The 72,089-nt window shown below is 44.0% G+C and overlaps 1 protein-coding gene across 2 annotated transcripts; it reads right to left on the bottom strand.

Annotated features, from left to right (window-relative positions):
* Nucleotides 1–35,864: 35,864 nt before the first annotated feature.
* CAPN14 (calpain 14) lies at nt 35,865–68,769 on the bottom strand. 2 transcript variants are annotated; one of them, XM_081903986.1, is made up of 21 exons: nt 68,399–68,769; nt 67,760–67,829; nt 66,841–66,962; nt 66,166–66,302; nt 65,203–65,410; nt 63,196–63,261; nt 61,286–61,371; nt 59,946–60,020; nt 57,103–57,266; nt 56,827–56,990; nt 55,816–55,827; nt 52,186–52,388; nt 50,778–50,814; nt 50,025–50,081; nt 49,414–49,471; nt 45,225–45,289; nt 43,077–43,145; nt 41,209–41,287; nt 38,335–38,451; nt 37,827–37,882; nt 35,865–36,865 (listed from the first exon to the last, which is right to left on the bottom strand). In XM_081903986.1, exons 1-21 carry the CDS (start codon nt 68,642–68,644, stop codon nt 36,839–36,841), a joined length of 2,118 nt encoding a protein of 705 aa, XP_081760112.1. In that variant the 5' UTR covers nt 68,645–68,769; the 3' UTR covers nt 35,865–36,838. The 2 variants fall into 2 exon arrangements, with proteins under 2 accessions (XP_081760112.1, XP_081760113.1); XM_081903987.1 differs by lacking the exon at nt 55,816–55,827 and having other exon boundaries at nt 68,399–68,768.
* Nucleotides 68,770–72,089: the final 3,320 nt, after the last annotated feature.

The following is a 72,089-nucleotide window of genomic DNA, read 5'->3' as shown; positions in this document are numbered from 1 at the left end:
ACTATAGGCTTCCCATCTTTGATCTAAGTAAAGCTTTCCCTTGCAGGAGAAAACAGGAATGGGAGCAGATGTGAGTCATTCACGTTGGCACAAAAACGACAGAAGAAAAGTCCATAAAAATGGAATCCGGTGCATAAAAAGAAACGTAGAAAAAATGCAGATAAGGTGTCAGGGAGTTCTAAAGTCCTATGCAATTTTTTTTAAAAAAAATATTTCCTCCAGTTGTTTCTTGCCACTTTTTCATTAGCTATTTGCATTCCCTCCCTCTCCACCCCCAATCTTTTGTCCTTTTTTATTTATTTCCCCCAACTCTCATCTTTCTGTTTTCCTTTCATGCTCTGTATCTCCTGCTCCTAGGAAGGAGCACCGAATCCTTCTTAAAAGTTCATGTAGCAGCCACACAAGAGAAAGAGACATTCTGTGTTTCCTTTGTTGCTTCATTGTGGTTTGTCATGAGAGAGAGAGAGGAGAGAGAGACGGAGTCTGGATCATTACCAACAACTTTCAGAAAAAATGACAGGAGGGATTGGAACTTCACCGCAGAAGGCTCTGTTGGCACAGCGGTGCAAGCTCAGCATGTGGATGAGACCCAATTAAATCCCAGGCGTTGTATCAAGTAAAACTATTGATTCCTTTGCTCTTCTTCTAAGCCATTAAAGAACGATTGCAACAGCGCAGCGTGTGAAAGGGCTGTGCACAGCCTCATAGAGCTACTGTGTGAGACATAGCAGATTTTGCTGAAGTGGGAAAGAGCCATAGCCAGTAGAGAGGTGGCAAATTCAGAACTTCAGGGTACCTTCATGTCACTCACAGACCCTCACAGCTATGCTCCCTTCCACAATTGTACAATAATCTGACATGTTAACAATAATTAGGGACACATTGCAATGATGAATGGAGATCTCCATTTGTTTCTTTTAAGCTAGCTCTACCATCTTCATGGGACTCGGGTGGCGCTGTGGGTTAAACCACAGAGCCTAGGACTTGCCGACCAGAAGGTCGGCGGTTTGAATCCCCTCAACAGGGTGAGCTCCCATTGTTCGGTCCCTGCTCCTGCCAACCTAGCAGTTCCAAAGCACGTCAAAGTGCAAGTAGATAAATAGGTACCGCTCCGGCGGGAAGGTAAACGGCGTTTCCGTGTGCTGCTCTGGTTCGCCAGAAGTGGCTTAGTCATGCTGGCCACATGACCCGGAAGCTGTACGCCGGCTCCCTCAGCCAATAAAGCGAGATGAGTGCCACAACCCCAGAGTCAGCCACGACTGGACCTAATGATCAGGGGTACCTTTACCATCTCCCTGCGCAAATGCCTTGGAGTAGTACTCCAATGTCTTCTTTATGGAGTGACTTAAGTTGGGTTTTCCTTGAAATTCTATTGTACATAACAGACTGTGCGCACAGTCTCTTGAAACTGTGTTTTCAATGTGTTTCTAAATGCTTAGCTTTGGAGCATCTCCCCAGTTTTCTTCCTGCCTGAGCTTCTGCAGAGTGACCCGAGCAGCCAACCCACAGGAGCCAACTCACTTCCTTTCATGCTGATTGGGTGGTTCTAAGACGTTGGAGACAGAGACCTTGCCGGGACTCTGCTTGAAGGAGAGCAGAATCATAAAATCATAGAGTTGGAAGGGAACCCTGAGGATCATCTAGTCAAACCCTCCTGCAATGCAGGAATCACAGCGAAAGCATCTGTGGCAGTTGGCCATGCAACGGGTCTTGAACCCCAGACCAGTAAACCTCCAGATAAAGCTCAGTAGCAGAGCACCTGCTTGGCATGCAGAAAGTCCCTGGGAGTCAGTGTGGCAAGCTAGATGGACCAATGGCCTGGCCCAGTAGAGAGCAGGTAAACCAGAGATGGAGCAAGATACTCACAAAGCCACAGAAAATGACTTCTGTACAAGACTTTCCTCTGCTGAACCCGTACAATCCAGGGCCTACCATCACATCATTCTGGGCCTGATGCACTGGCAGTGCCATGACTGAGAAGCAGAGCTGATGGAGACATTTGGCTCCATTCGCAGTTAAAGGTGATCCTCTCTAATTTGCACTTTGCAAAACCAAAGCAGAGCAAGCCTTCAAAACCTGCACTTCTCTGAATTTTGCAATGAACTTCTCCAGCCAACGAACACGTAGTTGGGGAAAGCACACAGTAGGGCAAAGCATGCGTAAAAAATACTTATGGTCGTGGAAATAACATGCAAGAACACATTACATTAAGGGAAATTGTTTTGCAAAAGTGGATATAAGGGGAAAGTGCGTCCACAAATGGTAGCAGAAAATTGCATTAGGATGCTGCTGAATTTTCACAAGGATCTGGAAACAAAAGTGAACTGGCATGGAAATGTTGAGAAATGATCTTAAGGTTGGGGAAACTCACCCTGGGCTCCTTTGGAAGGAAGGGCAGGATATAAATTTAATGAATAAATAAATAAAAATGAGAAGCTGAGAGAAACTGAAATCAGCAGATTTCCCCATCCCTACCAAGTAGTGGCTGGCTCTAGATGGACTGTCTCCATGCTGGGCCAGATGACATCCCACAGCCAAGGGAGGGGGAAATCTGTGCAGCTGCATTTCCCAGCCATCTTTCACCACAACCTTTTAATTATTCTAGTTTAATGGACGCGGGTGGCGCTGTGGGTAAAAGCCTCAGCGCCTAGGGCTTGCCGATCGAAAGGACAGTGGTTCGAATCCCCGCAGCGGGGTGCGCTCCCGTTGTTCGGTCCCAGCGCCTGCCAACCTAGCAGTTCGAAAGCACCCTCGGGTGCAAGTAGATAAATAGGGACCGCTTTCTAGCGGGAAGGTAAACGGCGTTTCCGTGTGCAGCTCTGGCTCGCCAGAGCAGCGATGTCACGCTGGCCACGTGACCCGGAAGTGTCTCCGGACAGCGCTGGCCCCTGGCCTCTTGAGTGAGATGGGCGCACAACCCCAGAGTCTGGCAAGACTGGCCCGTACGGGCAGGGGTACCTTTACCTTTACCTAATGGATCCATATATGCCATTTTATTGCAAGGTACATTTGCATGGCAGCTGGTTGTACCGGCACGTAGTTAAAATAAATAATGAGGAGCAGGTACCTTTTTTTTTTTTTGGTCTTGGGGCATGTTTGTGCCACCAGAAGGCATGTCCGCACATGCTAATGTCACTGTCTTGGCGATATGCAGCTGTGCTGTGGAGGCAAGTACAGGCAGAAGCCCAGATTTGTGTGGGCAAAAGAGACTATCTATTCTTTAGGCATGCCTTTGGCAATCCCATTTTGTAATATGAGATGAGGGCAAATGTAATCTGGGGTCAGGAAGCCCTCCTTTGTCAATCCAGGCCAGTGTAGCCTACCGAAGAAAATGTTGGCATGACTTTTTTTTTGCTTGCTTACTTACTTTTGATGCTTTTTATCTCATTGAATTGCCATTGTCTCAACAAGTAACTCAACATTACATTAAAGATAAAAATCAGTTGACACTATAAAATCAGAATTCAGTTAAAATGCCTGCTAAAGTGTTTTTGTTGGCTTTGTTGTTGTTTTTTAAGATATTCCGTAGTTGTTGGAAGTTCAACTAGGAGTGAGGCCTGTTTGTCTTCTACAGAAGGGAGTTGCCACATTCCCTCAAAGCTGCTCAGGATACATGCATGCTCCCTCTCCTGCTTTATCTTTTCAACCACTTTCCACAATATCACAAACTGATATTGTGAATAATATTTTTAATAGGATAGGGTGCACTGGGGATGAGTTTATAGAACCAAAGGGGAGTTTGAGAACCGCTGCCCTAGAATATCAAGTGTTTCCAACTGGCATTTTAGGGAGATGGCTTGTGTTGTTGTTTAGTCATTTAGTCGTGTCCGACTCTTTGTGACCCCATGGACCAGAGCACACCAGGCACTCCTGTCTTCCACTGCCACCCGCAGTTTGGTCAAACTTATGCTGGTAGCTTCGAGAACACTATCCAACCATCTCATCCTTTGTCGTCCCCTTCTTGTGCCCTCAATCTTTCCCAACATCAGGGTCTTTTCCAGGGAGTCTTCTCTTCTCATGAGGTGGCCAAAGTATTGGAGCCTCAGCTTCACGATCTGTCCTTCCAGTGAGCACTCAGGGCTGATTTCCTTCAGAATGGATAGAGAGATGGCTTAGACTCCTCCTAACCTGGCTTAGCTCATTTGTTTAAAATCTTACTGAAACCTTCCTTCTAGCAGTTCAGCCAGCTTGAGTCTACTTTGCCAACATCTTCCCTGGGAGGTCTCTATGCCTTTAAAATAATAATAATAAAAAGCTCCCTGTCAGAACTTCAGCAGGTATAGACAAAGCTATTCACTTCCTTGCTGTGCTGCTGTTAACAGGGCAGGGTCCTTAATCAAGGTGGAAAGATAGCAAGCCTATGCCCGCACCCTGCCCCCACTTGCTCCCCTTTGCTCATTTTCATTTAGATCCTGTGGATCAGTCGGGAAGGAAGTTAATATGCTGTGGGGATCTGTCACTGTCAGCGTGTGTGCTGTGCTGTTTGCCCATATCTGTCTTGCAAGAGCAGCCATTTACCTCATCGCACAGCATTCAGATGCTTTTGCCCTGAGGTAATCTATCCATCTTTGAATCAGACAGTACTTTATTTTGGAGATAAAAAAAAGCCCAAACCCTGCTTTCAGTATACCAGAGCCGTACGTATGCTGCATTTACTCCATTGTAAAGCATCCGCGGGGGATTTTTAAGCCGTGTGCAGAAGCATTTCCAGTTAAACTAAGCCCCATGAGAAAGTATTTTGCTAAGAAAGAAACAAAGAATACTGCAGCTTATTTATTATTATTTATTTAGAGCATTTGTACCCCATTCTTCAACCTGAAAAGACTCCCAGAGCAGCTTATAAAACAAGCCCACAGATGTGCTATCTAAAATACACGACACAAAAGGAAAGAGGGACAGGGATGGTAGTGGAGTTGTCAGGGACCTTAAAGAGCCAGATAGTCCAGCTTCCTACCAACGCAGGAAATCTACTACTGTTGCTTCTCTGAGTGGTATTATTGTTGTTTTAAGGCTAAAAGTATTATATTTGTGGTATCTTGTCTCACAAAGGTAAAAGGTGAAGTTGTAGCAAATAGGAGCTTGCTGTGCCCATTTAAACCCACAATGCTTTGATTTACTTAATGTATTGTGTTCACAATTTTTCCCAATTCAATATCCACTTAGAAGACTACAACGCTGCTCCTGTGCTTACTTGGTTTTAAGTCACACTGAATTCAATTAGGCTTTTATACTATACATGTTTTGGGGAGAGAAAAAGACCCCATTTGATTCAGTTCACCTTTGAAGGGGAATCTACCCAATTCACACTTCTTCAACCACTTCACAAACTGAAACACAACCCTGTCCATCAAAATTCTCTTTGCCCTGCAGTTCCCCAGCAAAGTCATGCATACAGCAATGCATATACTAAGGTAAAATGTGCATTAAAATGCATACGTTAGCGAAAGTAACATACAAAACTGCATTGTATTAGGAAATGTTGCTTTTAAAAAATGCAAAATTACACATGTATGAGGAGAAATTCACCCTAAGATGCTGATGAATATTCATGAGGACTTTTTAATGTAGAGAACTGAATTTAAGACTGGGGAAATGAGAAACTAAAATTTATGGCTTTGCCCATCCCTTCTTGCAGGGCCTGCCCAGGACATTTTGCCACCTGAGGCAAAACGGAAAATGCTGTTCTCCCCATGTCTGCATCCCCACCACCACCACCGCTGAAGGGAGCAGGGGAGTAAAAGGAGGCCAGAGTGGAGAATAGGGTGGTGGATGAAAAACAGTGAGCTCCTGGGAAGCTGGATCTGCTGCCTGAGGTGACTACCTCACTTCGCCTCATAGGTGGGCTGGCACTGCTCATGTGCACAGAATCAAGCTGTAGAATCTACTGCTGAGAAAGTTTTTTCAGACATGTTCCCCCCCCCCCAACTTGTTTTATTGCAGCTCAAGGTTGGATTAAAGTCTTGTTCCCTTTTTCAGATAAACCTTCATTGGAAGATATAAAATGGGGGGGTGGGGGACACACACCAGAAAACAGCAAGGTGAATACGGTAGAAATTAAATTACAAGTAAGGTAATAAATACAGCTTGTCTGACAAAAATGCAATCAAAGGATGCTGCCTTGCTACTTTGAGAAACAACTCCCTCTGCTGAGAAAAAGAGATATTGGCAATATCCCGGCAATTCCAATAAATATCCAGTGATTTATTTCTCATCATCAGGAATGGGCTTATATCCACCTCTGGTTTGTATGTATATGTATATTTTTATATATGGCCATTTACGTCTGCGTAAAACTGAACGAGATCCCTATTACTTGTGCATATTCAGAATCCTGATTTGGTGGAAGGAGGGATGTTGTAATGAGAAGCAGAGAGATGGGGGGAAAGGGAGCCTGATCTGTATGGTTCTCCTGAGAGCAAAATGAGGAGGAAAAATAATCCAACATAGTTGTGATGGGCTTTTCTTTTTGTTTTGCAATCGTCCCTTTTCTGTAACATCTAGACAAATGCCATTCCCTTCGTGTGCTTCAAGTGGCATTGCTGAAGAAAATGTCACCTATAAATAAATATTTCAAATTAATTTTCAGGTTCCTCATGGAAAGCAGGGGGGAAAGTCCAAAAGCATTTCAGATGAGGCTCATGAAATTTCTCCTCCGCTTTCACCTCCCTCAGGTGAATTTGCCCATCTTTGGGATGGTACATTCCACAAGGCTGAAAGAAGAATTTGCAGACAGGCCCCATTCCTCTAGGGTAGCCATATCTTGAAAAGCAAAAAAGAAAAAAGGACACATTTGCCAATTTCTACTATATCTAAATCTATATCTATATAATTTTTATTAAATTTTCTGTTTTACAATTTAGAATATTCATTTAGGCAACCTTAAAATATCAATGACTTCCCTTCTTCTCTTCCCATGCTTCATTTTGCATAACATAGAACCCTGCTTATTTTATATAAACTAAACCATATTCCATTATTACTTCCATCAAAACTTACTTACACTGCTGAATTTATCTTAACGCTGCCAATGTTTTCAAGTGTACACAACTTCCCCTCATATATTCAATAAACATTTTCCAATCTTCTTTAAACAAATCTTCTTGTTGAAGAGCAAAAAAAGAGGACACGTTTGTCGACTTTTAACTATGGATCACTATGACGACTCTACCCATGAAAAAAGAGGGCGCGTCATGGAAAAAGAGGACATACGGCAACCCCGGTTTACACAGTGGCTACATGAAAGACATGGGAGGACCATATTTGTTTAGATTCGTTTTGCAGTCTTCCCAGTTCTGTCATCAACAACCCTTCTCACCATTCTCCACCCTTCCACACACGCAGAATGCTGGAGCTTCTGGTATAGGCCAGCACTACATGCAGCAACAGACATAGGACAGTCACAAATACTCTGCAGCTTCATCCTAGGGAAAAACCTTCCGTTCCAACTGATGGAGAATAACGAACCCACCACCCAATATCTGCCACCTGAGGCAGCTGCCTCGCTGTTCAATGGTAGATGTGGCCCTGGAGATTAGCCTCAGGGGAAAGAGACAGATACTTACATGTTCCTCTCAAACCTGCACACAAACACAAGGACAGGGAAAGCATCTCCTGTAGAATTTATTCTTTTTGCTCAAGTGAGTCCTGTCAGAAAAATGAGCATGGGGGTGGGTGGGTTCTTTTTCATTTATATGACAAATGTTACATTGTATTATTTGGTTGAATATTAAATTGTAAAATCCAATAATATTTTTAAAAGGGGAGGGGAGCAATAAAAACAGGAAGCTTCTCTTCCCTTCCATTTCTGTAGGGATGAAAGCATTAGACTATAATTCTGTAAGGTGAGAGGAGCCACCATTGTGGGTTGTTTTTTAGCACTTTGTATAGAGACAAGCCTGTTGTTTTTGTCCATGGAGTTTTCTTGGCAGGGATACTGGAGTGGCTTGCCGGTTCCTGCTCCAGGTGGATCATGTTTGGTCAAAACTCTCCACTATGACCTGTCTGTCTTGGGTGGCCCTGCACGGCATAGCTCATAGCTTCTCTGAGTTATTCAAGCCCCTTCGCCATGACAAGGTACTGATCCATGTGGGAGTCAGTGGAAGACAGGAGTGCCTGGCGTGCTCTGGTCACAAAGAGTTGGACATGACTAAATGACTCAACAACAACAACAACAACAACAGAGACAAGCAGCCCACAAATATATTTGGCGAATGGTCATGTAAGTTTTAGAGATAGGAAAAGAAGGAGGAAAACCCATTAACTTGCCAGAGAGCTAATTATATTTCGAGCAAGGCAGATGGAATAATGTGAACATGGTGATCAAATTCCCTTCAGCCACTTCAGTACAACCCCACCGAAAGAGAGCTATTTGCTTCAATAAAGCTGGAGAGAATTTGGTCCGTTGTCACCAGCCTGAAAGCACTTCAGTTGGCAAATGCTGCGTTCAGACACCATTACATTTGGTTACAACTTGGCATATTTAAATTCTGGAGCCGGTGGGGGAGAATTAAAACCAGTTCCTCTTTAAAGACAAAACACACCAAATTTGCACTTTCCCAAAAATAAGTAAATGCACAGTGATCCTTCAGAACTTGCTCTTCTCTGAATTTTGCGATATACTTCTCCAACCAAGTAATTTTTTTAGGAAGAAAATAATGCATAGAAATATTATTGAAAACAACATACACAATTGCATTCTATTAAGATATATGGCTTTCCAAACATATGCATATGAGGCAAATTTGCATACAAAAATGTGCATACAGTGGTACCTCGGGTTAAGTACTTAATTCGCTCCGGAAGTCCGTTCTTAACCTGAAACTGTTCTTAACCTGAAGCACCACTTTAGCTAATGGGGCCTCCTGCTGCTGCGCTGCCGGAGCACTATTTCTGTTCTCATCCTGAAGCAAAGTTCTCAACCCAAGGTAATATTTCTGGGTTAGCGGAGTCTGTAACCTGAAGCATATGTAACCACTGTATTAGATTTTATATATATATTAAAAATGCTAATGACAATTATTAAAAAGATTGTTGAGGAGAGGAGCTGACCTGGATGGTTTGGAACTGAGAACTGGCAGGTGAAGAAAGGCTTAAGTTCTCCTTCCTTGCTTCATTGAGAAGGACCATCTACACTTTTACTGGGTGTGATTGGCTGCCTTCAAGTTCATTTGCATATAATATGCAGTGTAAGATGCTTAAGATACATAGGTGGTTATTATTAACTTTTGTAGCTTCCCTTTGCTTCTGCTTTACCTATCTGTAACTCCATCACATTGACCTAAGCAGTCAGAAAAAAAATGTTAAAAATATATGTTTTGGGAACATACCACTTCAAATGGGGGGAGGGGTTGAATGCTTAAATGCTCCCCCCAAATGAAAACAAACACTTTCTTTGAAGTAGTTTCAGATATTGAAGGACAAATTTTCAGCCTAGCTTTTCTCCATGTGGTTGTCTGGGCAGGTATCTGCTTAACATGGGAAAGCACCCCCATCTACATTCTAAAGTGGTACAATCCCAGCAGAGTTTTACTATATTTTTCGGAATGTGTAGACTATACAAGGAATTTTAGGATCAATGGGCTCCATTCATACCGGGTAGCCCCTGCATCACGGGCAGCACTTATGCCAAACCAAAAGAGGCAGTGATTTGCTATAAAGAGCAATAATGGAGGCTGCTGTCTCTAAACTAGGGGTGGTGGAAAAATTCAGTTTGGTTTGCCTTTAAAGCAACCCACCCTGTGCACCAAAGCACAGCCATCCTTCAAAATTCACACCACGACTCCAGTTTTTGCAAATCTAGTTCTTCAGCCAAGTAACATGTGCAAAAATGCATGGAGTGGAGTGGAGGAAATCGTGCATTAAAATCCATATACAGTCGTCCCTTAGATCCCAAATACCTTGCAACTCGAACGTTTTGCCTCCCAAACACCACAAATCCAGAAGTGAGTGTTCCAGTTTGCAAATGTTATTTGGAAGCTGAATGTCCGATGTGACTTCTGTGGCTTCCAATGAACTGCAGGAAACTCCTGCAGCCAATCGGAAGCCGTGCCTTGGTTGTCAAACATTTTCGGAAGTTGTACGGACTTCCAGAACTGATTCCATTCAACAACCAAGGTGTGACTGTATTGGTGAAAATAACACCCAAAAGCTCATTGTATTGAAGAAAATGGATTCACAAAAAACATGTACATTAGGCAAAATTGCACTTGAAAATGTGTAGGAGAAATTCAACACTAAAATGCCGGTGAACTTTCATGAGGGCTAGATATACGAAATGCGAAGAGCTGAATTTAGGTTGGAAAAATGAGAAACAGAGATTAAACCGAACCAGACAGATTTGCACAACTCCACCCTATACTACCCATTCCTGATGTGAAACAGGATTGTATCACTGTAGCTGGTATAGAAGGAGTGCAACATTCCATTACAGATTTGAAAATACGTTACAAAGCAACGTATCACCTCTGACTGTCCAATGTTCTCTTCCCGGAAGTAATCTCCCACAGTAATGCTCAGCAAAGCTTGTAAAAAGTAATTTGACAAAAGGAAATATCTGCCCATAATGATCAGCTGAATGACATGATAAAGTTGGAAAAAAGATTTTATTCCGTGGGTTGCTGGACTGTCCCAAGACCTGGCGAAAATAGCTGAGTTCTGGAACACTCAAGGAAGGGAGGGAGGGGACAGAATATACATCAAATTGCCCTTGATGGCAGCAAACTAATCCAGCCCTTTTTGGCCACAGGGATGGAAGCATTATGGGTGCTGGTGTGGACTGATATGGAACCATTGTAGAAAATACACACACACACACACACACAATAGCAGATAGTGAGGGGCTGGCAGTGGGATAGGTGTTTTGACTTTGTGCTAAACTACTGCAAATGTCAGAGAAGAACCAGAGAGAATCGAAGTGCTCCAGGGTTCATAATAGCCCAGCACAGTTTCTGAAAATAAATAAACGAAGTCATATTGGTGGACATTAGAGACAGGGCATTTTTGGTGGTTGCCCCATCTCAGCAGAACTCTCTCTTGAGAAATGATTCCGACTCCATCCATTCTGGCTTGAATTCAAAACTGGATCCTTCAGTTCAAAGCTAGCTTAGCAGATAGAACGGCTCATCCATCCTATCCTTTCCTAAGTGTTGGTGTATACTGAATATAATTATTAAGATAAAGTGAGTATGTGTTTAAAGAAGCTTAGTGAAATCAGAGGGTTCCCCGATTTCAAATGAACTTGCCTTTTCCATCTACCAACACTGGCATTTTTCACACAGAGACAAAAATGGATAGCTCCCTTGAAAAAAATTAGTTGACAAAATCTATATATTTTCATAGGAATAGCACCAAGGAGTGCATGGATCCCGAGAGAATCCCTTGCCGAATGTCAGGTTCTTATTATAAATCACCAAGGTTTCAAAGCTGTTAAATAATTCATTCTTGGTTTTTCTTTTCCCCCTTATAGCATTGGCAGGACTTCTTCTTAGTCCCTCACCCTGCCTTCCCTGACTCATTTTTGCTAAAGTCCTTTTTAAAAAATCAAGCTCTAGTGAAAACCAAATATAATAAATATAAATGCTAAAGGTTTTCAAGAACTTTTGACCAGCATATAAAACAAATAATCCCCAAATAATGTGTAAGCAACGAAAGCAGTCTTATAACTTATCAATACAAATACAATCATGAGCATTTATATAGAGTTATACTTCAGTCAGAAAAGATTGAAATATATTGTCACAAGTAATAGTACTTGCTCATCTGTTGAGAATTTTATCAAAAATGATATGATTCCAAAAAAAAAACCTTGACCAAAAATGTTTTGAGTGTCAGTTATTTGCCTAACTGCCCTCCTGTACAAATTACAAAAGCAGTCCAAGGTGGATTTATATGGAATGAGAACATTCAAGTTTTTTTCAAATTATTATTCTCAAAATTACCTAAGGCTGGCTTGGCAGCTCCAAGTTCAATAGGAGAGGTTGTATTACATTCCCCCATAAAAGTGAATGACTTCTGCTGACTTCACAGCAGGGGGTAAAGACCCAGCGATTTGTGGCACCAATGAGTAAGGGGTGCAGTTTCCCTACAACACTGGAATTGCCTGTAGTTGGAGACCAGATTTTCCCTATGCCTTAGTAATGAAAACTCCATTAAACTCTCCCAGATGGAGTACAGGAGATTCCATGTGTGAAGGAGTGAATTTTACTCTCATCAGTTTTTGTCCACAGTAGCCCATGGGATCTTCTAAGCATCACAGAAGATGGGCAGTCTGCATGAGAACTTGGAGGAGAGAAGGGCACTCCAAGAAGCAGATTTCTTCACAGAAATGTCTTGGTAGATTTACTAAGCCTTGGCCTCCCACTAAATGAGCCCTTGCAGGCTGGACTCCATGTGTGCGAGCGCTCAAACACTACTTATATTTCCAGGATAAAATCCTCTTTTAAAGCCATTCAAGTTGTGCCCATCACTGCCCCTTGTGAGGGTAAATTCCATGAGCTGACTGTGAATTGTGCAAAGAATTACCTTATTTTATCTGCCCTGACTCTGCTAACATGTCTCTAAATTCTAGTATTGTGAGAGAAGGAGACAAAGTTTTCTCTCTCTGCTTTCTTCACACCTTTTATCTATTTCTATCATGCCCCCTCTGAGTCACCTTTTCTACAAACTAAAACAGTCATAGGACCGTTGTCTCAGCCCCTTGATCATTTTGGTTGCTCTTTTCTGAAAGTTTTCCAACTCTACGCTATCCTTTGAGAGGTGAGTTGACCAGACTTGTACAGAACCAAACTTATTATTTAGACTTATTTGGCACTTCATACAAACAGTCCCTAGGCAATTCACAATGTGATTGAAATCATGTCTAATCAGAGGCAAGTCCTTTTGAATTCAGTGGGCCTTACTCTCAGGTAAGCGAGGTTAGGATTGCAGCCTCACACAAAAAAAAGTATGCAGTTCAAAGCTGACAAGTGATTTTCCCCCTCCTAGATTTCTGATTAATTCCTGTATCTTTGCCTCGGGGAGCTTGAAGATGGCTATACCTGATGATGTGATGTATTTTGTAGGTATCTTCCACAATATTGTCGTATAATGTAAGATATTCTGAGGTTAGATTTCCTCCCCTTCCCTATTGCTCATTACAACCAGGAAATCTTTTCAAAACTCCTTTAGATGAAGCTTCTAACAGAGAAAGATTATGATTCTAAAAATACACCACGAAGACTTGCCTTCGCGAAGCAGAATATTTTGACATTGGTTTCATGCATTCCTCCACACTCCCCACTGTAAGGCTAACCGGGCTCCCGTCTGCCTCACATCTGAAGCTCAGGATGACAGGCAGAATCAGAGATTCAAAATGTGGCATGTTTGAAAGCACTTTCCTCTTTCTGCTCGAGCTGCTGCGTTCCTTTTGCTCATCTTTCGTGAGCGTTAAAAATCATCAAAGGGAGAAGCGGGAGGATTCCTGTGGGCTTTTCGCCTTCACAGCAATCAGGAGGGAATTCTGAACAGATTTCCTCAGCAAGGAATTTTATTTTAATTAAGCCACTGGCCCCCTTTTCTCTTGCAAACTTTCCTAGATGACAGTCTGGTTAATTAACAGCTGAAACTGTTTTTAAAAGGTGGAGAGGGAGGGAGAGAGTTGGCGAAGAGCTGATTTAACAGCTTCCATTAACCAGAGAGCTGTGCCGTTCCCCTGGCGAATAATGATAAGGACCCAACTGCACTCAAGGGTTAATGAACTGAATTCTCGGAGAGTTCCCCAAGTTTGTTTGTTTCATTCCTTCTAGGTCAGGTATTACTAATTAAAGATTTGGTGTAGCGAAACCCCTACTGTGGAGAGACCTCTGAAAACCATTTAAATTTTCTTGATGCTCTCCGTTAAGAGCTTAAGTGGGGCTGAAGGCCTCCTGCACTGTTGAGGCCATCCCGCCCGTGATGATTTAAGATGTTTTTCCCTTTCCTTGATCTAATCGTTCATGGCATCTACACACGGAACCTTTCGTTGCAGGGTCCCCATGGCTCCGTCGGCGAGTTTTGTCAGCCATACGTCAAGTGCTGACATTTTGCTGTTGTGCCACCTTGCTAATCTCAAGGCACATCTTGAAGTCATCCTGGCAATAGAAAAGTCTCTATAACATAAGAGGTGGGTGGGAACTTTACTGTCAATGTGTTGACTTCTGGGTGCTACTAAGTCTAGTCAAAGGTGACTATGGGGTTGCGGCGCTCAGACAGCTTTCCAGATCATGTGACTAGCATGACTAAACCATTTCTGGAGCAACAGAACACCGTGACAGAAACCAGAGTGCATGGAACTGCCATTTACCTTCCCGCCACAGTGGTACCTATTTATCTACTTGCACTGGCATGTTTTTGACCTGCTAGGTTGTCAGGAGCTGGGACAGAGCAATGGGAACTCACTCTGTCACAGGGATTTGAACCACCAACCTTCCAATCAGCAAGCCCAAGAGGCTCAGTGGTTTAGAGCACAGTGCCACCCGCATCCCTTAGGAGTTAGCACCAAATTGGGTGCCCTTACCCTCTTGCATAAGACCAAGGATTAATTTCATTCAACATTCTGTTTTTCTAACAGTGACCAGTTCTTCTGGAAGGTCCATAAAGGCAGGGCTGAGAGGCAACTGACTCTGCGCCTGATTTACATACAAACATAAGAGCCTACTAGATCAGGCGAATGGCCCATCAAGATCAGCTTGCTGTTCTCACAACAGCCTGCCAAATGCCTGTGGGAGGCCCACAATCAGAAGCCAAGCACTAGAGCGCTCTCCTCTGCTGCAGTTTCCAGAAACTGGTATTCAGAAGCATAACTGCCTCTGATCATGGAGACAGAGCATAGCCCTCAAGGCTAGTAGTCTTCAATAACCAAATCCTCCATGGGTGTCAGGCTTCGGGGAATCGGCTTCCTCCGCTCGTGGCAGTAGCTAAGAAGATCAAATGAAAGAAATGCCTTACGAGTTAGAATCTTTAATAACCACAGCGAGAGAACAAAGAACACATCTCCTAGAAATGGCGGTGCTCCCGATTAAGGGACACTCCCCCCGTCTGTCCCTATTAATCTACGTCACTCCTACGTCTTGTAATCTGAGCTTGTAGCCTTTCTGTTCTAACACCTTCTGAGCTCTCCTTGACTTTGGAGACAGGGGGTGAATGCTGTCTAGAGACTGTGAATCTGCTAGCTCTCTCTCTCTTCCAGTGTTTTCTTCTGCTAGCTGCTCCCCATCCAGTATTTCCCAGCTTCTGCCTTCTGAACTATGCCCCTCTGCAAACCACTGTTCCAAATCTATACTCTCCTCCTGCTCCTGGGAAGATTCAGGATCAGGATCAGGAGGAGGTGACTCCCACCATTCTTCCAATTTGCAGCCCTCCACAGCACAGTCCCTGACAATGGCTCTGTCTAATCCTCTCTTAAAGCCATCAAATTGGTAGCCAACTGCATAGGCATATGATCCAACTCCTAGAGGCTGTGGTCCCTTCGCCATCCCCAATAAAATATTTGAGAGGGCTGCTCCCCCCCCAAAAAAAATGGTGTGTGTGCACCATGCCGTGTGATTGATTATGCAGTGCAGGGCTTACCTGTGTTCCCCCGCCCCATATTTTATTCAAGTTGGCACCTCTGTCTTTAGGAGTGACTTCCATATGTATGCAGTGAGTAAATGAGTACTTTATTGTATCTCTTTTACCACTTGTGTCACAACTGGAGCACATATGTAGCCAGTCTATGTGAGGGTAGCTGAAGTCACCCATAACTACAACATTTCATTCTGGGAATGATTCCTCAATGTCATTCTTCATCTCAAGATCTCCCCCAGCATTTTGATCAGATTGATGATAGCACATCCCCAGTAGTAAATTACTCTTGAGTTATGCACACCTCATTGACAGGACCTGAAGATGATACATCAGGTATTCACAAGTTCACTGTCTCTGGATATGGTAATTCTGACATCCTGGTCCACTGATGAAATGAGATATATTGACTATTTTATATATAGAGCCTGCTCTGTTATAAAGTTTAAAAAGAAAAGAGAGACCCAGGGGTCTAGAGAGCTCTCAGTATCTAATCCGTTCCAATCCTTGACAGTTGTAGAAAAGCTGGTAATTGATTGCAGCCCATTAGCTGCATATAAGGTTAGTAAAGCTAAAACAAAATATTAGATATTAATCTAAAAGGAGAATTATTATTTTTTAAGAGAAATATTTTTTACTTAGCTGGAAACAAAAATGTTATGCACTATCTCAGGCTCAACATAATGTCATGATCTTATTAACCAATATGGAAAATTAAACTTATCATTTTCTGCAAGAATCTCCACTGTAAAGATGGCAACATTAATGACATTTTGTGGACATTTTGCAGTTTTTCAAATGGTTTCCCCTTAAAATTCAGCAAGAAGGAGGAGGAGGCTCTGAATATTACTTTTCTTATTAATTAAGGAAATACGCTGTTGTGAACTGAATTGATTTGATCAGGCTTTATGGAGTGGGGTACATTAAAAGCCCATCAACAAAATGGCATTTATGGCCCCAAACCTTGTTCCACTGAGGTATACCAAATAATACAAATTGTCTAGCCCCCGCAGGTGATTTCTCTAGACCAGACGGATCAACAGATGCCAGATAAACAGGTAAAAAGAGGCAATAGGGATTCTAGCCGTGCCCATTAGGACATGGTAATAATTTCCACTGAATAAGCAATAATCCTCTGGCTAGGAACAATCCAGGCAGGGAGTGAGCAAGAAAGCAGGTGGATTTGTCTTAATTGTGTTGGGAGAAATCAGCGAAGTTCATTCCAGCCAAAGAAGATTATCCCGTTCAGAAGGGGGAGGTGGTGAGTTTCACCTGCATGTTTTCATTATAAGCTAGTACGGCAGAAGAAACTGCTCCATGGAGCTGGGCTTCTGATCTCTTCGCAGTGAACGAGCATGCAGGTGGGTGATGCATATGGATGAGAACATAATTAGGAATGGTAAGACCTAGAAGGATTTCAAGCTCCCGTAGCAATTTCCAAATTACAAATGGTTTTAAATAGCCTTCCTCTGAGCAAAGGAGCTGCTATTTGGAAGAAGAGAAGTTCAGACTACAAGGTATGGAAGGACAGTGCCTGACATCATCTCCAATGATGTCACAAGAGCACCTTCTCAATCCTTAGGTCCATCCCAACTCCCTAAAGTCATATCAGCCTTGGAGGATTACAGTGGTACCTCGGGTTAAGAACTTAATTCATTCTGGAGGTCTGTTCTTAATCTGAAACTGTTCTTAACCCGAGGTACCACTTTAGCTAATGTTGATTTTTGCAGAGTCCAGTACACAGCAGAAGAATGAGTAGTACATGCCACATGCTTAAGTTTAGTTTATTTACACTTCAATGCTGAGAGATTACAAGCAGGCATCTTGCCTCTGCTAGAGCAGAGAGGCAACTCCTCTCTCCTCGGAAAACAAAGAACTCCGAGAGAACTGTGAAAAACAGGAAACCAGTGTACGTCACATCCAGTCTCCCATTCCCGTGAGAAAACCCAACAGTGCATTTACTGTGGAATGTAAACAACCTGTCTCGTGACAAGCACTTCGCTGCACAGAGAAGAAAACAGAAACCAACATCCTCCCCCTTTCTGTGAACATCACTGGGCAGCGTGTTCGTACAATATCAGTACAAACCCAACTTCTGCACATAGGTACAGTGTTGATCCCTTGACACAATCTTGGACAATACATCAGCAGGAATTTCATTACCTGGCATATAGGACACCGTTACGAGTCCCTTCTGAATACGTTCCCTAGCATGTTGCAACTTCAATTGCAAGTGCTTCGTGCTTTGCTTACAACCTTCAGAATTCAGCAAAGCCAAACATGCTTTGTTGTCCTGGTAAACCTGGATTGGACATTTGACAGGAATTTTCATGTCTTTGCACAATTGTAACAACCATTCACAATCCTTAAGTGAATAAGACAGTGCATTCAGTTCAGCTTCACAAGTACTTAAGCTAACTGCTGTTTGCTTCTTGCATGACCAATCAAATAGACCCTGATTGTACTTATAGCAAACTCCAGACGTACTTTTCCTGTCTGTAGTGTCACTTCCAAAACTTGCATCTGCAAATATCTCAAGACCACCAGACTTCTGATTGTTAAATCTCAGTCTGTAATGCATAGTGCCTTTCAAATACCGCGCTATGCGTTTCAGAGCTTTCCAATCCTTAACACTAGGATTGTTGACTTGTCTGCTTAGCAAATTACAGCTAACAGAAATGTCAGGTCTTGAACATCTGGCAATGAAGTTTAGCTTGCCTAGCACACTTCTGTACAGTGTAGTGTCAGAAAATGCTTCTTCAGTGTCTTCTACCTGATAACCTGTTGTCATCGGTGTGTCTACAGGGTTAGCATCCATCAGGTTTAGTTTGCTTAACACATCAGCAATTTTCCGTGACTGGTGTACTAGAATGTTACCATCTTGATCTCTCTCTATTTCCAGAGATAGGTAGTTGTTTACCTCACCAAGATCTTTCATGTCAAAGTGCTCTTTCAGTTGAGCTAGGGCGTTATTGTACATTGTGACATCTTTCCAAAAGAATAATAAATCATCAACATAAAACAAACAGTACAGTTTCTTTTGCCCCTCCTCTTTGACAAATACACATGGATCAGCTTTCCCTTGCTGAAAACCTAGAGAAAACAATACTTCAGTGAGTTTTGTGTGCCAACACCGTGCACTTTGTTTGAGACCATAAAGGGACTTCTTCAGAGCACAAACAAATCCCTGTTTTACCTGTACGCCATCAGGTGGAAGCATATAAAGTGATTCACCTAGAGATCCGTACAGAAAAGCTGTATTCACATCATGGTGACTAATGTGTAGATTCTCCTCTGCAGCTAGCTTGAGCATAAGCCTAATGCTCTCATACCTCACTGTGGGTGAGTAGGTCTCGTGATAGTCTTCACCTGGTACCTGTGCAAAACCTCTGGCTACCAATCTGGCTTTGTGTCTGACTATCTTGCCATTTTGATCAGTCTTCGCTTTGAAGACCCATTTGCTTCCAAGCAGTTTCATTCCTGGAACTACTGGAACAAGCTCCCAAGTTTTGTTCCTTTCTAAGGAATCAAGCTCAGCCTTCATGGCATTTAACCATGGCTCAGCTTCCTTTGAATCCAAATCCTGGATTTCTTGGAAACTTGAAGGTTCAAATCCCTTCTTGGAGCTTTTAACAGCTGTTACTGCTATCTTAGCAAACTCATCAGCAAATCTCTTTGGAGGTCTGCCTTTTGTGGCTCTCTGTGACCTGCGAATTAGCCTTAAGTCCTCAACACTTTCCTCTTCCTTCTTAGGAGAAAAGTGGCCTATTGTGAACAATGGTTCTTCCAATTCTTGATCAGAGCTTTCAGAGGGTCGCATAGAGGCTTTCGCACTCTTGAAATCCTCTGAATCATCTGTTTCAGTTTCAGACTCAGAATCAGAACCTTCATCAGTGGGTGTGGGTTGTTGTGGCTGCTTTTGCTGTTGCCTATCCTCAGTCTCATCACTGTCATCAGGATAACATTGGAAAATTCCCACATTCTCCCCCCACTTGGCATTGTACTCAACACTTCTCGTGAGCTTAATTGTCTTAGAGTCAGTCATCATTATTCTGTAAGAACCTTTCTGATAACCTAGAAAGATACCATGCAAACCACGCTTGTCTAACTTGGAGTTTTGTGGTGAGTGAACCCACATGTCAGAACCAAAAATGTTCATGTGTTTGATGTATGGTTTCTTGCCAAACATCTTCTCATAGGGCGTACAACCAATCGCTGAAGATAACCTGCGATTATAACTGTAAACAAAACACGAGAGAGATTCGGCCCAATAACTCTCTGGAAGATTGGCATCATGCAGCAAGGTTTTTAACCTTTGAAGCAATGTCTGACTTGCCCTCTCGCAAAGTCCATTCTGCCATGGCGAGCGAGGACTAGACAAATCGTGTTGAATTCCTTTCTCAGTCAGAAAAGCTTCAAACTGCTGAGAAGTGAATTCCCCCCCCCCCCGCGATCAGTGAAAAGAATCTTTATCTTCTTACCATGCACATTTTCCAACCAAGCACAGAATTCCTTGAACCTTGGAAAAGCCTCTGACTTCTGCTTGAGATTGTACACATAAATATACCTGGGAAATGCATCAATGAGAACCATGAAGTACCTATTTCCACCCAAAGAGGGCACTAGTGGTCCAACCAAATCAGCATGAACAACCTGGAATGGTTCTGTAGTTTGCCTACTAGACACCTTACCTTTCGCAGCCATTTTCACCTTGTTTGCTGCGCATGCTTTGCACTTCATGTGATACCTGCAGGGTGTAATAGTCATACCTTCAACCAAGGCAGGCATTTTAGATACAGCCTCAAAATGCAAATGACCAAATTTTCGATGAAAATCGTGAATACATTCTGCATGCAAACTTTTGTTAGAACCTGCAATGCAACAAGTTTCATCCTGCACAACATCATCATAATACAAAACAAACAAACGATCAACATATCCAGCATGCAATACATAATCATTTTTCTTTGTGATGGTGCACTTCTTGTTCTTGAAGGAAACGTCAATGTTCCGTTCATTCAGCTGCGCAACGCTGAGTAGGTTATGCTTGGCGTCTGGTACATAAAGCACATCTTGTATCGATGAGTCCAAACTGTGAAGAACAACAGTTCTGTAGCCTTTACTGGGGATTGTGTGGCCATCCGCCTGGTGAATCGCACCTTCCTGCAGTGTAAAAGACACGAACAGTCGCTTATCGTTGCACATGTGATGCGTTGCAGCCGAATCCACCACGAAGAAAGATCTAGACGTCTTCTGGACCTTTGCAACCTTTGGAGTGAAGCGTGAGACCATTGCCTTGCGCTGCGTTGTCCTGGACACCGGACCTTTGCCTTTGCTCTGGCCTTTTCCACGCGATGAGCTTTCGCTGCGCTGCTCTGTCTTGGCCCTGGGATATCTGCATTCCCTCTTCATATGGCCTAGACGTCCACATGAGTAGCATTTCACTGCCTTCAAAGCTTTGGCGCCATCTGGTGGTTCCACTGCACTCTGGGATGACGTCTGTGAAGACTTCCCCTTACCCATGCAGCTAGCAACCCGGCGGTCTGCTTCATTCTGAATCACGGCAGTATCACAGGCTACTCTGAGCTGAGCATGTGGCTGATTGGCATCAGATTCCCCACTTGCCTCAGCCAGCCTTCTGCAGCTAGCCATCATGACTCTGGCATTAGCCTTCTGCATCATCTCTGCTGCTTTAAATCAAGCTGCTTTATACTGGCTGCGTCTCTGCTGCTTCAAACCTCATTCCAAAGGCAAATTCAAAAGTTACTTTCGCTTTCCCAGCCATCCAAGCCACTACGCTTGTGCCGTGGAAAACGGCTTTAAAAGTTCAAAGTCCAGCCTTAAAGCCATTAATTAGGAGCTGGCAGGCTGCCCGGAGCATGAGCACATACCTCTCAATCAATCAACTTGAAGCAGAGAAGATAAGACCGGTCCGTTTCTCTGTTCCTTTGCCGGAACTCCGACTCGACCTCCGGAGCCCATCCATCAGATAGATCGCGTTATTCTGGGCCCAGGACCAAAAATGTTGATTTTTGCAGAGTCCAGTACACAGCAGAAGAATGAGTAGTACATGCCACATGCTTAAGTTTAGTTTATTTACACTTCAATGCTGAGAGATTACAAGCAGGCATCTTGCCTCTGCTAAAGCAGAGAGGCAACTCCTCTCTCCTCGGAAAACAAAGAACTCCGAGAGAACTGTGAAAAACAGGAAACCAGTGTACGTCACATCCAGTCTCCCATTCCCGTGAGAAAACCCAACAGTGCATTTACTGTGGAATGTAAACAACCTGTCTCGTGACAAGCACTTCGCTGCACAGAGAAGAAAACAGAAACCAACACCTCCCACTGCCGCCGCACTGCCGCCGCACAATTTCTGTTCTCATCCTGAAGCAAAGTTCTTAACCTGAGGTACTATTTCTGGGTTAGTGGAGTCTGTAACCTGAAGTGTCTGTAACCTGAAGCATCTGTACCCCGAGGTACCACTGTATTCATTTATTTGATTTATACCACACCTTTCCTCTAAGGAGATCTAGGTGACATACGTGTTTTCCCAGTCCCTATTTTATCTTCACAACAACCATGTGAGGTAGGTTAGGCAAAGATGATGATGATGATGATGATGATGATGATGATTACCCTGCCCATCTGGCTGGGTTGCCCCAGCCACTCTGGGAGGCTTCCAACACACATAAAAACATAATATAACTTCAAACATTAACAACTCCCTTCAGATGTGTCGTTCTTTATCTCCTTGACATTTGATGGGAGGGTGTTCCACAAGGAGAGCACCTGCTGGAGAGCATATAAATCCCCAAGGCATGTCCAGCGATGTCACAGGACCTGAAGCTCTGTTAATAGGCCTGCTTAGCCATAGATTTTTATGGACTGCGAGCTACTCTGGGCAAATGTATTTGGTAAATATGTGTGGTAATTACACAGAATATTATTCTCTGCAGAGATGCACTAGGGAGGATGATTTGCATTAGAAATGTGGGCTATTCATGTAAATGACTGTGTTATTTGTTTATAAAAACAGATTAAGACTTGTCTAAAGACCTAGAAGTGAGCCATATGTAAGAGCACAGAGACAGCCTCTCGCATCTTCAATGTGCTCTGCATGCCTTTTTCTAATTAAGCTGTGCGTATATGGATGGAGGAAAAGGGGGGGAAACTGGCCCATTGTCTCTTCAATTTGCATATTGCTAATTATGGACATTTGGAGAAGCTCTGCACTTCTGATGCTAGCTGCAGCTCTCCAACTTCCATTGTAGCTTCCCTCTTGCAAAAGATGATCTCCAATGAATTTATCCATAGGATGTTTTTTAAACTCCCCAAAGTAGAGCAGAGTGGTCCTTCTTATCTAATGGGATATAAGCACCATTTCCTGGTTCTGTGCCTGCTTAGCACTGTTTTTTGTTTTTGTTGTTGTTTTTTAAACTAGCCCCTTTACCACCTTCACTGGCTATATACCACAGGTGGGCCAAAGAGTGTTAGATCCAATGGAGGCCAGCCTATTAGGAACAAATCTTTGTTCATCCTCTGTGTCTCCTCCCCTCAGCCTTCTCTCCTCCAGGGTACACAAACCCAGCTCCTTCAGCTTCTATTCCATGATTCTGACCGTCCCTCATTGCCCTTTGCAGAATACCTTCATATGAACTGAGGTGTAGCTGGGTTCCCACAAGGCAAGACACAGTGATAACAGCAAGAACTTTTATTGAACTAACAGAACTGGACAACAGGGGCAAAGCAACTGCTTATATACATTTCTGAAGGCCTGGGCCACTCCCAACGTGATTGGCTGTCTAAACTTCCAAGCTGTGGATCATAACTCAGAGTTTAAGGGCCAATGGCAGAGGCCCAAATCCTGAAATATTCTGCAATTGGATATCATGTATTGAATCAGAACACGGGCTCAGAATCCTTAGCTCAGGCAAACACAGACCACTGAATACTTAACAGCAACTGCTTTATACCAAGTGATTATTTTGCCCATCTACCCCAGTATTGTCTGTTCTGGCAGGCAGTGAATTTCCAGAGGCTTGCTAATGACCTGCTATCTAGTTCAAAGAGATGAAGCAGTTACATTTTTCAAGCAACGTGAGAAGAAAACTAAACCAAGCATGTAAATTTTGCCACATTTCAGCCACAGCAAATTCTTGGTAATGAGTGCAAAAACTGCATATAAGGAAAGAGAACTCATTTTCCAACAGTTCTTTTCAGGAAGATGCTTATTATCAGTCCTAGAATTAATGAGATGCTGGAAGCATCTTCTTCCTTACCTCACAGCCCCACTGAGGCAAAGGGAACTCTGGTGTTGAAGGCCTTGTTCTGTTTTACTGTGGGCGACTTCAATATTTTGGGAGGGTAGATTTAAGGTTCAGTTTCTAAAAGCAGGTTCTCATAAAGCTGAGGGTTGAATTTAACAGCTGAGCTGCAAAATTGTCGCAGAAGGATTTTAGTGAAGGTTGCATCTTTTATGTGTCTGATGCAGCGTCCAGCATCTCAATGATCTCATCTTTTAATTTTAAGATTTATTAGCAGTCCTAATAGGCTATCACAATTATGGGAGAGAAAAATGAAATGATTAGATTTTCATATCAACACTTAAAAAAAGAGAAGTGTAATAAATTACTTAATAAAGAACATTAAAAAAACTAGTTGGTAACACACACATTGGCTCAAGAAGGTAATGAATGGTTCCCATTGCCTCAGAAAGTCATTAATTATAATTTCTTCACAGTACAGTCTTTTTTGCTGCAGATCATTTTTTAATAGCAATACTTCTGTGCGTATAGGTTATTTGTTGCTCTTTCCATGTGCTTTCTGATTATAACCCAGTGACAGAATATTCAATGTGCATTCCAGATCCTTAGTCTTGATTAGGTGTGCAATCCTATACTCAATTACCTAGAAGTAAGCCCTAGTAAACTCAAATGGACTTTCCCACAAGTAGACATGTATAGGATTCCAGTCTCTATTTTTCAACTATTGTTGAAAGTAATAGTAGCAGTGTTAGACAAACACAACCCATTGCATCTGCCATCATTTTCAATACAACCCCCAAATATGGAACTGTGTGGCATGGTCATCAAGAATGGAAATCAGAAGAGCAATCCAACAAAGGGGAGGGAGGAATTGAAGACAGACAAAGACTCTCCTCCTGCAAGAGAGGGGAGTGGTTGTGGTCGGGAGCGCACAGGTTTAAGCGCACAGTCTATTCCAAGCCCCGGCAGCCTTAAAAATTTTACAGGGGGCTCCCGATTTAAGTGGTACCAATGGAAGGGATGGCGGGGTAATTTAAACCCACGCTAGAAGAGTAATAAATCAATAAACGGCAGGCACAAACACACGCTGCAAGCACACACACACACGACTTAATATTAGAGAGGAACAGGAAAAGGAACCCTGAGGATCATCTAGTCCAACCCCAGCAATGCAGAAATATTCAGGGATCGAACTTGCAACCTTGGCATTATCAGCACCATGCTCTAACCAGCTGAGCAATCCAGGCTCTCAAGGACAATGGAGGGGGAAAACGCACAAGCACCCTGGCCAGCAAATTAAAATGTAAGGCAAACCCACTCAGTCACCCAGACCAGCCACGCAATCGGACAGGCAAGGGCAATAGAGGGGGAAACGTACAAGCACCCTGGCCAAAAATTAAAATAAAACGCACAGCCACCAAGGCAGAGGCAGGGGAAGGAAAGCGAGGAGACGAGGGAGAAAGAAAGACGGAGCCACACTCACACTCAGACCTCGCTGGGGGAATGTGCTGGGCAAGGGAACAAGCTGCAGCTTAAGAAAGGTAATTCGCACTTAGACCGCACAAACAAATCAAGCACCAGGAGTGGGGGGAAATAGAAGGTTAAATGTAGGTTTTTACATGGAAAAGAGGACACAGCAAGGCAAACCTGGATGCCTGGGTTTAAAGCAATGAGTGCACGCAAGCCTCCTAAAGTTAAAAGGCAAGCCAGGAACCAGGCAGCCTCCACACACACAGACCCCCCCCCCTCGCCGACTCCAAACCTCGTGGCTCTTCCCTGTGATGACTGTGATGACTCCTAGCTGATGACTCGTGACGGGACGACAAAAAGTGAGGCCGGAAGGCTGGTGCCGCAGCAATTTAGGCTGCTAAATACGCCCCCTCACAGGCAACTGGTTGGGTGCCTGCCCATGAGCGTGGGCGCCAGCCAGGTGAGTGGGAGGCAGGGGGCTAATGCCCCCTGCTTGAGGCGGAGTCCGGGTCCTCGAACCACAAACTACCAGATCCAAAACTGCTGGGCTCCTGCTGCCAGGACAGGAGGGGATGTTTTCCCTTTAGTACTGGTCCTCTGTTGGCTTTGCTTGAATTTTACCATTTCCCCCCTGATCCCAATAAGAGGGGAAACAAGTATGCTAGCTTCAGGGCTGATGTATTTCCACCCGTCCACCACATCCCAGGGGAACAGGACAGGCTAAATCCCATTGGCCCTTTGCACTGTTGCAACATCAATGGCAGAGGAGGGATGCCGGCAGAAGTTTCTACAGCTGCAAGGAGGATGCCTCCACGCAGATGCTTTCGTTTCAGCTTTGGCAAGGGAAATCTGCGCTGTCATAGGGTTCCAAGAATGCCTCTGCAGGAACCATAGATTGCAATCACATTTTCCCCACCCACTATCACTTTCCTTCATTTTGAGTATGGAATGCTTCTCTTCTCTAATTTGCCTAAGGCTTGCAAGAGTTGAACACCCCCTGAGACCTACTTCTAAATATATTTGTTGCCCTTGTAACTTGCTTTTCTGTATTTTACAGCAAATGTAATCTGAAAAATTGTAGTGTCATATGAATACGCACTGAGATACAATTACTTGACCACTTATATCATTTGCCCATCTTTTTTTTTTAATCCCCTCACCCCTTCCCATTAAACGAAATAGCTTTATTGAACTCAGAGCAGCATTTCAAAGTTGTTCAAAGGGTGTCAGGTCTCCTGAAACACATCCTTGCCTACTCAGTGCACTCAGAAAATGCCTAATTAGCCAAAGCTGATAAAATGGTGGCTGCACACTCATGCTAGCATTCATAATGTGTCACTGTTGCTTATGAAATTTGCCTTTTATAATTTATAATTTTTTTCTTTAACGTGTCTCTTTCTTGTGACTACTGAGAAAAGATGGATCCCTGTTGTTTCTTGGCATCTCAGAGTCTAGATCAGGGTTGAAAGAGCAAACATTAATGGTCAGAGACTTCAGTACCTTGGACAGATCTCTGTACTTTCCCCATGGCGAATACTGTACTTCCTGACACAGGTTTCTATCTACCTGCATTTCAGGGTCCTACAAATGGATGGATGAATGGATAGATTTTCCCTCAGTTTTGGAAGCAAGTAAATTTTGCAAATAAGAATACTTCTGCATGATGCTTTATACTGACAGAATTTGCTTCTAATAGAATTTGGGTTGTGCTGGTACAGAATTCCCCCAGCCCTCCCTGTGTACATGGACTTGGCCATAGGCTGTAAGCTTCTAAGGTGCATTGCTACTTCCAGTGAAGGATCCTTCCACACTGGATGAACAACAATAATCCATTCTACCCATGATCCCAAACTTCTCTCAAATTCCTTGGAATTGGGTTGCTTCTTAAATGGGGCTCCATCCTGTCACTTTAGAATACATAGATCCAAAATGAACATAGAAGTCCCAGCTTCCCCCACAACCTCACTTTCACGATGGTGCCTTCAACAGCCTCTTCTTGTCCAACTTGTATTGTGGGATGAAGTGTCCTGTTGGTCCTGAATCTAATGCACATCTTCAGGTAGGATATCAGACCTTTGGTTTTTCCCTTATGGCATCCAGTTTGTTTGAAAATGAAACTTGAATGTGGGTGATGAAAATAGGGATCTGCTAAAATTTGATATTGCCACACATACCCCCCCAAAAAAGCAGGTATATTCTCAAAAGGGGTTGTGACCCATGCATTGGCTGCAATTGTGCTTGGTTTGGAAGCTGCAATTAGGATGCTGCAGGTAGACTAATGAGTGGTGCCATCTAGTCATGCATATATGAAACTTTATATGTCATATAACGCTGGTGGTGCTGTGGTCTGAACCACTGAGCCTCTTGGACTTGCCAATCAGAAGGCTGGCGGTTCGAATCCTCGTGATGGGGTGAGCTCCCGTTGCTCTGTCCCAGCTCCTGCCAACCTAGCAGTTTGAAAGCATGCCAGTGCAAGTAGATAAACAGGTACCACTGCTGCGGGAAGGTAAATGGCCTTTCTGTGTGCTCTGGTTTCTGTCACAGTGTTTTGTTGCACCAGAAGCTGTTTAATCATGCTGGCCACATGACCCGGAAAGCTGCCTGTGGACAAATGCCGGCTCCCTCGGCCTAAAAAGCAAGATGAGCACCGCAGCCCATCACCTTTGACTGGACTTAGCCATCCAGGGGTTCATTCACACACACACACACACACACACACACATATATATATATATATATTTGCTTTCGTAGATTTTCACGGGTACAGGAATGCAGGTTTTGGTGTCCTCGGGTGTCTTCCCGTGTAAAAGTTGGGGTGTCTAGGCGACGTTTCGACGAGGTCTCACTCGTCATCTTCAGGCTGGTGCTTTCGGCTTCTTGTTACTGGAACAGAGCAGGATCTCAGTGTTTGAGTTCCTATAAATACTGTTGAGGGGGTGTGGTGTATAGCCTCCAATGTTCTGGGCAGAGAGGAAGTTCCCAGGCTAGTGTGCCTTTTCTTCTTTTGTTCCTTAATTACTTGAGGGATATCTTGAGTGATTTCTTGAGTGATATCCTGAGTACCACTTAGGTGGGTCATTAGGTGTGGATTAGTTGCTAAAGTCTTTGTGTCTTGACCTCTTGAACTTTGTGAAGAGTTTTTCTGAGAAGATGGCTGTACTGCACTTAGTTGTGCTCTGGCTTGGCTTCGTGTATAGGGGCGAGCTGTGGTTTTGTGGCCTGTGTCAGCCAGATCTGTGTAGGGATTGCAGGGGGGTGCAGCATCCGGAGGTGCCACCATGGTTTGGCTACTGGATGGTGTCTGTAATTTATCTGTGGAGAGGGTCTGGGTTTGGGTCTGGTGTGGTTGATTGGTGATGGCGTTCTGTGTGCCTCTGGATCTGGTGTCAGTTTTTGTGGGGAGGGCTAATTTCCAGATGTCTGGCAAGCGGGATGTGTCGTCACGCTTGTTCATGTTGTGAGGGTGTTTCTCTATCTCGATGGCTTCCATGATTATTCTCTTGTGGTGGGTTACGAAGCTAATCCAAAAAGAAACACCCCCCAAAAACCAAGACACAGAAGAAAACAATGGCATGGCCCTCCTTCCTTATATCAAGGGCACTACAGATAAAATTAGCAAAATCCTCCATAAACACAATATCAAAACAGCCTTTTGCACCAACCAAAAAATAGCCAATATCCTCAGAAACCCCAAGGATAAAATCCAGTTGGGAAACCAAGGGGTCTATGAAATACCCTGCAAAGTCTGCCCAGCCACGTACATTGGACAAACAAACAGACAAATAAATGCACGTATCGCAGAACACAAGAATGCCGTCAAAAAAGAAGAAAAAACTTCCTCTCTTTTCCAACACATGAAAGAAACAGGACACGAAATTAATTTTGCAGATTCCAAATTGCTCTTTAACATGGAACATCACCACAAGAGAATAATCATGGAAGCCATCGAGATAGAGAAACACCCTCACAACATGAACAAGCGTGACGACACATCCCGCTTGCCAGACATCTGGAAATTAGCCCTCCCCACAAAAACTGACACCAGATCCAGAGGCACACAGAACGCCATCACCAATCAACCACACCAGACCCAAACCCAGACCCTCTCCACAGATAAATTACAGACACCATCCAGTAGCCAAACCATGGTGGCACCTCCGGATGCTGCACCCCCCTGCAATCCCTACACAGATCTGGCTGACACAGGCCACAAAACCACAGCTCGCCCCTATACACGAAGCCAAGCCAGAGCACAACTAAGTGCAGTACAGCCATCTTCTCAGAAAAACTCTTCACAAAGTTCAAGAGGTCAAGACACAAAGACTTTAGCAACTAATCCACACCTAATGACCCACCTAAGTGGTACTCAGGATATCACTCAAGAAATCACTCAAGATATCCCTCAAGTAATTAAGGAACAAAAGAAGAAAAGGCACACTAGCCTGGGAACTTCCTCTCTGCCCAGAACATTGGAGGCTATACACCACACCCCCTCAACAGTATTTATAGGAACTCAAACACTGAGATCCTGCTCTGTTCCAGTAACAAGAAGCCGAAAGCACCAGCCTGAAGATGACGAGTGAGACCTCGTCGAAACGTCGCCTAGACACCCCAACTTTTACACGGGAAGACACCCGAGGACACCAAAACCTGCATATATATATATATATATATATATATATATATATATATATATATATATATTTGTTTGCTTGCTTGCTTGCTTGCTTGCTTGCTTGCTTGCTTGCTTGCTTAAATATCAGCACTGGCTGCCTATTTCTACCAAGCCAAGTTCAAAGTTCTACTGCTGATGTATAAAATCCTAAACCACTTGGGACAAAGACACCTAGCAACCCCCGTCCCCTACAACAGGACAAATCAGCTGAAGTAATCTTCAGAAGAGACTCTGCCTGTTGTAATCTAGAAACATCACAGGAAAAATGAGTTCTCCAACCCTCTGGAGTATTCCTCCCCCCCCCTCCAAAAAAAAGAGGTTTGGCATGCTTCATTGGTTAGATATTTTAAATGTCCGGCACAAACCCATAGCAACAAAGGAAACTGCCTTATATTGAGTCAGGCCATTGGTCTATCTGGCTTAGTATTGTCTACATCGATTGGTTGGCAGTGACTCTCAAGGGCTTCAGACTGATGCTCTGTTACCTTGCACCTTCTGCTCTTTGTTCAGGGTGATAAAGTTCAGTTATTAATTGTACTGTTTCGAACGGTGGACCTTCCTAAAGTATTTTGATTATGACTTGTAATACTTTATTATACTTTAGCTGCATTCACACAGCAGTTTACTGCATTTCCCCATTTCTCTAACTTCCACAATATATTTTAGCTTTTACACCAAAGCCACTACTGGAAAACTAGTGGAATATAGTGCTTATTTACCATTAATTTCCATATTATTTGATTCCAGGGGGTGTGGGGAGAATCCATTTGCAACCTCTGTAACCTGGAAAATCGCAGGAGTAAAGTGATGGCAATTGGGGCTGTATACCAGCATGCAGTTCTTTCCTGCTGTTTTCATGAGGGAATGATGTGGGGACAGAGAGGCATGGATGTGTGGAAAAGGTGAGGAAGTAGCCATTGTGTGCAGTGACGTGTGTTGCTGTATCACACCACACCCTCACCGGTGGGAGTGAAATTAGCACAACATGATGGTGTACCGGTCGAAAAGCTGCAAGTCCACAACAGGTATTGTAGCGTGAAAGTAAAAGTAGAAAATGTGGCAAAAGCCCTGGAATTAAAATCAGGAAAATGAATGCAATTTTCTCCACATCTGAACGTGCCCTTTTGGCAAACAGCTTAATGGTTTTTTGCCAAAAATGCAGTATATAAATCACATACATACATACATAAATACAGTGGTACCTCGAGTTACATACGCTTCAGGTTACATACGCTTCAGGTTACAGACTCTGCTAACCCAGAAATATTAACTCAGGTTAAGAACTTTGTTTCAGGATAAGAACAGAAATCTTGCTCTGGCGGTGCAGCAGCAGCAGCAGGAGGCCCCATTAGCTAAAGTAGTGCTTCAGGTTAAGAACAGTTTCAGGTTAAGAATGGACCTCCGGAACGAATTAAGTACTTAACTTGAGGTACCACTGTGAATAGGTAGCTAACAACTGTATTAGATATCTCAAAACATAGCAGCAGTCAAATGACAACACCAATAATATTAATAAATCTGATTTTGAAAACAGCCAGCTGAACTAAGAGCATATTTATACAGACTGGTGATAACAAACCAGACAAGAGTCAAAGGCCTTTGTGAACAAAATGCCAAAATGTAGATGTTCATGTTGGCTTTAATTCAAATACTGCCCTTTAAAGTAGTTACCATATTCTGCTCGCCACCCCACCCCTGCCCATATCATGCAGCTGCAGTTGCCTCATTGCCAGGCACAGGTGTATTTGGGCTCCGCTTCACATTCCAACCAGCATTAATTTTTAGTAATGTATTTGCTGGATGCAGGCAGTTAATTTGTATTTTGCAGAAGTCCCCCTCCTCCTCCTCCGCTGCTCCCTGCTTTATCTGAGGAACGTCAGCATCTTACATTACACAGGTGACCTGAGGAAAACAAAGATCTGCTGGGATTGGATGGGAATAGAATGGAGACATTCATTTCCTCAGCATTGGTGGTGTAACAAATCAATCTTGACTGTGCTGATAAATTGAACTTCAAGCTTGGCAAGGTTCCTTTTCAGGTGCAATCCAGTGTGAGACGCAGCAGGAAGCAAAAGCGGAGGGAGCCCGTCGTTTTCTAGCATCTCATTCTGCAAAAAGCTACTCGCTAGGAAAATCAGCCTTTCTCTAATCATGGCATATCTGGCAGGGTGGGGGCAGATATCTCTAATAGAAATACTTTATTGTCACTGTACCACTTGTTTACAGTGAGATTAGATGAGGGCCCCCCCATCTCTCCGTCCTTGTTACACTCTGTGTGCTGTCGTACGACCACCAATCCCGAATGTCAGCTGCAATGTTGCTGTCTTCCATTCAGCATCCTCACGGCCCACGGGTAGAAACTGTTCATAATAATAATAATAATAATAATAATAATAATAATAATAATAATAATTTATATCCCGCCCTCCCCAGCCAAAGCCGGGCTCAGAGCGGCTAACAACAGTAAAAATAACACAGTTTACATAAAGTCACAATCAATTAATTGAAATACATTCTAAAATCAATTCATTCTTTAACCTGTTGGTGTGGCTTATCATGCTTCTATATCTCCTGCCTGAGGGCAGGAGATTTAAAAAAGTGCTGGCCAGGGTGTGAGTCATCCCTGAGAATGTTCCTCGCTCTTCTGAGGCAATGGTCTCCTGCAATGACATCTAGCAGACTCAGGGGACAGCCCATGATATCATGTGCTGTCTTCACCACCCTCTGCAGGGACTTTCTGTCCATGGCTGTCAAACCAGGGTAAAGGTAAAGGTAAAGGGACCCCTGACCATTAGGTCCAGTCATGGCCGATTCTGGGGTTGCGGCGCTCATCTCGCTTTACTGGCCGAGGGAGCCGGCGTACAGCTTCTGGGTCATGTGGCCAGCATGACTAAGCTGCTTCTGGTGAACCAGAGCAGCGCACGGAAACACCGTTTACCTTCCCGCTGGAGCGGTATCTATTTATCTACTTGCACTTTGATGTGCTTTCGAACTGCTAGGTTGGCAGGAGCAGGGACCGAGCAATGGGAGCTCACCCCATCGCGGGGATTTGAACCGCCGACCTTCTGATCGGCAAGCCCTAGGCTCTGTGGTTTAACTCACAGCGCCACCCGCGTCCCTTGTCAAACCAGGGTACCACACTATAATACAGTATGAGAGAACACTTTCTATCGTGGACCAATAGAAGGAAATCATCAGTTGCTGTCTAACATTGTTCTTTCGCAAGACCCTAAGGAAATGAAGTCTCTGTTGGGCCTTCCTGGGCTGTATTGACCTTCCAAGTAAGGTCTTCATTAAGATTGACTCCCAGGAATTTAAAGGAAGAGATTCTCTCCACACAGCACCCCCCCCCCCATATACAACGGGGCTAGCTCCCCTCTCTTCCTCTGAAAGTCCAACACCATCACCTTTGTCTTGCCAATGTTTACGTGCAGATTGTTCTCTGAGCACCATGTGGATACCTTTTGAACCTCCCCCCTGTACGCAGATTCGTCTCCGCCTGTAATTAAACCCATTATGGTGGTGTCATCAGCAAACTTAATAATTGCAGTAGATGGGTCAGATGAAATGCAACCATATGTATACAACGAATACAGGTATGGACTTAGTATTGAGTGCCAGTGCTGAGCTTCAGGGAGGTAGATGTAACAGGCCCAATCCTCACTATCTGTGGAAAGGACCCAGTCCAGAAGCTTGTCTGAATAAGCACTAGTGACAAGAGCTGGGTTTTTAAAAAAGCCACTTTTAATTTATTCATTTTATTATTATTAATTGGCCGTCCCCCTTTCCAGCAAGGAGCATAAGTGCTTTCTTCTTCCCCATTTTCGCACAACCATTCTGTGAGGCAGGTTAAGCTGAGAGACAATGCCTGGCCCAATGTCACCTGCGAGCTTCATAGCTAAATGGGGAGTAGAACTCTGGTCTCCCAAGTCCTAGACCAGCACTTTAGGACCTGTGGCCCTCTAGATGTTGCTAGATTCCTGTCATCCCTGACTCCTGGCCATGCAAAGAACATGTGAATAAATAAATTCACATAAATAAATAAAGGGCTTTTTCGGCTGTGGCTCCGACCTGGTGGAACACTTTGTCACAAGAGACTAGGGCCCTGCGGGACTTGACATCTTTCCGCAGGGCCTGCAAGACAGAGCTGTTCCGCCAGGCCTTTGGCCAGGGTGCAGCCTGACTCCCTCCCTTGGCAACCTTCGCGGAGCTCTGGCCCAATGGTGGCCAGTGGCTTGAATTTAATTAATTTTATAATGAATGATTTAGTTTGTGTTGCACTTTTGTACTGTTTTATTGTTGTTAGCCGCCCTGAGCCCGGCTTCGGCTGGGGAGGGCACGATATAAATAAAAATTATTATTATTATTATTATTATTATTATTATTATTATTATTATTATTATTAATCCAATAGTTGTAGATCACTGAAGTTGCTGAAAAATCGACCTCATGCAAAAGGATATAAGAGCCTTCCAAATTCCATATGCATTTTATTATGCCTCCAGTTGTATTATACATACAAGATGAACTCTTTTGTATTCTGAGAACTTGGGGGCTAGATTCTTGAATTACTCCTGATTTCTATATTATTAATTGCCATATCGGCTTACCTTCTCTATTCATTGTGTTGTATTCTCTTTTTTCCACATTGTTCTTCTGTCTCCATGAAAGACTTCTCATCCAGGTCTCCAGCTACACAGTGATGTCCTTGTAATTCTTTCTGCTAATGCACCCAGTGAAAAGTGTGATGGTGTAGAAGTACCTCTCAATATAAATGAATGCATCCCTCCCCCCAAGATAGATTGTGTGTTGTTTCCCACCATGCACACAGAAAACAGGAGTCATAGCTTCAGAATCCTGGAAGTGTTTCTCTGCTAGATATATAAAATTTTCAAAAATGTCAAGGAAAGCACCATGGCAAGAACACTTTCCTTGCGATCCACAGAACAGAGTTTGCATTGTATGAGTTAAGGCATACAATGAGTTCACAAAAACCTCTTTTCACACATCTCAGTGCTACTTAGCGTTATAAAAACTTTATTGAAGAATCAGCAGAGGATTCTTCAGGGTGCATGAATAGTCACACAATAATGCTGCAATTACACGTAGTTGTGTTAAAAGGAGGCAATGCACAAGCGTGTACAAAAATCAGATACATATAATGATTGGAGCACAATGGAACATATGTACTTGGCTATAGCCATTTCCATAGAATCAGAGACTCATATAAATTGTAGAGTTGGAAGGGACCACAAGGGTCATCTAGTCCAACCCCCTGCAATGCAGGAATCTTTCGCCCAACGTGGGGCTCAAACCCATGTTAAGAGTCTCACTGAGCTATCTCATAGCTCCCTTCATAACCTGTGCAATACATTACAAACTGTATTTTTTTATTATAATAATAAAAGTTTTGCTGTGTGAAATCCCAAACCCAATGAAGCCACTGAGAGCTGCATTTTAGCCACTTTCTGCGAAGGATTTTCCTCTTTCATAATCATGGGTTTTCTTGGCTATTAAAGTTTAGGCCCTGATTCTGCTCTGAAAGCAACATGTGTAGGCAGTGGCAACTGAAGAGCAATTTTATCACTGACCTCAGCTGAAAAATATAGGATAACAGTGGTTTGCTCATCAGGAAAGCAACAGAAAGGGACAAACTATAGTTCTTTTGACCCTCTCTGCCAAATCCCAAAGGACTGCACAGATTCTTTCATGCCTGTTTTCATTATCCTACCCTTTCCGATAAACTTACAATGAGTAATTAAAAATAGCAATAAATAAATAAATACATTGTACTGGGGCTGGAGTAAGTAGGCCAGCTACTTATTCCAGCCCCAAATGGAAATGCAAATGGAGAAGAAAGAAATTTGGAGAGTGCTGCCCAATGTTCAAAGTCACAAAGCCAAGCTTGGAAACAAAGGGAGGATGAGGCATTGTGGGATGCCTGGAAAAGGCACTCCATAATGACCTAAAAGGACATGTGAACCCTAACCTTTGCAGACAATCTGAAGGACTGTCAGTATAAATGTTCTTCATTTTTATGCAAACTTTTCTATTACAAGCTCTCAAAATGGCTTACAAAATAATAAATACAAGAATAAGCAAAATTATAAATATAATAAAAACTCATTTTAAAAAACAACAACCCAAAAACAGTGTTTTAGCAACAATAACCATATCATTTTAAAAGTAGCAGCCCGTGAGATCAATCAGATATTCAAAGCTTGTTGACACTTATAAAGAGCCCACGGAGATCTCTACCAGGTATTCCAAAGCTTTGGGGCCACTACTGAAAAGGCCCTGTTTCTTGTAACTGCCTGTCTGAGCTGCCACAATGAGATGGTGAGCAGTGCCTCCACAGCCAATCTTACAACTCAGTCAAGTACATCTTGGAAATGAGCTGCTGCAAGGCCCTTTAGGCCACTTCGTATTTGTTCACTTGCTCACTGTTCCTCACTGCAGCCATATAACTATTCCATCCTGGTTTAACAGCAGATACTCCTCAACGAATTGAAATGACGCATGACTTAACACCACAGTCTTCATTGTCACCCAGGTGCTTGATCAGTAACTCAGGTTTTTTTCTTCTTCTTCTAAAGGAAGCGCTTTTTAAAGAAGCCTCAGTCAGTATGCTAGAAGCATGACCTTATGATTTCTGGCCATTGTCCATGCTGCACCCACAAGCAGTCCGAAGAGACATCAATGGAGCTGCTCCCAGTGAATGAAGCTCTTCCAAATTCCACAAGAGTCATAAAGCTGGACTCAAAATGTCTCCCGTATACAGATAACAGGATGTCACTTCTGTCCTTGTGAAGGGGCCAGGTAGCTTGGCTCAACTCTTCTCCTTTGCTTTACTTCATGAATAGAGAGTCATCATCATCCACTGCCGAATACCAAGGAGAAATGCATTAAAATGGTTTTATCCTGCTCTACTGCACTAGGGGCTAGCCTATGAAATGGTCTCCTGTTATACCTGACCTAGTCATTGCTATTGGTTCCTTCACATGACCTGGTACATGGAGGTGGGCACCCCTAGGGCAGATCTATCTATTGGTCCATCAAGACCAAGATAGGCAGAACCACCGCTGCCATTAGCAAGAAAGAAGGGCATCTCCATCAAAGCCTCCTCATATGATAATTCTGCCATCAACCCAGCCAACTTCAGGAAGACCTGTGTGGCAGGAGCAGCTCTGTTCTTGTGGCCCAGACTTTGCTATCATTCCCAGATATGGTGTGCCTGGTATAGGTCACAGTAGTCAGTGTAGTCCCTTCTGAGCTCAACCATTCAGTAACTCTGTCTCTAGATCGAATGAATCAACTTATTTCTGTTCCAATGGTTTTGTACATATTCAAAAATAAGTTTGTTTCATTCATTGCATATTTTTATAAGAAATAAACAAAAAGAACTCTGCATTTAAATTGAACCTAAAATATGCATTTTGTACAAATTTTCCCCTAAAATAGGAAGGGTAGTTTGGGGTTGTTGTTGTTGTTTTGCATTTTTCATGTAACAGATATATTTTAGCACACTGCAAAATTCAGAGAAGTATGCAATCCACTTATTAACTGCTTTCTGGTTTACTTGGAAGTTCTGGCGCTAAGTTGGTTTGCTTTATAATGTGGACTGTATAAAATTATCCTCCATCCCCTCAGATGAACCTAGGAAGCCAAGCTCCTGGAAGAGCTCTTGACCCAAGGGTTTCATTGTCCTGTCAATCACTACAATCATTTGAGAGTTATACAACCAAGAGGTGCTCCATTCATTGGGATATTAAAAAGAAGAACCTGTTTTCCATAACAGCTGGCACTGTGCTACAGCTAGAAAATAAGGTGTGTGTCCTTACCTCGGACTCTTGAAGATATATTCCTTTGCCATCTTTACTCGTATTGTGAAAGGCCTCTGCAAAAGGAAGAAATGAGGGAAACTGATATGATGATTCTCAGGAAAGGATAATCTGCTACGTATAGCCATGCTTGAGAAGAACAGAGGAAGTGTGGGAGCCCATGACTCACCTGGGCTCATTCTAGTAAGCTATCGTTTATCTCAGGGCAGACCCACACCATCCATTTAAAGCACATTTAAAGTGCATGTTTTCCACCAAATAATAATGGGAACTGTGGCTTCCCCTTCAACAAGCTACAATTCCCGGCACCCTTAAGAAACTAAAAATCCCAGGATTCTTTGGGGAAAGTCATGTGCTTTGAAGGTGTGTTGAATGTGCTTTAAATGCACGGTGTTGCTCTCTCCTTAATGTCCAAAGACAGTCATTATGTTACAGACATAGGACTTGCGACTGAAACCCAATTTTGCTTGGAGTCCCGCATGAGAGAAATAGTCATCTGCCTCCTCACCCATCATGAGTTCCACACGCAGCATGAAGCAGGCAAAGCTCTCAAAGGTGATGTTCAGACCAGGGTTCCCATATCGCATGGCCAGCAGCTTGCAGAGTTCATTGCTGAGGGAGATTCCTTTAGTAAGATAAAAAAAAAACCCAAAGACATTTAGGTTTAATGCTCAGATTTTCCACATGCAATCACAGTGCAAACAGTTCTGGACTGCTTTTCATGTATTTAATTTTATCCACCCTTCCCCCCCAGTGCAGAACACTTAATTCCCATTTGGTGAGAAAGCTGCTGGACATTTAGCACCTATTGTGGCTAAACTGCTCATTCATTCTTACAGCTACAAAAACACCATGCTGCTTTTAATCAGAGGGGTGTGAACCTGTCAGGGACTCGGCAGAGGAGGAAGGTGGAGACCGCCTCTCCCCATCCTGACCCTTCCCCGGAGGAGGAAGAGGAAGACAGTACAGATTTACAACAGGCATTTGAGGGAGATAGCAGCTCAGAGGCAGATGAAGGGAAAAGCTGGGAAATCATGGGAGAGCCGGAACAACACCCGGCTGACATGTCATTAGAAAGCGTTCCCAACCCTCCATCTCCCAGAACCTGGCAAGCCTTAAAAGTAGGAGAGCAAAGAGCCCAAAGACAGAGGGCACGTAGCAGCACCTGTAGAAGAAACAATGAGAATGACGAATGAGGAAGTGGGAGAGACGGGGGGTGGAGATTTATTCGGGACAAGGCCATTATCCAAGAGGCTGGGTTCTACAGCCTCTCTGTAAAGATTGAAATAAAAAAGGACAGTAAGAAACTTTCCCTTGTCTTTATACTTTCCTGGGCAACCAGCCAGGAACTGCTGACAGCACCCTGACAGAACCCAGGCACTGCCATGGGCAGAAAGTTGGACTCGATTGTGGATGGTCCTAGTTATATTATTTACTACATTGATATTATTCCATCTTGAATCCCTTAAAACAACTCAGTGGGGTAGGAGAGGCTAAAATATAGCGACAGGCCAGAATCACCCAATAAGTTTCGTGGCTGAGTGGGGATTTTAACCTGGTTCTTGCCGGTCATAGGCTATTAACCACACTGACCTTACATATGAAGACAGTGGAAAGGGTGGCAGTGATGATGCTGGAAGACAACTATGCTTCAGTTAGGAAACCATCCCTCCCTTCACCAGAACCACACAGAAATTTGCATGCCATCAATTAGGAAATTACTGCCATGGAGCACATGAAAGTAAAGCGCTGAGAATCACTGGGATTTAAGCATCTGTTACATGAAGAGCAATGGAATATGCGACGGAAGCGCACCAAATCAATTAATAATGCATTTCTTAATTTAATCACACAAAGTTTGTTAATTTGATGTTCAAAATGCTGTATTTTTAATTGCATTACACTTCCGGTGATGATTGGCTTATTGTTGTCATACGGTGTAGCAAGTGAATTGTAATGAATTCTAATTTCATTTCTTTTCGTATACAGTTTTGAAGTGTAACTTTTATAGTGCTTTCTATATCTTAGTTTCAAGCTAAATTAAGTTAATTATGCTCCAGCTCCAGCGTCACTGTGAACTGTACTAATCTCATTTAACAAAGCTGCCTTCCCTGCACCTTGCCACCATTTACCTTACAGCCATTTTTGAATCAAGCATAATTATTGAAGAGCCAAAAGTTTGTGGCTGAAAATTAATCCTCAGATTCAATTCAGCTCATTTCTAGAAAAATCTAGTGGGACAAACAACTTACATATCCAAAAACAGGTCGGAGCAGTGTAGGTTAATGAATCTGCTACTGTGTTCTTTGAGCATGCAGTTTATCTGGTCTGATCTAAAATGTGTGACGATTCAGAGATCTGGCAAAACAGATCTATGCTGCTTGCATTAGGTTATATACTAACTACAGTGGTACCTCGGGTTACATACACTTCAGGTTACATACACTTCAGGTTACAGACTCCGCTAACCCAGAAATAGTACCTTGGGTTAAGAACTTTGCTTCAGGGTGAGAACAGAAATCGTGCTCCGGCGGTGTGGCGGCAGCAGGAGGCCCCATTAGCTAAAGTGGTGCTTCAGGTTAAGAACAGTTTCAGGTTAAGAACAGACCTCCGGAACGAATTAAGTACTTAACCCGAGGTACCACTATATTTGACTGACACATAGCAAATGTGAGTAGTGGGACATCAGATTAATTAGGACACCACTCTATGGATAAATGGGAATCCCATGAGTGAAGCTGGTAGAATGAGGTGGATTCCAAGCCCTTATCAGGGATAATTATTATTTATTAAATCTGCTAGCCACTTTATCTTGCCCTAGGCAACTCAAGAGCAACCTGCAACTAAACAGATAACCTGATGATAGGACAATGCTGAAAACTGTGTTTCTAGCTCAAATGTTTTCTTGCTCAAAATTTGCCTTTAGAGGATGTTGTTGGACTGCAGCTTCCATCGCCATTGGGATGCTGGCTGGGGCTGTTGGGAGATGCAAGCCCAACAAGATCTGGAGGACCACAGGTTTTCCATCACTGACCTAGGAAGACTATGTAATCTATATCACAGCATCAGTCCAGCACAGGAGGTTTCAGCACATGCCCAGCATATCTTACAGCAGGGGAAAGGGCCAATGTGGTGCCCTTAGATGTTGCTAGACTACAACTCCCATCATCCTTGATCATTGGCCACATGGGCTTGGAGCTGATGGGAGCTCTACTTGGAGAGTCACAGGGTCCTCATCTCTGCAGCTCTTTCTGGAAGAAAGTCAGACTGGATCCCATAAGGACCAAAGAAGATAAGACCAGCTCACAGAAGCCAACCAAATGCCTGGGGGACTTCTGCAAGCTTGAATGCTACAAAAACAAAACTCTTCCTTTTTCCTCACCTAATTCTTGCACAGATGCCTGCAGCTCTACTTGATCCAAGGTTCCTGTTTGCTGAATATCATTTTTCTGGAAAACTGCCTGTCACAAAAAAGTAAAGAGGGAGATAACTAAGTAAGCAGGGCACACCAACCCATTCACCCCTCAGCTGGCTACACCTGCACCACTGCCACCCCTTTCTTCATTCAATGCAAAGGGTGCAGAGGTCCCGAGGCCACCTGAGGGAAGCAGACAATGCTGGCAGACTGCCTAGCCTGAAAAGCAAAACAACAGAGTTATCCATTTTGCTGCAGATGGAGAATTGATAGGACCATCGGAAATATATCTGCCTCTCTGTGTCTGTCTGGCTACCTTTCTGCCCATATGGATGCAAGCTAAGAACAGAACTACGCACACACACACACACACACGCAGAGAGAGAGAGAGGTGGGAGAGGTCATAGCTCACTGACAGAGCATCTGGTTCAGGTTTCATGCAGCTCAAGTTCCTAGCCCACCTTTAGCTTCCCATCCCCCAATGGGGAGGGAGCCATTTCAAGGCAGGACAGAGGCCAAAACATTGCCCTGTTCCTGCCCATGCCTAGAAGAAGCAGAATAAAACAGTGCAAAACAATAGACTAAATTATGCACAACAAGATTGTGCCTGTTTGCTTAATTCATGTAGGCTGCAGGGTTTAGTTTCCTGTTGAAATATTTGGGCTAGCTTTGAACTTCAAAATGGCACTCCTAACTTCGCCACTCCCACCTGCAGGTGGCAAATGGGTTGGTGGTTCTATGTTGCTTTTTTCTGGCTTGTGAGCAGGACTGTTGCATGAAAGATTTTGGCAGGGGGAGAAGGTGTTTAAGCTGGCTGTGGTGGTTAGCAGTGGGTTCTTTCCTTCCTTTTCTCTCCCCCCCCCCCAAATGTTGCCTGCTTAACAGCAGCTCTTTTTTTAAAAAAACTTTTTTTCTGGATGCCACAAAAACCTCTGGCAGCCAGGGTAGAATTCTGTCCACATCCCGTTTGGCAGTATTTTTAAAACAGTAAAAAAGTGGTTGGGAAGAACATGACGCCAGGCTAAGCTTAAACTTTGTTAGTTGCTTGTGACCTAGTAGAAGCCTGGTGGGGACACACACAGCATCTTTGCCTGCTCACCTATAGGAAATTCTTTTTTCCACCACTGGCAATTCTAGGACCCCAGGGATCTCCAGAAAAGCACAGCTTTGAGGCTGAGGAGGCAGGTCGCAATGCCTATCTGCCCAGTATGGTTTCCAGCTGGTGCCACCCTGGTATTTTAAAGAGGGGGTGACTCAGACTTCTCAGAGTGGTAGTGATACCTGCCCTTTCCCCCCACCCCTCCTCCCTATGCCAGCACCAGTAATAGAACTGGGAGAGGAAGGAGGCAATTGCCCCATTGCCTCCCTCTCAACTCCAGTACTAGAGGAGCTACAAAAAATGGTGAGAAAGTAATAATAATAATAATAATAATAATAATAATAATAATAATAATAATAAATTTTATTTATATCCCGCCCTCCCCAGCCGAAGCCGGGTTCAGGGCGGCTAACAACATTAAAACAGTACAAAGGTACAGCACAAACAACACTCTAAAATCATTCATTATAGAATTGATTCAAATCAAGCCACTGGCAACCATTGTGCCAGAGCTCCATGAAGATTGCCGAGGGAGGGAGTCAGGCTGTGCCCTGGCCAAAGGCCTGGTGGAACAGCTCTGTCTTGCAGGCCCTGCAGAAAGATGTCAAGTCCCGCAGGGCCCTAGTCTCTAGTGACAGAGCGTTCCATGAATGAGGTTCTTATCCATGGAATCTCCACCCACTCAACTGTCATATTGGTGCGCGCGCACACACACACACACACACACTTTTCTTACCTTGTACTGAAGCAGCTTCTTCCATAGGCATCTGAATTCTTGAATGCTCAAGGTGCCAGTGTTATTAAACTGAATCGTGTGGTCAAGGTGTACAATATTCAAATGAAGTTTGTTGCTGGGGGAGAATGAGTGAACCTGAAAAAGTTCTGATTAAACCAACCTGAGAGCAGCGAAGTCAAAGACTTTGGATTAGAAGTAGAGAAGCCACCGGGGGAATTTCTCGTTTTTTGTACTTCCACTAAAAAATGTGACCTAGCGCCTAATGCAACCAAAGTCAAAGCTATGTTATTGATTTCAAGAGGTCTTTGAACCTTGCCCCAGGGGCTACTCTTCCTTTTCCTAAAATCAATGAGCATTTTCTCATTAACTTCAAAGGCAGCACAAAGCAAACTATGGACTGTGTATTCATGAGAGTTAAAACAAGCACATACACTGTTTACTCAGATTTAGCCTTTATAAGAGCAACTTTCAGCACAATTCTAACTGTGTCTATTCAGAAGTGAGTTCTGGTGTTTACTCCCAGGGTTGGGATCGCAGCCTTGGTTACAAAGAGAGACATCCTGGCCTCCACCAGACATCCTTCCTAAGGTCTCAGCCGGGTTGCCTGGCATGCTTTAGAGATCTCAGGAGGAGTCTTACCTTCTCTCCTTACCCCATTCCTAGGCTACCAATCTTTCCAAGGTCTGTAGCTTTAATAGGAGGAAATGGGAATGTTCAATAGGATGTTCAATAGGAGGAAATGGGAATGAGACTCAGGGGCAATAGCAGGCAATGGTGTGAGGAGGCCAGGTTAGCAAAACCACCCAGACTATAACAACTCACCATCCACCATTCATTCATTCATTTTATAGCATTCGTACCTTGCTGTTCACCCAAAAAGGCTCCCAGAGTGGCTTACATGAAATTAAAACAAGACACCCTACCTGCAGGCCTACAAGGGACAAGGTGGGAAGAGTAAAATGAATGTCAAAAACTCAGGCACTACTGCTCAGGAGCAAGGAGACAGTCACTCCCTGGTCTCAGGGTCTGGTCCAGAGAGACATGATCCAGCAATCTCACTGACGCTACGCTGGTCTAAGTTTGCTCAGCACCTGGATGGGAAATCTCCCAGAAAGCCCTATGGACTGTGCCTGCACACACTGCCTTTCTCATTCCCATTTCTCTATCTCCCTACAATTCAAAGGAGTTGAATATGTAACTATTCCATATTTAGAAACTGTCAAAAGAAAGCAACCCCCTTCTTCAGTGCCGAAACATTGGTCAATTATTTGGCTATCTGCCCGACAGAACCAGGTATTCATGTGTGGGTTATACCTGTGGACTAAAACAGGGGCATAGGGCATGCAAACCCTATCTATCCATGCCATCACCCTTTAATTCACCCTGTTTCTTAGCCCCTAACCTTCCCGTATTGAGCATGGAAGGTCCGCAAGCCATTTTTGCTTGAACAGGACTGGAACATCTTGCAAGATTCCCCCCCGCCCCCGCTTTGTCAGGGTCCCCAGTCTTGTTCAACTAAAAACAGGTAAAAGCTTCCTGCAGACATTCACAGCTCAATATGGGAAGGGTCAAGGATTGAGCAGGTGGGGCAACAGGCACTGGAACGTGTCAGCTGCCCCCTGCTCCTCATCCACAGATAGATATTTGTGTGTTCAGGCAAACACCAAAGCACAGCTACAGTTAAACCAAGAAGATGACAAGAAGGATAAGAGGCCAACCAAAACAAAAAGTCTATAAGGATTGGAGAATCTTAAAAAACTATTGTATAAAAGGAAACATCTTGACAGAATTAGACTGATCCTTGTATTGTATAAATATAAGGTCGTAGGGAGGGTAAAAGAAACTATATAAGAAATATGTAACTGTGCGGTATAAGGTAATTGATAAAGTACAGTGAGATGAATTGGAAGTCATTTTTAATTATTTTCTTTATAAGTTTTATAATTGCTTTCAGTATCCGGAGTATAAAGGATGTTAGTTATATTAATTTTGTTGTTTCTAATATTGTGGTTGTCTGATTTTCTATTGTTTGTTTGTTTGACTGTATGTTTGTTTGTTTGTCTGTTTTCCCATAAATGTATTTATTTTAAATCAATAAAGATATACACTGTAAAAAATAAAATAAAATAAACCAAGAAGGCAGGATACATCTAAGAGGGCCAATATACCCCGGCAGGAATCCAGACTAAATCTCGGGCCATGGTTCTGAAGCTCTGGAAAGGGGGAAAAAAGTATAATTGAATGAGAATAGGGAGACAAAGCAAATCCACAAGCAGGAGAATAATATCCGTGTCCCAAGTGGTAATGGTAGCCCTCTTTGGAACAGAGTGCATCACCAGCATGCTCACATGCAACTGCCTTCCACAGGAGAGATAGACACAAAGGTTCTGGTACAGACTGTTACAGTAGATGTCAGCAAGAACAGAAACCAGCCTATGCCTTTGTATTTGGGCATGGCTCAAGTCCGCCAGTTTCAATGACATGCAATCCCAAGAAAATGTGCACAGGCGGCTGTGTCTGATTGACCTTGGGAAAAGTCTTGTCTTTGCCTTTTTCTGCTTGATTTGTCCCTTGTGTAGCTCGACTAGCAGCAATAGACGACAACCAGGGATAAATCTGACAAGTTTTGTGTCCTCTGCCTCTCTTAGGAGACCGAACAGATAGACGAGTTAAAAACACAGAGCTGAGCCTCGGTTAGCGATAAGCGAATGACAAGAAATGGAACAGAAAGGGAGTCTAATCTTGTTGCAAATCATGATTATAGATTGCCTGCAGACTTCCATGAAGCAGGCAACAGGCTCATAACTCACCGATCCCTTCTCTACAGAAACCGACAATGTTTTAATCTCATTATAGCCCTGTTTATTAAATATGAATCATGCACTGTAAAGTTTGGAAATGAAAGCCTTAAAATTGATTGCCTATGAAGAATAAAAGATGAGCAGCACAGCCTGGTTAGTTTCCTTATAGATTTCCCGGTGTCTGATGGGTTACTTTGGAAAGATGCTCGAGCACAGATAAAATAGCCATCTCACCCTCAGTCCTAAAAGAAGCCAAAACCCTGAATAGAGAGAAAGGTTCTGTTTTGCTTTCTGTTTACTCTGAACCTGTGCCACAAGAGCTTTTATCTCATTAGTGTCAACAGTTTCAGATCTTATCCATTTATAAATTAGGAATCGTCTACCTTGTTTATTGGCTATGCTCGGTCTGTAAGCTGCGTGTATCTGGAGGTAGAACAGCCTGAAGGAAAAATAGAACTGGGCTTTCTTGGAATCCATATCTGCCTTTCACTTGTTGAGAGGCATTTACATAGTGCTTAATAGTTAGCATTTCTAAGCGGCGTACATCAAAATAAACCATGTAGAGAATAAGCAATACAAAAATGCATCATGGAATCAAACACAAAATGCCTGCTGGTATTTGCCATGTACCTGAAGTTCAACAAGGAGGGTGCGGTCTAATCTCAGTTGGGATGGAGTTCTGCAGGTTTGGTCCTGCAACACTGAATGCACGATTTCTAGTAGATATGAGACGTGCATCTTAGCCATACAGGGATCATCAACAAAGACTCCCCCCAAGAGCTCAGTGATTGGCTAGGGATATAAGGAATCAGGCTGCCCTTAAGCTATTCACGGTGCTCAATATTTTTATGGGATGCTAACCTACGGTAAGTCTAAGGGACGCGGGTGGTGCTGTGGTCTAAACCACTGAGCCTAGGGCTAGCCGATCAGAAGGTTGGTGGTTCAAATCCCTGCGAGGGGGTGAGCTCCCATTGCTCTGTCCTGCCAACATAGCAGTTCAAAAGTGCAAGTAGATAAATAGGTACCGCTCCGGTGGAAAGGTAGGTGTTTCCGTGCGCTGCTCTGGTTTTGCCAGAAGCGGCTTAGTCATGCTGCCTACATGGCCTGGAAAAACTGTCTGCAGACAAACACCGGCTCCCTCGGCCAGTAAAGCGAGGTGAGCACCGCAACCCCATAGTCGTTCACAACTGGACTTAACTGTCAGATGTCCCTTTACCTTTTCTTAACCTAAGTCTGCAGTCGCCAACCTCTATTCATGCTGTTGGTGGGGGTTAGGATCCAGTACACATCTCCACCTGCTAACCTCAACCAACAGAGGGTTCCACTGTTACGGAGGCCCCACTATTACGGAGGAAACACTCTTGGCAGGGGTGTTCCCACCGGCAATAGCCAGCAGGGGGTCCCCCAAACAGTATGTTGCAGCAGCAGGGCAAGGGGTAGAGCACAGGATGTGCCCCTCCACACCTTGGCAGTCCCCACTAGGATTGGCCTGCCCCACGTTTTTAGGGTTCGCTCAATAAAATATGAATGGCACAAACATTCACAGGAAAGAGTGAACAATAAAGAAATTGAAATATACTACAGAACCAAAAGCCTCCCTAAAAAGGGGCCAGTTTGTTGGTTTGTTTGCAGTATCTTGAACTGAGAGGGAGTCAGCCAAGAAGGTTTCCCATGGTGGGAAAGCAGGACTGGGTGGGGGAAGGAGCTGGGCAGAGATGGGAATAGTGAAAAGAAATGGTAACAACCAGCAATGCATAGTATATACAATTTTTGGAAACGCATTCAACAAAAATAATGCAGCTAAGTTTTGTTTTTTCCTGGAACTATACCTGTTCATTTGTTTTTGTTTCAATTGCATTTTGTGGTTCCATTTTCATTATATTTGAACTTGTTGCCCACCCTGAGATCATATTTGATGAAGAGCAGGAAAGGAATTTTATAAATAAGTAAAATAAAAAGAAAGCATTGGTAATGGAAGGAGAAATTGCCATAGGGAACATCCTGGAGAAGAGGAACGCCAGAGGAATTATGACACAAGAAGACATCAAAGGGGAAAGGCTAAATAGTAAGAAAGGATGGCTCTGTTAATGGAGAATGGGGGGGAGGGCTGAAGATGGTTCTCTGCTCTCACAGCTTGGGAATTCAAGCTGTGCCCCAGGCTCAAGACCAAAGGCACAGGGGTGTGTCTTGAAGGGCTCTGATGATCAGTACCCTGACTCATACTGTAGCTGCAGCCTCCTTCCTTAACGGAGAGCATGATAATTCATTGCCTAAGGATATGCCTGCTTTCAAAGTTCTTTGATACAACCGTAAGGGAACTACAATAATTCTAACAAATAGAGGCTGGTGTCCATTGGGATTGGCAGGGCAGAACCACAACCTCACCAGTACCTTGCCCATGCCTGCCCCAGCAATTGTATCGCCTCCAGCAGGAGGGCGGCGATGCTCCTCCAACTCCCTCATATGCAACTGCTGTGTCCTTGACTCTTCTAGCTCTCTCTTCTAGCTACTAGTATCCGGCTTCCAGTCCTGCAATGCCACCTCTTCTGTGATGTCTAGCTTGGAGAAAGTCACTTTCTCTGTTGCATCTCCTCCCCCCCCCCCCAGTCACTGCTGCATCCTCAGCCAGATGTGATATTCTGTTTCTGGAAATTCCCTTAGGGGTATGCCTAAGGGCACAATCCTAAAAGCCTGCCCCTGGTCCTAGGATCCTGATGGATCACATCGCCGATGCAACAATCCAACATCTTGATCTCACAGAGGGTAACCAGTTGCCTGTGAGAAGCCTGCAAACCGGACCTGAGCACCACAGCACTCTTCTTTCACATTGGCTGCCATTGCTACATCTTGGGGTTTGGTGGCCCACCAGATTACTACAAGTGTTGGTGCTGACCTTTAAAGCCCTAAACGGCCTTGGCCCAGTATACCTGAAGGAGCGTCTCCACCACCATCGTTCAGCCCGGACACTGAGATCTAGTGCTGAGGGCCTTCTGGTGGTTCCCTCACTGCGAGAAGTGAGGTTACAGGGAACCAGGTAGAGGGCCTTCTCGGTAGTGGTGCCCGCCCTGTGGAAGGCCCTCCCATCAGACGTCAAGGAAATAAACAACTATCTGACTTTTGGAAGACATCTGAAAGCTGCCCTGTTTAGGGAAGTTTTAAATGTTGGATGTTTTATCATGTTTTTAATATTCTGTTGGGAGCCACCCAGAGTGGCTGGGGTATAAATAATAAATTATTATTATTATTACAGGAGCACACTAGCAGAACATGAGAGCAAAGATTTCTTTGACTTTTATTCTTAAGCAACTGAGCCCCAGAAAGTAAAAGTGGTAGAGTTGCTATAATTAAGAGCATGAAAATGTTATCATTTAAACACAATTAATAGAGGTTGACACGATACCATCTGCAGAGCCTAATGAGAAATGTACCCATCTCTTGTGGAGACTGAGCTACATAATGAAAACCCTCACTGCTATTCTGCACTTGGGTCCGTGTATATACGTGATGCTGCATTCTGCAGTCCAGATCATACTTACTCGTCCAAGCCACGTTGTTCAAAATCCTCAGCAGCTGCATTGCATTAATCTCAGGATACTAAAGGGAAGAGAGAGAAGATATTATAGAAAAACCCAAGCTTTGCATATTTCAAGTTCTACGCATTCAAAAGACCATAATTTTTAATGGAGGTATCACATAGAAAACTGAGTTTTGAAGCTGCAGTCACAGATCAGCTGTGAAAGGCATTCTCATGAGATATCAGCAGTGCCTATGGTCATCAGAGAGGGATGTTCATACTTAAAAGCTTATCATGGGAATCTCTACCTGCATGTGAACCTTGCAATCGGCTTTATTATTTTGTCCCAATTTCCTTCCTTCCTTCAAGTGGTGATGAGCTGATATATACAAATCAAGTCAAACCATAGTGGAGGGATTGTTCTATAGGCACTGCCTGATGGGCTTTCATCAGCATGCTTTCCAAAATCTCCCTCCCTCCCTCCCTCCCTCCCTCCCTCCCTCCCTCCCTCCCTCCCTCCCTCCCTCCCTCCCTCTCTCTCTCTCTCTCTCTCCTACAATTTTTTTTCACAGAAACTAACACAAACAGGGCAGTTTGGTTATTCCCCCTGGCAGACCCTATAGGCAGACTTACTTGATCAAAGTACTTAGTGAAGAAATCTTCCCAATCTTCATGTTCATCAACTATTTCCTGCAGACAACAACAACAAATCAGAACAAAAGCAGGATGGAAAGGCGGTAGCTCAAGATCTAGGTAATGGATTGCAGTGGATCAGCAGGCCAAGCCACTAGTCCAACAGAGGTTTAGTGGCAAGAGAACAGCTGACAGTCAAACTTATCCTAGAAAAATTGACTTTCTGCAGTGCAATTCTGCATGCCAATTTGCAAGAGTTTACGGGGGGAAAGAACAGACACCTGCAGCCACGAGACTCTTGAGTTTGGCTTTTGAGGTCAGAGCCCCCACTCAGTAACTGCCGTTCCCAAGATGCCGTGAGAATGAGCATCCACTTGGCTTATGTCTTTTCTCTTGATATGATAAATGCCAGCTGCTGGGGTTCATTCAAAGGGAGTGTATTCACTTCCCATAAGTTACGACATCAACATACTCTTGTGGTGCTGTTAGAACATTAAAAAACACAGTGAGTTACACCTCTTCTCCCCTTTTAAAAGCACACAGCAGGGATCGCCTATATATTTCCAGATTTACATCCTGCCATTCAGGCCTCAAAGTGAAGCTGGCCAGCAATAAAAGTCCATTTGCAAGCTTAGCCCACCGTACTCAACTGATTGGTTCCCCCACCCTGGAAGCTCTGCTGAGGATCGCAGATCAGCAGAGAGGAATAGAGGAGAGAAGCAAGTCAAGCGGTGTAGCAGTTCTTCAACTCACCTTTGAAAGGACACAGCTGGAATCACCACCCAATTCACTGAAATCAAATTTTAACAAGTACAATGAGAGGTGTAGATAGTGCAACAAGGTGAGAGGGGGAGGGATGGCAGAAATGTTTCTTTTGTCCCATACAATGCTTCTTCTGGATCAAGCTCTCCCCACAAACATTGCTGCTTCAGCCAGTGTTGGTAAAATTGTGAAGCCATCTGCTTTTACAAAGTTGACAGGCCTGTAGCTGTTCTGCAGCCTTGAGCTCTTAGCTGCTGCTGGACTACAACTCCCATCATGTCCAGCCAGCTTAGCCAGTGGTCAGGGATGATGGCAGTTGTAGTCCAACAACCTCTAGGGACCCAAAGTTGAAGAATGTAGCACACAGAGGTCTCTGAGCTTCATTGATGGTCTATGAGTCCATTGCAACTGGTATCGCCAGACAACTGGCGGCTGGGAATGAAAGCCCTGGCAATAGTCTTGAACACTTTTTGCCAGTAAGACAAGATGCCATGGGATTTTCTTGGAGCAAATGAGTCATTTTAGATTAAGCTATGTGCCCACTGCCCCTGCCTCCACTCCCACACCACATTTCTGCACTGTAGTAATCTTTGTTTTGCTTAATTATGATTTTAAGTGCTGCTTTCATGCTATTTAATATGTATGTACCCCACCCTGGGACCTTGCAGTGAAGAGTGGGTAACTAATTCATAAAAGAATGAACAGTGATTAATAAAGGATTTTTATTTTTATTATTAATTAATTAAATTTGTATACCATCCCTTATTCGTAGATCTCAGGGCAGTTCACAACATAAAATCACAATATAAAAAAGACAAAATGCATATTTTTTCCTAATAAAAATAGGAACAAAAACAAAGCTAGAACCCGCCTTCCACAACATTGGAGGTCCATCAGCCAAAGGCCTGGTTGAAGAGGAATGTTTTTTGCCTGGCGCCTAAAGGTGTATAATGAAGGTGCCAAGCAAGCCTCCCTGGGGAGAGCATTCCACAAATAGGGACCAACTATTACTATGACATTGCTGCCATTGTTGTAGTAATAATAATAATAATAATAATAATAATAATAATAATAATAATAATAAATAATACCCCACCCATCTGGCTGAGCTTCCCCAACCACTCTGAGCAGCTCCCAATCGATTTAAAAACAATACAGCATTAAATATTAAATTGTTGTTGTTGTTGTTGTCACAGTTCACAGTGGTATAGACCAGGATTCAGAAGCCTGCGGTCCTCCACAGGGAGTTACTCGACTACGATTCCCATCATCCCTGACCAATGGCCATGAAAAGACATATCTCCCACCAGGGAGCACCCACCACCAGCCTTTCCCTCTGGCAAAATTACACACTCCCCGCCGCTTAATGATTGTAGCAAAGCAAGACCGGAGGACTTACTGAAGGCTGTGCTTCCTGGAGAAGACCCGCAAGATGAAGTTTGATTCCTGGTTGGGTTCTGCAGTGGCTGGGACAATGACATAGGCCCCTGGTGGGAGCCGGAAATCCTGAGTCACTTCACGGTCATTTACAAAGACGGCCCTATTCAGGGGCATGTTCCAGACAAAGAAGGCAGCCGGCAGTTTTCTATTAAGGTCATGGTACTGAGAAGAAAGAGAGAGAGAGAAACTTACAAAAAGCTTACACTGTTTGGGGATTATTATTTTTTAAAGTCATGTAAAGAGTTCCATGGAGAGGAACGAGCTAATATTTATATGAAAAATAGGGTGGGGTAGCATCCATTTTCGAAGGCACAAAATTGATGTGATGCTAAATGTGTCATCAGAAACCACATCCATGTTACTTAGAAGTAAATGAAAGAGCAGCGGCAACCCTGAAAACAATGGGTGCTTGCATTTGTCTAAATTACATGCTAATATTTTGCCCAAAACATGATAACAACAACAAATACTTTTTTCCTCCCAGCACTCAGATCCCGTGAAGCTACTTCCTATTCCATGTTCCTTAAGACCCACTTCACATGCCCTGCTCTGGGTGTGTCCACCAATAAAGTGGCACCCTGGTTATGAAATGCCCTTCCCTGGGGGGCTCTCTTGGTGCCATCTTTGTGGTCTTTTCAACCCCAGGCAGAGACTATTCTGTTCCTCCAAGCCTTTTAAATAGGGTCTCTCCATTTTTCAATCTACATTCAGTTTTGTGAGCTTCTTTTCTTGTATTTATGTAGCATTTGATTTCACATTTCAAGGTACTAAAATAGTTTTTACTTTTCTTGTAAGCTGCTCTTTGCATTATGAGGTGGCATACAAAGGCCATTAAAATCTATACTAAAATAAATTATTGGAATTATTGGGCACACATCCTGCACATAGAATGGAAAAAGTGGGGAACCGATGATAATTCTACAGAATGCCTTTATCAGAGAAATTATACCCAGGCAACACAGAATCATCAGAGTGGTCCAAATATTTCCTAAATCGGTGCATATCCTTTGTGCATGTTGTCCTAAAACCCGAGAATGCAAGCAACCAATTTTGCTCAGAAAAATAGCCCCATTGATTTCAGTGGGGCTTACTACTCCGCAAGTAGGCTTAGAATAGAATTACAACTGTGGTCTCTTTTTGACAACCCCATCATCCCATTATGGCATGATGATGAAGGCAAAATTGCACTGTTAATAGGCATCTCCCATTACTAGCGACTGAATGAGAGAATGCCGGACATGGAGACGGTCAATAACTGCATTGGCTAAGAACTCTGGTGCCTTCCTGATTTGGCCATTGCTCAAAATGGCTCTGACATTTTGCTCTCTGGCGGACTTTGCTGCCCACAAGAGCAGTTGCAGAAAGACTTTTGCTCTCTCTTTGGTTGTATTTCTCTCCTGCTAATGCAGCAATCTGTCATCTCCTAAGAGGGTGGGGTTGCCCCTTTGAATGCATCATATATTAAATGCAAGGCTTTTATGCCTCAGTCAATGCAGTGATTCATTGTATTTCCAATGTTAAAACTGCTCTTGGTTTTGTACTTCACTATATTAATCTTGGTGCTCAATACAAGTCTGGAATTTACTTCCAAGCAGACTCCAGCTCTGATCTTCAATGAGCCTGGATGTAAAAGTGTTATCTCCCAATTGGTCCAAACCTCCAGACAAGAGACAAACAACTTTGGTTTGGCTGCTGCATTCAAGTAGTCTCAACCAGTCTGTTGATACTGAGCCTCTGGCGCCTTTGGGTAGAAGCCAGACTGGTTTCACAGCATGACAGTAGGTAGACAGGCTGGGCTTTCAAACCACAGCATATCTGAGACCATACAGAACCAAATATGTGGGTCATGAAATCATAGAATCATAGAACTGTAGAGTTGGAAGGGACCACGATAGTCATCTTGTCCAACCCCTGCAATGCAGGATTTTCCCACCCAACATGGTTTGGGCCATCTGGGCCTGGGCAAAAGCTTTGGCCAGAGGTAGCTAACATGGGGTCCTCTGGCTACGGTTGGACTACAACTCCCAACATCCTTGACCATTGGCCAATGCTGGCTAGGGCTGATGGGGAAGTTTGGAATTCAAAAACATCAGGAGGACACCATGCTAGCTTCCCCTGGCGTAGGCCAGATTCACAGTTTCTCTGATGACCTGGTCCTATTGTCCTGACATTGCTAAAATCAGAGGAAGCGTCTCAGCTGATACTTTGATGCAAATGGACCCAGACCAAGGTAGCAAAGGATATACCAGCATCAACCCATCTCTAGTCCCCATGCAGGTTAATCGTGCCACTGCTTTGTTCCCATCTTCCATGCACATCACATGGCTCAAGTGCACAGCATCATATAGCCAGTGTGTTGCCAATCCTTGGTTTTATGTCCTGGTAAAAATGCCTTCATAGGCAGCTCTTTCCCTGACATAACATCTACTTGAATTTGATGGCGGTGTAACAAAAATATCTGAGACGAAGGCACTTGGGAACATCATTTAACTGTATGCAATGGACAAAAAGAAATGATAGCATCGATTTAGTGGCATCTGCAAATAATGCCAAAGAATGAGCTTTAAAAAAAAGTGGGCGAATTCCCCTAGGGATTTATACTTTGTGGGGCTTAAAAAGGAAATATAATAAAACCATTTCTCACTCAGCCCTGTCTACTGCTTCTAGGCATAGCTAAGGAACACACCACCATTAATACTTAATTAAGCCATAAAAATGCATTATCTTGAAATGCATTGAGTCGCGACGGCATTAACAATCTTTTTTTTTTTAATGCCTTAAGAAGCTTCTCTAAAATAGGTGGAAAAGAAAATGGGACACACTAGCTTTGAATGGAGTTTGGAAAGCCATGTCCAAACACTCACATACGAACAGAAATTCCAAGTTCTGCAGAATACAAAGCATCAAGGTTTTGGGATTTTCCAATACTCTGAACACAGGATTTCGGCAGTTGTAACTTCCCAGCAGAGACGGTTAGGATCGTGGTGCAAATCCGATTCCCATGCTTGTAAGCTGGCATGGCTGAACATGAACCTCCAGCCAGGGTGGAAGGCGCAAAGGCACCAGAATGTGAAATTTGTCAGGGCTGCACACTTTGTGCAGCTTGCAGGCATTTCCCACTTGCACAATGTCAATGCAAGGCCCATAGCACCTCATAAGAACAGACAAAGAAAAGCCCTACTCGTTCAAGCCAAAGAGCCATTTAATCCAGCCAGTGAAAAACCAGATGCCCCAGGGAAGCTTCCAAGCAGGACCTGAATGCAAAGGCTCTCTGCACACATATGATTCCTAGCAATGGGTGCATGTGTCTCAACATGTGTAGAGAGAGAGGAAGATGCAGCTACTTGCAAACAACACATTTCAGTATTTGGGCACAAACACCATTTCAAATATCCAATTGTTTCCACCTTAAAAGATTTTAAATCCAGCCCAACTGAGATTGCACTCAGATCAGAATTTCGGCTATGGTAAGCACACAGAAGTTGCATCTGTTTTTACCTACTCTGTCTCAGGGAAAAGTGCAGGAAGGAAGCATATGCAAGAATACACAGCCAAAATGGGAATAAGCAACACGGGACTATATACGTACCTCCTGGCCCACCTAGGAAAAAAGAAAGAAGAATATGTATCAGCCAGAGAATTCCAAGTAAAATTTACAACTGAAAGTTACAGTTGATTGAATCAGTCAAAAGGGCCACCAGACACTAAAGCACTGGACTCCCTATTTTAAAACTTATCCCATATACTAGGCACCTTGGGGAGGTAAGGTTGCTGAAGTCCAGAACAACCACAGGATGAACTCTGACTCCTGGTGGGGTTCAGAGGTGGTGGTGGTGGAGACAATGTCAAAAGCCCTAGGGGAGTGGGGGGCAGAAATCCTGACTTGCTTCAGCAGCTACACTTGATGATATTCCTAGACCAGCCTTTCTCAGCATTGGTTCCCCAGATGTTGGTGGACTACAATGCCCATCATCCCTAGCTAATCAGGGATTGAGGTTGAGTAAGGCTATTCTAGACATCTATCTATTGAAGGTAGAGGAGTGGAGAACCTGTGGTCCTCCAGATGTGCTTGGTCTCCAACTTCCATCAGACCCAGTCAGCTTGGCCAACAGTCAGGAGTGATGGAACCTGTAATAGTCCAGTACCATGTGTAGGGCCACAGGTTCCTCACAGGGGAGTCTTGAAGCAGAAGAGAGCCTTGTTCAGAACTAGGATGGAGGGCATCATTTGCGCCTACATGGGATGTTGACTTGCCCAGTTCTTTTCCCTGTTTTCTACTTCTGATTCACAGCCTCCCTTGGTAGGTCAGGGTCCCTCTCTGTTCGCATTAAGCAAAAGAAAGCTGTACCTGCTAGGAAGAAACTTCTTATTTTCTGGCAAGGGGCTTTGGAGAAACAGCTTAGGGCAGGTGTAGTCAAGCCGTGCCCTCCAGATTTTGCTACACTACAACTCCCATCATTCCCTGACCGTCAGCCGTGCTTTCTGGGGGTGATGGGAGATGGAGTCCAATGACATCTAGAGGGCACCACACATTGGCTGCCCCAGCTTAGAACAATTTAACCCAACAGTTTCAGCAGGAAAGCAACAAGATTCCACCAACCTTATAGACGGAGAGGCCTATGGGGAGATGAGGCATCCGATTCCGGTGATGGTCGTTGCGCTTTTGGATCAGAGACACCAACACGCTGCAGGAGTAACGGGACGTTTTGCTCCCGTTGCCTTGCAGAACTCTCAGCAGGTACTGGGGATTCCTCCAAAATGCAGCTGGAGGTGAGAGATGCAAACATGTGAGCCTCTAGCTCAGAAGAGTAGGTGCTTAGCTCATTTATGCCAGCAAATTATTTTCAAAAGTAGCGTTCCCTAAGGGGAACCTCACCGTTGTGCACCTTCATCCTGCCCCCTGCTGTGCTTCCTTTGACCCATTTCCCGACCTGCGTCGAGCATGTCCACTTCTTCCCTAATTCCTTACTCAGGAGATCAGGAGTCAGTTTACAGATCATCAGACCCACAAAATGGGTTTTAAAATCTTGCAGGGACATCCTGTGAGAAAAGAACAACAACAAAGACACAGAGTCAAATGTCCATCCTGGCTTAGGACTGACATTGAAACTAACGCATCTTCTGTTTTTGTTTAAGGCTTAAGGCTGCTGTCAGGTTTTCTGTCCCAAGTTGGCGTCTCCAGATAATGCTCCTGTCTGAAATACTGGAGAACCATTGGTCGTTCTGGGCTAGATGGCGCATGATCTGACACAGTATCAGGCAGCTTCCTTGTTTCCTAGCTCCTGTTCCATGTTCTTCAGAACAGAGGTGGCAAAGCTCAGGACCAGAGGCCAAATGTGGCCCCTGAGGTCTACTTGGCCCTCTGGACTCTTCACAAGCCACACCCCTTCTCCTCAAGACCTCACCACTCACTAGCTCCGCTTGTCCTTCCCGTTTGGTCTATCCTGTGTCCTTGAATTCTGATAGTGCCTCCTGCTTGTCTGGGTGGAGAGGGGGGGTGTGAGCATACATAGAAAGAAGCCGACTGTAAAACCCACGTTCATTGCTCCACCCACTTTTTCCTCTGGCTCCACCCACCCTCAGCATGTGACCCAGAAGGGAATGTGGCCTTTGATCTCAGAAAGGCTCTGCAGTCCTGCTTTCAAAATTAAATCCCTGACCGTAGAATGGATGCATGTTGCCTCTGACGTGCACCCATTTCTCATCATGTGCACAGAGGTCCACAGGTTCCCATTTCTCACACTGGATTTGCCGAAGCGTGTGACTGCTGACAACACATTATAGGACAAGAGCGCTTGCAGAGGATACATGTTTTGCTTTGGCTTTCGTTTAGTAATTACCAATAAGTAGCAGTACTATGAGGAGGAGGAGCAGACAAGACAACCGCAAATAATTCTTGGCAGAGAGGTTTTTGGGGAGCCCAAGAAGAGGAGGAACGGCACTGTGTGCTAACACTGCCACCTAGTGGGAAAATGGTGTGACATGAGAAACTGGATCACTTGTATCCTCCTTCGACATGCGGTTGTGGGTGTGCACATGTGCTCATTTGGGAAAATGTGGATTTTCAGACTTCGCAATGCAGCCTTTTAAACAAAGCTTAATCTCACTTTTGAGGGAGTTTTAAAATCGGAATAGGTTGGAGCAACACAAGTCCGACTGCATTCTATACCAGGCAGGGTTGGAGAAGAAATTAATTTCAGTTTGCAATCCCAGGTGAAATGATCAAATTCACACTTTCCGAAACAGTATGTGAAGCAAAACACTGCTATCCTTCAAAACTTGCACTTATCTGAATTTTGCGACGTACTTCTGCAGCCAATGTTTACAAAAATGTATACATATCAGGGGGGAAGTATGCATTAAAAAACGATGATATTGGTGAAAATAACATACAAAACTGTGTTACGTTAGGGAAAACGGCATGCAAAAATGTGTACGTTTTGAATAAAACAGTATCACTGCACTCACTCACACACAAACAGACCCTTTGTTATTATCGTTCCCTCCCTCTATTTCAGTTGCACAGGCTGTGATTGTCATTGCTTATGTAGCCAAAACACCTAAGTATATCGGCAGAACTTGGGAGCTTAAGAATCCCCGTCCCCAGAAAAGAAAACGAAATGAGGACCGAGAGTGTTCAGCGTCCAGGAAATGCTGAATAACTGCTAGGATATAAAAAGAAGAATATCAGAGAGGGGAGAGAAATTGGAACAACCAGAATCCTGAAGAGGGAGCACTCTATTCTGCAACATTGTGTTGCAGGCCCGACATGTATGATAAAAAGCCGCTCACTAGAGGTATGCCTATTTAAAATATCACAGCAAACTGGACTCATTAGAGACAATGCCATATAGCCAGATGGAGCGTCTATGTTTGCAGGGTTTAGGGCATATTTCCAATATTAAGGTGCTGGTGATAAATGATACAAGGCGGCCATCATCGTTAGAAGTCGCGCTTGTGAGCAGCAACTAACCAGCCAGTTCCGGAAAAAAGAATGGTTCCTTTTTCAAAGGCAAGTATTTTAGCTGCAAAGGAGTGAATGCGCTGGCAGTGAACATAAGAACTTGAGAAAAGTCCTGCTGGATCAGTTCAAAGGCCCGTCTGGTCCAGCATCTTCCCAGATGCCACTGGGAATCTCACAAGCAGAACCCAACGCACCTGCAATTCCCAGAAACTGGTGTGAATGTGGCATGCCCTCTCTTTTTTCCCTCAGCAAGCAGAAATTAAGGTTTTTAGAAGTATTTTTTGCCAGTCCTAAATACACAACAGAGAAGAAAATCTCATTGATATCCACAGTGGTCTCTTTCCGCTTAAAACTATGCCATATGGATATCTGACCTACTAACAGGGGAGAGGCAAAGAGGGTCATGGGCAGTGCTTTTTTTCTATAAAAAAAATGTTTAGGGGTATTCTCATTTTTACTCAAGAAAATCACCATTTTATAGTTCAAATCAGGAATAATAAATACAGTAAATGGGCAAAAGGCTGCCATCGGGGGTAGCGACAGAACTGACGGTTCACCGTGCTAGAGAAGAAACTACAGTAATTGATTTTTTAAAAAAATTGTTTCGTCTCCCGTTAGATTCACAAAATGTTTAGGGATATGCCAGGGGGGAAAAGCACTGGTCATGGGACAATTTGCTGAGCAGTCATTCTATAGGCATTTGAGAAACCCTGTACTGGGGGCAGAGAAGCAAAGAGGTAATTTCATTAAAGTACCAGAATTCTCCATCGTCATCATTCTTCCGCAGCAAAATCTTCTCCTTTGGGCTGAGCTGCTCCCATTTCCCAGAGCTAAAGGGGCAGGAAGAAAAGAGCTTTGTTTAAAACAGGAACCCACTCGGCTTTGTTGCAGATTAGGCCAGTATTCTGCCTTGCCTGCTCTTCACAGGCATTTATTTAATATTACAGTCACCAATACCAGAGACCAGAGATGTGACCAAATTTCTGCAGCGGAGAGAAGAAATTCTCCAACTATTGGTCAGGGATGGACCTCACCATCAGCCGTGGTGAGAGCAAATCGCCAGGGGTGGAGGAAGGGAGTGCAGTGTGGGCGGTCTAACCCAGGTGTCACCCCTGAGGGGGGTGACAAAATGCCTGGTGGCACTCACCATGGGGCCTGCAGCCCACCCGAGCCACACGTCTCTCCTGGGAGCGATGCGGTGGCTTGGGCGCCCGCAGGCTCCACGCTGCCCCAAACGGTCTGCCCGCCGCCTCTCCCTGAGCCATAGGGCGGCTGAGTGGGAGGATACAGGCAGACTCCTCAGAGGCCCTATGGAGCGTCCTGCCCTGGCTCACCCCACCCCGTGGGCAGCTGGCCTTGCCCCTGGGCGCAGGGCATGTATGCCGCCCCAGGTGCCCTATCGGCTTGCTCCACCACTGCACAACACTTTCTTCTCCCCTGCGTTTTTTTCAGTTTTGTTTTGCTGACACCGCAAGCATCGACATCAGCAACCATTTTGCAGCCTCCAGAATGCCCTGGACTTGGCACCCTTCTTGCAGGGGAGGGGGTGCAAACTGTGACCGCCACCCCATAAAATAATGATGCTAGAGAATGTCTTATACGGCGTCAGATCCGTGGTCTATCTAGCCCAATTCACCTTACCTTACCCATCTCGCTCAATACTGCTCACAGAGAACGGCAGTGGTTCTCCAGGATTTCAGACAAGGAACATTTCCTACCTACCTGTAGATGCCGGGATTTGAACCTTTGACCTTCTGCATGCAAAGCGGACACCCTACTACAAAGCTATGGTACTTCCATTGAATATTCAGGATTTTTTTCCGTATGTTTTCTTATTTTGTGGTTTTAACTCATTTTTAATTTTATTGAATTGAGTCTCCTGTACAAGTTTTAGAAGCAACTGTAATTAAGTGGTAAATAAATTGTTGAAATAAAATAAATAAGCTCAACTCTGTCCACTTGGCTTGCCCTTCTCAGTGTGACAGCACCGTATTCACATCTCATGCCGTTGTTGGGATCAGTATTTGCCTGCAGGTGGCACTGTGGGTTCATCTGTATAAACCATAACCTCTTTTTTTCTCTCTCAGAAACGAACCTGTCACTCCAATCTCCTTTCCATTCAACTTTCCCCCAGGGATTTCTCAGTCTCACTAAATTCTCGGGTCCGTGTTTGCAAGTCACCTGTACAGAAACAAAAAAACAGATTGCCTTAACCGGGGTTACAGCCTCCTTTCCCAGCTGCTTTGGTGACATATAAAAACATTGCAGGTGCAATTCAAGGAGCCAATTTTGGCCTATGAGGTGTTCAGCAAGCTGGTCCCTCCAAGACAGTGCCTTTTCCTCTGACATTTGGTCAGAATCACACTGATATAAGGAAGAGAGGGAGATGCCTTGCTCAAAAAATGCCAGTGACCGTTCTCAATGGAGATGCACTGGAGAGAAAATAGAACAATTGCCAGGGAGTCGAAGAGAACTTCCCTAATACTACTTTCTGGACTGGACCATGCAGGTAGTAAAGGTACCACTGCAATACAGTGCCTCCAATGTCTATTCCATACAGGCAATCCGGGAGGGTACCATAGCCAAGGCTATCAAAAGCTGCTGAGAGATTGAGTAATAAAAAGATGGTCATACTCCCCCTGCCCCTCTCCTAAAAGAGCTCAAACAGGGCGCCCAAGGTGAAACAATATACGCTGGACATTTCAAACTACCAACATGGAGTGAAAAATCGACACTGTGCAACAAAACAACACAAAACAATGCTACGCAACAGAGTGATTGCTAATGCACACGGCCGGACTCATTCCTCTGGGGCAGCTTGCTTAATGGGGGGGGAGTATTTAACAATGGTCAGCGATGGTGGGCATTACAGTTCAACAGCGCATGGGGGCAACAAGTTCCCCACCCCTGCCGTAAAAAGGAGATTTGTTTGTACATGATTGATAATTAAAAGCAGGGGATTTTATCAGCATTTCCCCAGCTGGGGTTAAACATGCAAGTGTCAAGAGTTAAAAGGTGCGTAGACCAGAGACAGGTCACCTTCTGATGCATTTTATGGAAGAAAACACTGAAATCCTCAACCTTCCCCTTTCCACAGACCTGCTTTCAGCTTTAAACCCGGCTCCGCTTAGCATGCACATGTGAGCCTCTCTGTCAGCAGAGCCTCATGAATCAATTACAGCCTTTGATTTACACATGGGCCCAGCTATTATCCTCTATGTTTTATTCATGCCATTAAAAGGAAGCACAGCTCAAGGAAAAAGAAACCATTCTGATGCGCTCATCATCTTCAATAAGGCCTGATAATATTTAAAGCAAGGGCAGAAGTATATGTCAAATGTACCCTACAGCCCTGCTTTTGTCCAAGGTACTATGAAACTGTAGATCAGCCTGCCCCAACCTGGTGCCCTCCAGATGTTGAGAGCTGGAGGCCAAATGGTCTGGAGGGATGGCTGGGGAAGGCTGATCTAAGATCAGTGGCATTCATGTTCAGACAGAGCAGCTGCGCCATTCAGACTTTCTCCCTGCCCCTGCACACCCTGAGCTGTCACCTCTGCCATATACCTGCTAACCACCTTGTGGTTAGGGTGGTCCTGTGTCCTACTTTACAGTGCCCAGTCTGAAGGGCTATCAGAGGATGCCACAAAGCTCAGGGGTTTCCACATCCATCCAGGGTGCCATTGTTCAATTTCACCTACACCTGCAAAATGTTACAGGCAGTGTTTGTTTTCTAAAAAATATGTTTAGGAGTATTTTCATTTTCCGACTCATATTAAAATACTGCCCCTCGATGAGGCCAAACTTGCAAAATGTTTAGAGATATGCGTACCCCTGCATACACCCAGAAAAAAGGACAGATTACAGGCATTGCCTTGGCATGAAGCAATGGGAGAATAGGCTTCAACCTAAAATAATGTTGTTGTTGTTGTTGTTGTTGTTGTTGATGATGATGATGATTATAAAACCATAGCTGAAACTAAAAAAAAAAAAAAAGGTGGAACTTACTTTTCGAATGCCAGTCACAGTGTAGGCATGGCCAGACACTAATCCATTTGACAGGACATTTCTTTCCTGAAGAGAAGGGCATAAAAACATTTAGCTATGCTGTAAACCCGGAAGCGCCAACCCTGTTGGGCCCATTTGCAAAACACTGCAGAAATTTGGTCACATCTCTAGTCTCTGATACAGTGGTACCTCAGGTTAATTACTTAATTCATTCCGGAGGTCCATTCTTAACCTGAAACTGTTCTTAACCTGAAGCACCACTTTAGCTAATGGGGCCTCCCGCTGCTGCCTTGCTGCCGGAGAACGATTTCTGTTCTCATCCTGAAGCAAAGTTCTTAATCCGAGGTACTATTTCTGGGTTAGCAGAGTCTGTAACCTGAAGTGTATGTAACCTGAGGTACCACTGTATTATGGTGACCATTATTGGTGACCATTTTTATGCTACTCAATATATGAAGAGAGAGAGAGAGAGAGAGAGAGAACAGAAAACCAAAGTGAGTAAACAGGAGTAGTTTCCATTGGGTTTACTGTAAATGCCACTCACAGTTTGCACTAAACACCTCTGCAAACTTCCTGCTTTGTCTATTTTGACATTAGAGGGTGACTCACCTTCCATATAAAGAAAAGTATTCAGGAAAGAAAAACTACACATTATCGAGTTGAGGCACAGAAATAGAGGTTTACAAGATGGTGCTTGCTATGGAGAGACACTTCCTTTTGCCAACATGAAAAACTCAGGGTCAAAAGGGAAGCTGCATATTTAAGTGAAATAGCGTTGGGTGCTTTTGCAAGACATATTCCCGAAAGCAAATATCTATCATCTTAGGATTGCCCAATGCTGAAAGCTTTTGGGGAGTCTGTTTTAGTAGACTCATCAAAATATTTCTAGAGACCAGTAGTGATATTGGAGTACCTTCAGTATACTAAATGGCAATCCATCTGTTAACAGCAGTGAAACTGATGATACACCAGAATCAGAAATGCCCTTCTCCACCTTCCATTGATTTGCTGCTAAGTATGGCGTGACATATGGCTTGTATGATGGAACTGATCATATGATAGAACTGACTAATTGAATTAGGTTAAGAGAAGGCGTACAAAAAAATGGTTGCAAAAGAGAGTTTGTGTATACTACATTAGAACAATAGCAATTAAGATTTGGTAGAGCCATTTTCTATATTAGGGGGGATTTACCGAATTTTTCCGTGTATAAGACTAGGTTATTTTAAGAAAATATTGTGCTAAAAACTTGGGGGTTGTCTTATACATGGATAGTGGAGAGGTGGGACGAGGGATTGGTGGCTGCCGCGAGCAGGATATTGTTTGTGGCGTTTTTGCAGTTGATTGGTGGGTGCTGTAAGGTCTACTGACTATTGGCTGTGGCAGCAATTGGGCGGGCGATTGGTGCTTGCTTTTGGCAAGCGATTGGTGGCTTCGCCGATGTGCGTTCGATTGGCTGTTGCGTTCCTGCAGGAGAGCAATTTTTGGCAACCCCCCCTAAAAGCCCAAGTAGTCTGGGCAATCTCCCCCCATTTTCTCTATTTTGGAGTCCCAAAAGAGAGGGGGGTCTTATACATGGGGGCATCTTATACATGGAAATGTACAGTAGTAACTTGTATAGGAGGGAATTCTCTCTGGGAAAGGGCCAAATCTGTTTCCCATTTTGATATCAGCAAAACGAAACCCAACGTAGTACATTGATTTTGGCCCAGGACAGATGGGTTCATATCCCTGCTTGGCATAGAAGCTCACTGGGTAATCTCTAGGTTGGATTAATATAATGTGTTATACATGTGGCTGCCTTTGAAGATACTTCAGAAACTGCAGCTGGTGAAAAAATCAGCAGCTCAATTGCTGACTGGGGCAAGATGGCCTGAACCTTTAATCCTGGTGTAACTGTATTGACCACCACATAGTTTCTGGGCCCAATTCAGAGTGATGGTTTTGATCTATAAAGCCTTATGTGGCTCCAGCACCTCAGAAACACCTCTCCCCACATAAACTGACCTGGATGCTGCATTCCTTATTTGCCACTCTCCTGGCTGGCTGTGTCTGGCAACCCATCAGAGATCTGCTGTAGTTTGCTCTTGTCATGATATCCCAGAGGTCAGGCGGAGCTTCAGACAGCTTGATCGTCATAGTAACTCCACCTGTGAAGTCCACCAGAGCTTCTGACACTTGCCCAATCTGCAGGTCTTCATAAGAGCCACACAGCCTGTCAAGAAAAATATGCCAAGATTTATAGATATATGACACTCTATTGATTATTGCAATAGGGCAGAGATGGAGAACCTTAGACCCAGGGGCCAAGTACGGCCCTCCACGCCCCTATGCGGCCCTCCTTGAGTGTTTTTGCCTGGATAGAATGCATCCTTGAACTCTGACCATGCTTGCTGCTTATCTGGATGGAAGATAGAGAGGGTGGGTGGGTGGGTGTGGAAACTAGCCTATTGTACAAAGGCAAAATTCACATTACTTGTTCCGCCCACTTTTCATGCTGGCCCCGCCCACCTTTATGCCTGTGGCTCTTGGGAGGTTGCCCAGAGGGGAATGCAGTCCTCCAGTTGGAAAAGGTTGCCCATCCCTACAATCGAGTTACGAAGGGATGAGACAAGGAGGAACAGGTCATACACACACACACACACACACACACAGAGTCAAACCTCAGGTTAAATGTTCTTCAGATTGAGCGTTTTCAGGTTACGCTCCACGGTGACTCAGAAATAATGGAGTGCATTACTTCTGGGTTTCGCCGCTTGCGCATGCGCAGATGCTCAAAATGATGTCACACGCATGCGCGGAAGCAGCGAATCGCAACCAGCGCACATGCAGACGCGCAGTCACAGGTTGCGTTTGCTTCAGGATGCAAAGGGGCTCCGGAACGGATCCCGTTTGCATCCAGAGGTACCACTGTATATGGACCCCATTTCATAGCGAGATTCAATGTGGAATGCAGGAAGGCCCACTTACTTGGCATAAGCCTTTTCCAGAAGAGCTCCCCAGTACAGGTTCTTATAAACGGAACTGAGAAAAACAAGCTGTCCAGCTTCGTTCACTGGCAGTCGGTCATCGACTACCACATCAACCCATTCGCCAAAATGCCAGAACTGGGAAAGAAAAGAGGCCATGAATCTTCTTCAGTGGGTGATCACATTTCCAAGAGGCCATTCTTAAAGAGAGGACTGAAGCCATGACTCAGTTATAGCCCTGACATGCCTTCACGCTTAGTCATCATCGGCCCAACAGCTGGTGCTGAGGAGATTTTTCCAACTTACTGCTTCAGCGTGATAGATGGATGACTGAGAGAAGTAGACCAGAGACAAAAAGAGCAAAACAAGAGCAGAAGAGTTTGGATCATACAAGCCCCAGCTGCGCCACCAGGGCGTGGGTTTGGAAACGTGGCAAGGGCGTCGGCTTCAAACAGGAGCACTGAACTTCATCGAACGGCCACAATGGATAGCTCAAATTCAGACACAAGGCGCTGCATCTCACAAAGGTGGTTTTTGCCTATGCTCAGAATACCTAGGAAAGTCATTGCACAACCCGAATTGGACAGCATTGGTTGGATCCCACTTGAAAACAGCAAAACCAGAAAGCACATTAGGAGACCTTTGCCATATCAGCTTTGCCGAGGGTGATGCTTACCTTGAAATGGAATATCCCAGCATACTTCTTCCTCTCAAAGCTTTGGTTCATGGGCACGACCCGAGACAAGATATCTGGATGAAATGATAACGCTTCCACGGCAGCCAGAAACCAGCAGTCCTCTATTCAAAAAATGACAACATAAAAGAACTGCATGTAAACAGCATTATTAGCATTATTAGCATTTATTCATCTTTTTTAATTTCATAAGGAGTGACCCAAAGCAACTTATGAAGCTATGCAAACATTAAAAGCAAGTATAAAACCAGAATAAAATACAAACCTATTTCAGAGGACTTAAGCAATGTAAGTTTGCATAGTTATTAACTATATTGTTAGCATGTAACTGGATAATTTAGAACAGGCTTGTTTTGGTGCCTGCCTTATAGACCTGATTTCACATTCAAGGGTGATTTTGCCACTTCTTTATTGCACTTAAAATTAGATTAGGGAGCAAACCTTCCATGAAACAGAGCACTTTGGAATTATGTGCCAGTACCTAAAATTTTATTCTGCCACCACACAATTTCCATCCATGCAAATATCAGTGTTGAAATGTTTGGCCTGGAACCCAACAGGGCATGAGTGAAGAGGTTTTTCCTTAAATTCATTTTATTCCATCATGCGTAAAATATAAACAACAAATGTAGAAATTGTATTGTTGGATTAGCTCTGCTGGTCCTGTCTAGCTGCTTATGGACTGAGGTGTGATGTTCAATCTGGTGTCTCAGGTAGAAGGGCTGGGGGAGGGGTCTGCAATGTTGTACAAAATACAGCAGAAAACCCGAGGAGTAATCCAGTGCATATTTGTTTGGAAGCAGATCTTTTCGTGTTCAATGGGGTTTACTCCCTAGTAAGACGGTTTAGGATTCCAGGAGATACTCGTGCACCAAAGTGACACGCAGACAAAGGTCCTTACCAATCACTCCTTGGCACAGAGCAAGCCTTTTTTTGTTCGAAGCATAAAACACCGGGATCCTATGCAGTTCCTGAAAGGTTAAAAGAAAACAGCAGTCTTAAAAGGAAATGCCAAGCCAGACATTCATGTCATACCCCTCAACCTTCCCAATTTGAGCTGGTTGTCCCAGAATTACAGAAGCCATCCCAGCTTCTGATTGGATGCCAGAATGTCCCATATTTTTTGTCCAGTGCCCTTGCATGAGTCAGTTGCCTTCCACGAGAGCTCAGGACCAAAAACCGAGCATCTCAATTTTGAACAGCGGGATGTTGGACGGTATGCCATTCAATGGAAAACAAGGCCTGTGAAACCACTGTGAGAATAATACCCTGTGGCCTAATGCCAGTTTTGTACAAAGTGCTCCCTTTGTGTGCAAAGTAGGGAAGTCAGAGAATTCCAACAGAAACAAGAGCAGAAATTGCTACTGTTTGCTTACCCATCCCTGTGTGTCTTAGGTGTTGTCAAATGCAGCCTGATTCACACTTTCTATGCACAAAGCATATGTTCTACCCATGAGCCACAGGCCATCCATCCAATCCTTCTGAGAATGTGGCGTGCAGCTCTCCAAACCAACCCTTTACAGAAATTTCCATCACTTACCATTGGTCTTTTCCACAGCAACCTCTGAGGTAGTTTCTGGAGCAATGGTCCCTTTCCAATGGACCTAATATCGGCTGGGAAAAACTCATCCTCAAACAGGCACCCTTTCTTCAAGCATTCCTCCAGCAAAGTTTGGTAATTCTGCTGGCTAAGACTGCTGGGCTTCTGAGCGGCTCCCACTTCGCACGTAGGCCACTGACGACGACTCTTCTTCCTCCATGGGTGCAGGAAAGGCAAAAGAGCCATGGCAGAGGTGGACAGGGGAACCTGACAGGATTTGTCCCTACAGGGACTGGGATATTTCGTTCTAGCTCCCTCCTGAAGATGAAAGCCCTCCTCAATGCAATGTGCACCTATGGGAAATAATGTAAAAGGTCAGCAAGTGAATTAAAAATGTACAGGATAGCACATTAATGATTAAACTAAGTTATTTTTCGATGATACGTCTTAGGAGCTAGCTGGATTTGCAGAAAGATGAACTTAATTCATAAGTATACAGAACCAGTGAGTGGTTTAGCAGTGTAAGCGATCCTCATAGGAATAATCATAAGAATATTAAGATAAAAATAAGAACAGCTAAAAACACTGCTGGGGTCGGGAAGCAACCATTAAAAAACAATTAAAACACTGATAGAATTAACTCTCTCTCTCTCTCTCATCTGCTAAAAAAACATACAGATAATTACAATAAAAATAGCACAGCACCAGCCCTTTCATTAAAACCAGTCAGTTCTCCAAAGAACCTGCCAGCAGAACAGCAAGGAGGGAACCAGTCTATCTTCTCTAGGGAGGGAGTTCCAAATTGTGGGAGCCGCCACCGAGAATGTGAGGGTGGCGGGTCTGAGAGAAGGGCCCCCCATGAAGATCTCAATTCACAGTTTCATATGAGTGAATATGGGTTTTCAGATCGCTTGGGCATAATAGGTTATAAATAACACTTTGGCTTGTGCCCGGAAACTAGCTAGCGGAGCTGTTGTAGCAAGCTCACTCTAACCAGCCCCGTCACCAATCTGGCTGCTGCTCTTTGAGCCAGTGGAAGTTTCTGAGCACTTTTCAAAAGCGTTGAAAGTAATCCACATGGGATGTAACTGTGTCACTGTGGACAAATCAGACATCTCATGGGAAATGTAAGAGGAGCCTGCTGGAACAAGCCAATGGCCCATCTAGTCCAGCATCCTGTTCTCATAGTGGCCAACCAGATGCCTGTGGGAAACCTGCAAGTAGGACCTGATTCCCCCCTCCTTTGGCTTCTATCAACTGGTATTCAGAAGCATTACTGCCTCTGACCGTGGAGGCAGAGCAGAGCCATCATGGCCTGAACGGAAAACTGTCTCTTTCCAATCACCACAACCTAGGTACGATATTTAAAAAGCAAGAGGTGCATTTACTTTCTAGAGAACAAAGCTGTGCAGCATAGTAGTTAAGCATGTTGGACTAGGGACTCAGCTAGATTGGTAAAGAAAAAGTGTTTTATATGCATTGTATATGCGATACAACACTGTGACACCAGGTGGCACTGTAGAGTCCCGTCTTTCCCAACCGGATTTCCCTGTATGAGTTTACAGTGCATTTAACCGAAACGCTTCTTTGATGTGTCTAGATCCAGCCTAGGACTTGGGGGGAGACCTCAGTTCAAGTTCTTACTCAGCCCACAGCATGATCTCGGGCCAGTCACCATCGCCTACCCTGCTGGGTTGTTGTAAGGATAAATTACCTGCCCATGCCCTGCCAGGGAAATAAGTACCTCCAGTGATGTTGAACATTAATAAAATAAGGATATCCTGAGGAAAATTCTAGGCTGTACAAGGAGTACTTTTAAACTGCTGGCTGGCAGGTGCTGCTGAGATCACGTTTGGTTAAATCATAGGTATTACTAGCTCAGTTTCCAACCCACCCCACAATTATATTGCAGTGAGCAGTACAAGCTAACGGCCCTAAACTGGCAGGAGCCTATGGAGGTCAGTTTGGGGAGGGAGTGTGGCTGTTACTGAGTAAAGGGCGTCTGTACAACGAGCAAAAGCTCACACACAAATCAAGAACATCCCCACAAAAATTACAGTTCTGTAAATCATAAATAAATAGAATGTGACTGCTAATCCTTAAAAAGATTCAACTTTTCCATAAAATATAGCCAAGAAGTTGAATATTTTTAAGGAAAAGCAAAGTGAAGAAGACTGGTGCTTTTATTTATTAAGCATGCATTCTACTTTAGCTGCTGGGTGTTATAATACTCAGTTCCAAACTCCCACCAGCATCCCAAAACTCTTGACTATGTTAAGTATCAGTTCCTGGGATAGCTCAGCTGGTAGAGCACGAGACTCAGCATCTTAGGGTTGTAGGTTTGAGCCCCATGTTGAGCAAAAAGATTCCTGCATTGCAGGGGGTGGACTAGATGACTCTCATGGTCACTTCCAACTCTATGATTCAATGAATCCTGTTGTAGCCCCAAGGATTTTAATTGTTGTAACCCAGCCTGGGACCACATAGTGAAGGGTAGGTAAGAAATCTACATTATTATTATTATTATTTGTCCCCCTCCCCAAATGCATTATAAATAGATTTTTGCATTACTAACAGCAGCTGTACATGTAGGGGTCATGTTATGTGCCATTTCATTTTTGACCTGAAGAGTCTGGCTTTTGCCAGAAATTATCAAGACGAAAACCATTTTTTTAATGGATGTTTCTAATAAATTTAATGGGTGAGTATCTCATTTTATAACACTTGGAAAGAACCCAGTCCTCATTAAAAAGAAGTGCTTCTTGTTTGGACTTGATCATAATAATCACAGTGTGTCCCTTTGCGCATCTGTAAAACTGTCACATACATGATAGTTATTGTGCACTGTTATTATGTACAGAGGGTTATGACTAATAGTAAATACCACCCTTTTTATACTTAGGAGGTATGTAGAAAAGATATTGGCCTTGGACCAGAGAAAGCTGGGTTAAAGTCCTGTGTTAGTTCACATTCTATGGGCAACTTAAAACAACTTCCAGAGGGTAGTGTATCTCATTATTCTTACTCTTAAATTTCATATCGCACCCTTTCCCCAAAGGAGCCCAAGGTGGAAAACACACAAGCAGTAAAGCAATTAAACCACCCAAAAACAATTCCAATACAGATGCAGACTGTTTGAATTCATGAACATGGGAGCAGGAAACAGGACCACATGCTAATCTTGCCCCTACATTTCCTCCTGCTGTCTAAATATTGAGCATCAAGGTAAAGGAGCCACATACATCTGAACATGCATGTACATCTGGACACATGCACATCTCTTTCACATTGATGCCAAACATCAGTGGGAACTGGGGTGAGAGAAGGGGGACTCTCTGCAGTGTGCCTCAACTTCAGAAGAGGGAGCAGGGATGCCATCACCACCTTCCAACAGAGTCTCACATACCTTCCAACATTCTGCTGGTAGTTACGTATTGAGGTTACTGGTCATAACTGGGTTGCTTCTTTTTTGGTCCTGAGCTCTCATGGCAGCCAGTCATGGCAGCCAATCAGCTGACTCACGGCAGACCTAAAAGTGGGACATTCTGAGATCCAATCTGGAGCCGGGATGGCTTCTGTAATTCTGGGACGTCCTGATCAAATTGAGATAGTTGGGGGGGGCATGGTCTCAGAAGAGGGGCAAATTTGTTTCCTAGAACTAGACATTTCTCTCCATAGGTGGGAGCAGATC

Source organism: Podarcis melisellensis, assembly GCF_964234715.1.
Source record: "Podarcis melisellensis genome assembly, chromosome: 3".
Lineage (NCBI taxonomy): Eukaryota > Metazoa > Chordata > Lepidosauria > Squamata > Lacertidae > Podarcis > Podarcis melisellensis.
Note: the sequence above shows the minus strand (reverse complement) of the source record. Positions and strands in the feature narration are given on the sequence as shown.

Bases quoted from the DNA above. Each gene is read 5' to 3' on its own strand.
- CAPN14 (XM_081903986.1), bottom strand. From the start codon at position 68,644: ATGGCTCTTTTGCCTTTCCTGCACCCATGGAGGAAGAAGAGTCGTCGT. The intron at 65,411-66,165 runs GTAAGTGGGCCT...TTTTCTTGACAG, and splicing joins CTGGAAAAGGCTTATGCCAA to GCTGTGTGGCTCTTATGAAG. The intron at 60,021-61,285 runs GTTCGTTTCTGA...CTGCCCCTTTAG, and splicing joins AAAGGAGATTGGAGTGACAG to CTCTGGGAAATGGGAGCAGC.